Source organism: Panthera leo, chromosome B2 (genome assembly GCF_018350215.1).
Source record: "Panthera leo isolate Ple1 chromosome B2, P.leo_Ple1_pat1.1, whole genome shotgun sequence".
NCBI lineage: Eukaryota > Metazoa > Chordata > Mammalia > Carnivora > Felidae > Panthera > Panthera leo.
The window spans coordinates 47,048,850-47,118,185 of record NC_056683.1 but is presented as its reverse complement, the minus strand read 5'-3'; the positions used below and the strand labels follow the sequence as shown (position 1 = coordinate 47,118,185).

At 36.9% G+C, this 69,336-nt stretch overlaps 1 protein-coding gene and 1 long non-coding RNA gene across 3 annotated transcripts; one reads left to right on the top strand and one right to left on the bottom strand.

Moving 5' to 3' along the window:
• Positions 1-33,834: 33,834 nt before the first annotated feature.
• Positions 33,835-46,072, bottom strand: LOC122220011. Its single transcript, XR_006202638.1, has 2 exons — positions 45,846-46,072; positions 33,835-34,710 (listed from the first exon to the last, which is right to left on the bottom strand). It is a non-coding gene; the product is annotated as an uncharacterized LOC122220011 (long non-coding RNA).
• On the top strand, positions 36,668-62,948 carry LOC122220009 (cysteine-rich secretory protein 2-like). 2 transcript variants are annotated; one of them, XM_042939025.1, is made up of 8 exons: positions 36,668-36,704; positions 46,111-46,181; positions 51,091-51,207; positions 51,992-52,079; positions 57,126-57,271; positions 57,679-57,776; positions 59,695-59,783; positions 61,968-62,948. In XM_042939025.1, exons 1-8 carry the CDS (start codon positions 36,677-36,679, stop codon positions 62,093-62,095), a joined length of 765 nt encoding a protein of 254 aa, XP_042794959.1. In that variant the 5' UTR covers positions 36,668-36,676; the 3' UTR covers positions 62,096-62,948. The 2 variants fall into 2 exon arrangements, with proteins under 2 accessions (XP_042794959.1, XP_042794958.1); XM_042939024.1 differs by lacking the exon at positions 36,668-36,704 and having other exon boundaries at positions 45,992-46,181.
• The last annotated feature ends 6,388 nt before the right edge of the window (positions 62,949-69,336 follow it).

The window sequence follows — 69,336 nt, the reverse complement described above, 5'->3', positions numbered from 1 at the left end:
AAGAAAGGAATTATGTCTGTATGTGTGGATGCACTATACTACATATATATGTCTGTGTACTATCATATGGGATCTACAAATTCAATCCACATTTTAAATAATTGCTTAATATGTAAAGCAGAATTGTTTTAATAAATATGTAATATATGTAATTGCTAAATCTTAAAACTAGATTTTTGAGATAAATATATTTATAGTCATGAGAAAAATAAGGATATAAAAAGTTTTCCCTGTTAGAAAATAGAATAAGAAAATACTCAGAAATGTAGAATAAATTAAAATACTTATTGGAAAATATTTTGCCTAACTCTATATACAAAGAGCTGTCACAAGGCAATACTGTTAAGTTTAGAGTAAAAATGCAGAGTAACTTATCCCAGTTGTAATAGCCTACGGCCCATAGCACCAGGTCAATTCTATAAATTAACTTAATTAAAATAAACTAAAATTAATTAAATAATTAAACTTTTAATGTTAATATGCCCAAAACTTCAGCATATTCCTGAGGACGATATTCATAATGCCATGATAATCCCAGAGAAAATATAGGAGTTAAGATATAGATTTAAAAACAAGTAAAACAAAAACCCAAAATTATAGCAGTTGAAATAAGGTTATACCATATTATTTTCTTTCATAAAAGTCCATGGCAAAAAGGTGGACTCTTCTCCATGAGGTCATCTAGGGAACCAACCTCGTGAAACAAATCTCTTACTCTCAATAAGTGAGTTACATTTCTGTGTGTGAGGTGTCAGTCTGCATTTTTACTGCTTGATACCCAGTCCAAAGGAGAAGTTAGTGAAAGGCAATGTGTTTCTTTTACACACATGTCCCCCAAAATTCAGGAATTTTTCTTTTATTGGCCATTTTGTGTTCTGCTGGTTATTAGTCGCATGATGGGGTCTATTTTGCAAGAGAGGCCTGGGAATGTATTCTCTGTAGCTGGACACCTTGTACTCAACTAAAGATCAACAGATTCTATTACTAAAAGGAAGTGGAGAGGCAATAAATATCAAGGGAAAAGTAAAGGCTCCTGATAGACTTTCACTCTGGCCACCCCAGTATCCATGTATGAGTATCCATGTATCCTTCTTCCTACATAAAGAAAATATCCTTTCTCCAAGAAATATAATAAAATGTCCAGTTACTGCATCCCACTCAAAACTGAGTTATCTCTGGGTGATACACAATCTTTTCGATATCCTGTGGGGAGCCCAACGGTCTGATGAACAGAAAAGTGCAGTCATTTATTTTTCTCTCACCTCCAGCACTCATACACACTCAATATACAATGGTGGCGAAGAAATAAAGTACAATTAAAAACCCTCACCTAAAAAACTCATTGGTTCATTACGATTGGGAAATAAATAGTGCTGGCTCAGAATTTCAAAAGCTCCCACGGCCTGGCAGTAAAAGAACTTCGTGGTCAGACTGGTTTTCTTCTCTGGGAGGAAGTTTCTTATCCATTGTCCCTTTTTTGGCCCCAAGTTTGATCACCTGGGAAATTTTCCTTGTTTCCTAATCTTCCATGCCATCTTCTAAAGCTGATGTTGGAGAGTTGGGCCACATTAGGCCACCACATGGTTCTCATAGCTTCCTCTTTGATGCTGTGGTTTTAAGAAATCAAGGATTTCTTCATATCACACAGTTGAAAACCTTTCAAGGCCAGGTTAGTGACTTTTCAACTTAAGAATCAAGATCTCTGTGTGAAAGAAGCTCACCCAAAAATATCTTCTAGTTATGTTTCTTATTCTCCTGACTCTTGCTTTTAATTAATTGGTTGCTTTGCTGGGCTAACTTCCTTTTTCTTCATTTTAAGATTAGTTAACTTGTGGCCCTCCAAAAAAGTAGGCAGTGGGAAGGCAACACCTATCACCTGATATTTGCCTGTGGCCTCCTCATTATTTTTGGCTGAAGACTCCAAATGGGAGACCTTTGAGTAAAACTGACAGTCTTTCTTGTGTTGTTTGTGAGAGTGAGACTGTTAGCTTTTCCAACTCTGAGAGAACTTACTTTCCTGGTGTATTAGCCAATTTGGGTTGCAGGCAACAAAGAAATTGTCCAATATTTCCTGGATATGCTCATTTTGGGGGTTGCAGTATTTTGCTTAAGACAGCATGTAATAACCAAATGTACTGATATTCTGCCTCTTTCTAAACACTTTCTCTGTAGCTTTAAGCTACAAGCTTTAAGCTTTAAGCTCTACAGGAACATGTTGTGCCTACTACAGTTTTACCAAATGCCACAGCAGAAACATGATCAGCACCTCCCAGCCTTCCATGCCATTTTACTCTCTTCCTTCCACCTGACCTCTACGTGAATATTATGTTGTATGAGGTTTTTTTTTTTTAAGGCAGCACCCCACCTACAGGTAACAATTTCTACATTAGTCTCTGCACTAGTGATTCTCACCCAGAGACAATTTTTCCTTGTAGAGGATATTAGCCAAAGAATGGAAACATTTTTGTTAGTCACAACTGGGATGAGAAGAGGAACTATAGGCATCTTGTTGCTGTGGCCAAGGATGCTACTAAACAACCTACAATACAAACACAGCCTTCACAAAAAAGAACAATCTAGCCCAAAATGTCAACACAGAGATTTCTTTCTTTCTCATGTGACATTCCCCAGGGTGATAATGGGTAAGTAGGCACTTCTTGAGCCGATCCAAAGATTCAGGCTAGGAAAATGGCTCTGTTAACACCTGCACCTGGCTTTCATCTCTAGGAGCAGAAAGATCAATTCAATTGTTGACATTTTCCAGCCAACAGGATAGAGAAAGAGGAATCCAGAGTAAGCACCATGTCTTTGAGAAAGAGAACAAGAAGTTCTTTTGGCCTGAACTTAGCAATGTGATCATATCTAGCTCACTGGGAATAAGGGCAGTGCATTCTTTGACTGAGTGATCATGGGCTCAGTCGAAACTATTACTAAAAAAAAGAATTAAAGGTGAATTTAAAACAACATCAAATGGAAAGACTTATTAAAACTTTAGAAGACACTGAAAGATCTTAAAGATCATGTTTCTGTACATTTAGAGAATAAGCATACTTCATGGAAAAAAATTATGAAGGAAGTAAAATGAGTTAAGAAGGCACTATGAGACTGAAAATAAGCTGGCAAAAGGTAAAGGAGGTGACAAATTTAAGTATTGCTAATACAAAATATTAAATGGTGTTAGAACCATTACATAAAAGAATTAAAACTGCAAGGGAAAGAATCAGTGCCTTGAATTAGAAGATTGGGGGGAAAAAACAGAATTCAAGCAGACCTAGAAAGTAAGAAATATTTGTGTGTATGTGTGAATATATATACACATACTTACATACCACATACATACATGTATGATGTGTATATTTATGAATAATATATAGTATATAGTTGTAATTGAAATTTTATTTCATTTTATTTTTATCTTTTTTTTTTATGTTTTTAAGCTTTTATTCAAATTCCAGATAGTTAACATACAGCGTAATATTAGTTTCAGGTGTACAATATAGTGATTCAACATTTCTGTACATCACTGTTGCTCATCACAAAAAGTGCACTCCTTAATCCCCATCACTTCTTTAACCCAATTTTATACTTACATTTAATAATTATATACATTAAAAATAGTTTTTTACTTTTTAAAACCAATTTTTTAAAATTATTTTTAATGTTTATTTATTTTTTAGAGACAGAGTGTGAGTCAGGAGAGTCAGAGAGAGAGAGAGGGAGACACAGAATCTGAAACAGGCTCCAGGCTCTGAGCTGTCAGCACAGATCCCAATGCAGGGCTCAAACTCAGGAACCAGGAGATCATGACCTGAGCTGAAGCCAGATGCTCAACCGACTGAGCCACCCAGGTGCCCAAAACCAATTTTAAAAAGAAACTGAAAATTATGGTGTTAACCACAGGATGGTGGGACTTCTCTGGGTTTTGGGTTCAAACCAAAAGTGTGGGACTTACTTGTTTCCTCCAAGGTTGCAATTTGAATTATTTAACACATGCACTTGGAGGTTACCATTTACTTATTTTCTGTGCATTTTTTTTGAGAGAAAAAAGTGCAAGCAGAAAAGAGAAAGGGGGAGAGAGAGAGAGACAGAGAGAGGCAGAGAGAGAGAGAGAAAAAAAAATCTTAAGCAGGCTCCGCACTCAGTCAGGAGCCCAATGCAGGGCTTGATCCCACGACTGTGACATCATGACCTGAGCCAAAATCAAGAGTCAGACACTCAACTGACTGAGCCACCCACGTGCCCCATTTTCTGTGCATTTTTTATTTAAAAATACTGTATTTAAATAGCTTATTTCAAGCAATGTTAGTTAATAAAGCTGTGAAGAAACTTTGTTTTAAAAATTAGGTGGCTATATTTCATGGATTTATGCTTCCATTAACTTTGCTTTTAAGTATTTCATATTTTAATTAGTTATTAGACATCTCCCAGTGATCATAGCAAAGCTTGGGTTTCCTAATTCAATCCATGTTAATAATAAACCAAGAAAGGTGGGGATGTCTGATAAAAATTAAGAGTGAAATATTTGGAAAATGACAAATTAGAAAAGCATTTGAGTTTATATATAAAAGAGAATATTTTAGTTGGTTTATCCTTCCCTTAGAGACCCCAAGATTCCTTTCCTTACTTAGTGGCCTGACAGTAAACAGTGCAACTGTGGGCTTACCTTCTTTGTTTCTTCTCCCTTGAGTGTTGTTTCATAGATTTTGCCTGTTTTTCACTCGTTCAGATGAGATGGTGTATCTACTCCCTGCTATTCCACCTTAATCAGAAGTGAAAGCTGAATCATTTATTTTCAGAGTTTTACACTAATAATCTTTTAAAGATCCAGCTTTTAAATTTGTCATCCTTTCTTTTCTAATTTTGGTAAGATTTTTTTTTCTTGGTCAGAGTCACTTGCTTTCTTGGGAGGGCATATTTTTTAGAGCAGTTTTAGGTTCATAGCAAATTGGAACAGGAAGTACAGAGTGTCCATGTTCCCCTGTCTCCATACACATATACAACCCCCATTATCAATGTTTAGCAACTGCCTGGTACATTTGTTGCAATCAATGAACCTATATTGGCACATTATCATTTCCAAACTTTATATTTTACATTGGGGTTCATTGTTGGTGTTGTACATTCCAAGGTTTTTGAAAAATGTGTTATGATATGTATCCATCATTATAGTATATCATACTGAATAGTTTCACTGCCCTAAAAATTCTCTGTGCTCTGGCTATTCATCCCTCTGTGACCTTGACTTCTGGAACAGTTGACCTTTTTACTATCTCCGTAGGGTTTTTTTTTTATTTTTAATTTTTTTTTTTATTTGAGAGAGAGCATGGGCACGAGCAGGGGAGAGGGGTAGAGGGAGAGAGAGAGAATCCCAAGAAGTCTCCACACTCAGTGTGGAGCCCAACACAGGGTTCAATCCCATGACCTGGGGATCATGACCTGAAATGAAATCAAGAGTCCAATACTCAACCTAATGAGCCACCCAGATGCCCCCTCTATCTCCATAGTTTTGCCTTTTCCAGAAGGTCATACAGGTAGAATCATGATGTGTTGGCTTCTTTCACTTATGGTATGCATTTAAGTTTCCTCCATATCTTTTCATGGCTTGATAGCTCCTTTCTCTTTAGGATGTATCACAGTTTATTTCTCCATTACCTGCTGAAGCACATCCTAATTGCATCTCAGTTTTGGTAATTATGAACAAAACTGTTATAAGCATCTATGTGCAGATTTTTGTGTGGAAAGACAGGATGTACTAAGTAAAAGGAACTGTGGTAAATAGACCTTCAGTAATACACTGGTAAGGTGTGGGCATAGAGGAATTATTTTATAGTCCTATGATTCAGCGTCAGTCTTTTAGCAACTGTTGTTTTGTTTTCACCCCCTTTGGTGGTACAGGGAAGCTAGAGGGGGCTGGAGTTGGTATGCAACTTACCCTATGTGGAAGGCTAGAACAAGATAAGTTGGGTATTTTCCTTTCCCCAAGTCCACCAGGCTCTGAAAAATCCCCAGCAAATTACACTCTGGTAAAACAGTTTCTCTTGAAGGCAGGTTTTGTTAAGCAGATCAGAATGCTCTGTCTTATTTTGAAATGGCTAGTTTCTTCCCACCTCAGAAGCCTGAGGGGATTTTTCTCTGATCTTTACTGCGAGGACTTGACAGACTTTCTGCAGTTAAAACACAAAAGTAAGTGTGGGGGACCAAGTAGCTAGGGGCTGAGATGAAGTATTCATCTCTCAGGCTTATCTACACTGAGCCTCTGTCAACTCCTCAGTTACAGTCCTAATTTTCCTATCATGGTGCTGGTTTCTGTGGAGTTCTTTGCTAGTGGATTTCCTCTCTGGTAGATTGTGATTATCTATATCTATGTGTCTGTCTTCTCTGCAGTTTTGGAGGCAGCAGTTGGTCCTGTGGCTTAACAGCTCTGACAGATCTAAGAAGAGCTTATTTTTCAGTTCATTCAACCTTACTTATATTAGTACACAATGATGACTTTGTAAGGTTCTTCCATGTTGGACAGCAAACTGAAGATTTGGTTTTGTTTTTATTTTTGTTTCAGACTCAAACATGTTCTTGATTTCTTAACATATTTTATAGATATTATGTTATGGAATCCATTATAATTAGGGCAATGAAATAATAGGTTTTAAGTTGGCTGAAATTATCCATTCTTCAAGCAAAACTCATCCACTAAAAATTTCTTGTATGGGATTGTTTTAGTCAGCAGATAGCTATCCCTCAGTCCAACATATAACTCAGCTTTGGAACCTTTTATATTTCTACAATGCAAGGTTGGCTTTGCATGTTAAATTTGATATATCACAGGTATTTTCCTTAATGGCAAGGGCTATATGAGTTTTCTCATGTGGAAATAAATCACTATATGTCCAAATGTTCATACTGAATCTTTAATTAAAACCATAGGCCATTTTTTTTTTTAGTAGGAATCTAAACCACTCAGTTTGTTTTCATTTTCGTTTTGCTTCTTGGTTGCTGTTGTCCTTGGTTTGTTTGTTTTGTTTGTTTTTAGTTTTGATAAATTAATTCATTATTTTGTCTTAGAATAACAAAAATATGCTTAAAATGAAACTGAAAAAGAGAACAAAAGGAAAGTATGTAAAAGGTATGGGTACACCAGGGTTAACAGAGTATTGGCAAACAACTGTGATAGACTTTCACCAATTTTTCTCAAGCAGTTTGAATTTATGACAATAGTTTTCAAGTGTTCTTCTGGGTTTTTACAAAAGCAGATTGGGGCACAGCGTGAGAAACAGTGGATTTGGCCACTGCTTACAAAATAAATTACATAAAAGCCTAGCATCACAGTTATGTTTGCAAAGCTAAATAGAACATCAATCTAAACCCTTTCTTTGGCCTCTTATATTATAGGCAATAAGATTTCCCAAAGGCTATAGTGTAATTTTAAATCACTACATGGAGGGGTACCTGAGTGGCTCAGTCAGTTAAATGTCCAACTTTGGCTCAGGTCATGATCTCATGCTTCATGAGATCGAAGCCCACCCCCCCACACACACTCCCCTCCCTGCCCCTCCTCCCCCCCAGGTCTGGCTCAGTGCCGACAGCTCAGAGCCTGCAGCCTGCTTCAGATCCTGTGTCTCCCTCTTTCTCTGCCCCTCCCCCACTCATGCTCTGTCCCTGTCTCTCAAATGTAAATAAACATTTAAAAAATTTAAATCACTACATGGACACACTTTTTTTTTATGTTTATTTTTGAGAGACAGAGAGAGCCTGAGTGGAGAAGGAGCAGAGAGAGAGGCAGACACAGAATCCAAAGCAGTCTCCAGGCACAGAGACTGACGTGGGGTTTGAACCCAGGAACCCTGAGATCATGACTTGAGCTAAAGTCCGACATTCTACTGACTGAGCCACCCAGGCACCCCTACATGGATACACTTGGAAAAAAATTTTTTTTAATTTTAATTTCCACTGTTTCCTTCAAGGGTCATACATGAAGTTCTGATGAGTTGTGTGGGGCCATGGGCAGCTTCAGGAGTGCTTAGATAATCGCACATGTGACTCAGATGGAATGAGAGGCTGAGCCACATTATGGAAGCCGTCTGTCATGCAAGAGGAAATCAAGCCTGAATTCAAGGGACAAAAACAAACACATTGTCTATTAGGAGTAGACGTCACTGGTCTCATTATTTATATGAATACATTACATGTGGAATAACAAATTAAAAGAAAGACAGTTTTTCTCCTAAAGATTGAAACTGTGCACATCAAATGTGTCTTATAAATAATAATCTTGTTCTGAAGGTAGGTTAATTTACTCACACATTCAAGTATTCAGTACTAGTTCTTAATTTTATAATAAGATAGTCAATTCCTCTAATATTTCACAGACCTATGGGTGAAAGAAAAAAATAAGCAAATGCTTTTACTTCATTATGATAAGTACTACGTAACATAGATGACGTGTATTATTTGAGTTGACAAATAATGTGCTGATGACTTGTGACCCCATTCTTTATGGGATAATGTGGGCAATAGGTTTCCAAAAGACCTTATTCAATTTTAATAGAATCACACTTTGCTACTTCATTGTTCTCCATGTGAATTTTCTAATAAAGAAAAACTTCTATCACTGAGGTACTTCTCATACCTTTCATACTATATACACCATACACATCATTTAACATATTTGGTTTGCCAAAAGTTATAGGTGCGTGCTCCACACAAACCCTTTACTCTTGCAGTTTCTGCTCTGAATCTCCAGATTTTTTTTTTCAATGCAGATAAACTGAGCTTTCAACCCAGAAGGAAACCTGAAGCCGGGCTCAATGTCACAGATGTGTGACCTGTGCAGTCAGCCACACAGGGTTCCAGTCTCAGAAGAATTCCATTTTTGCTTTAATGTTCTACCATTTTGTAATTTTTTTAAACCTTATTTACTTATTTTGAGAGAGAGAGACAGAGAGACAGAGAGAGACAGAGAGAATCCCATCAGGCTCTGCACTGGCAGCACAGAGAATGACTTCGGGCTCAAAGTCACAAACCTGAGCCAAAATCAAGCACTGGACACTTAACCTACTGAGCCACCCAGGGGCCCTGACCATCTGTAATTCCTAATACTTTTGGACATGGAGCCTGACATTTTCATTTTGTGCTGAACCCACTGTCCCTCAAAACTCAGGTAGCCAAGCATGCTGAAGACGACTCTGAGCCCAGAGTTAAGGAGACTAAGAAGCTGAGTCTTCAATGTCTCTCTGTGGATGCTTGCAGGTTTCTCTAATTCTTCAGAATCATACAGAGGCCTTCCTGAAGATGGATTGTAGATTCAAACCTCACAGAATGCTTCAGAAGACACAATCTCCCACCCCGCCAAAACAAAGCTTATTTCAAAACAAATCTCTACCCAAATATGACCTCTGAATATGTGTGTGTTTAAATGCTGAAGAAAAAAAAAGATCAGTTTTGGCTTCCATATTGGCTCCACCCCTGCTCTAAAATGTGCTCATGTTTTCTTAGTTATCTTTACCTATAAAAGAAGAAAAAAGCAATTAAAAAGAACATGATGCCCTTCAATGTTCCCAAGATGGGTTACTATAAAATCTCATGACAATTCTTTATTTTTCATGTATTTTACAGATCTGTCCAGAGGTCAGCAGAACAGGTGGTTGATTTAGAATATTTCTGTCAGGGGAGGAGCCAAGGTGGAGGAACAGCATGGAAGTTTTTTGTGTGTCTCGTGTCCATGAAATACAGCCAGACCAACACTGAACCATCTTGCCTAGAAAACTGATCTGAGGATTAACACAACAATCTGCACAACATGAACCACAGAACTCAGCAGGTACACAGCATGGAGAGGTGAACTGGGGGGAGAGAGAAACAGTGGGGGGGGCAGGAAGCCACTTTTGCATGCGGAGAGAGGACAGAGATGGGGTGGAGGGGAGAGTATGGGAAAAACACCCCCCAAAAAGCATCTGGAGAGAAAGTGGAAAAGTGGAAACAGCCTCAGGGACTGAACTAAAAAGGGAGAAAGGAGAAAGGAGAGGGTTTAGATTCCATTAAGACTGTAAACGGGGAGTGCAGAGTCTGAAACTCCGCAGCACAATTCCTGGCGGTGTTCTGGTGAGAAGGGTGAATCCCAGCAGCAGAGTGCAGTCTGGGGGTCTTCAGGCCAAATGGGGAGAGGCGGTTCCCCTGCTGGGAGGACACCTGGTAGAGGCTGTGTGGGTCCCCTAAAGGCAAGGCCCCAGTGGACCCAAGAGAACAACCACATTCACTGGTGCTGGAACAAGGTCATTAAGGGTGAAACCTGGTGCCAGACGTCTAGTGATTTTCCATAATCTCTGAAATGCTGCTGCTACACTATCTCGCGAACTTTTTCTGGAGCAGGCTGGCACCCGGCTGCAGTCTCTGGGCACCGGTAGCACCACGGTCCTGCAAACATTCCTGAGTGCGGCCGGCACCTGGCCATTGTTCCGTGAGACCCTCCTGCAGAGGGACAGAATGGGTCAAAGCCACGGTCCCTCAGAAGTAAGGGGTCAGGAAAAAACAGCCGCATCTGAGACAAAACTCAGGAGGGAGGTGCTGCCTGGGGCTTGGTCACAGACTGTGTAAAAGCGGGAAGTGGACGGAAGCTGAAGACACAGGACAGGTGCGCGATTGCTGATCAGGGAGAACAGAGTTCTGATACTAGAGACTGGGTAGCTGGGTAATGCCATTATCACCATTCCCGCGCATGCACATACACACCTACAAGTGCCACAACAATCCACTCCAGAAAGCAAAGCCACGCCATCTAGTGGAGAACGGAGCCATTACACTAAGCCCCACCCAACTGGGCCAACCTTGCTCTTCAGGAACAGAAGTCTCTGCCTGCTTAGTTTATGAACTATGAAACGCTTCATAGTTTGACCTATAGGGGAAAATGAGTAATTTCAGTCATATTTCAGTTTGTTTGCCAGTACATCTATTCAATTTTCTTTCTTTCTTCTTTTTTCTTTTTTCTCTTTTTCATTTTTGTTCTTTTCTTGCATACAAAAAGAGAAAAAATTCATTTTTATTTTCAATTTTTATTAAAAATATTTTTATTTAATTTTTTCTACTATATTTTTTTACTTTTGTGTAAAGTTTTTCAAAATCTATTTTACTTCCATCATTTCATTTTAGTCAACTTCAGTGTATTTATTTTTTCAAATTTTCAAGTGATTTCCTTTTTTTTTTCTTGCCCCTTTTTTATCTAATGTATCAAGCCCCTTTCAACACCCAGACCAAAACACACGTAGGATCTAGCATCATTTATTCGATTTTGTGTGTGTGTATGTGTTTGTTTTTAATTTTTTAATTTTAATATATTTTTAAGTTTAATTTTTTACCTCATTAATTCCTTTTCTCCCTTAAAAATGATGAAACGAAGTAATTCACCCCAAAAGAAAGAGCAAGAAGAAATGACAGCCAGGGACTTAAAAAACAGAGATACAAACAAGATGTCTGAACCAGAATTTAGAATCACTATAATAAGAATATTAGCTGGAGTCAAAAATAGATTAAAATCCCTTTCTGCAAAGATAAAAGAAATAAAACCTAGCCAGGATGAAATAAAAAGTGCTGTAACTGAGCTGCAACTTTGAATGGCTGCCATAGCAGCAAGGATGAATGAGGCAGAATAGAGAATCAACGATATATAGGACAAACTTCTGGAGAATAATGAAGCAGAAAAAAAGAGGGAGATTAAGGCAAAAGAGCACAATTTACGAATTAGAGAAATCAGTGACTCATTAAAAAGGAACATCAGAATCTTAGGGGTCTCAGAAGAGGAAGAGAGAGAAATAGGGGTAGAAGGGTTATGTGAGCAAATCACAGGGGAAAGCTTTCCTAACCTGGGGAAAGACACAAACATAAAAATCCAGGAAGCACAGAGGACTCCCATTAGATTCAACAAAAACCAACCATCAACAAAGCATATCATAGTCAAATTCACAAAATACTCAGACAGGGAGAGAATCATGAAAGCAGCAAGGGAAAAACAGTCCCTAACCTACCAGGGAAGACAGATCAGGTTTGCAGCAGACCTATCCACAGAAACTTGGCAGGTCAGAAAGGAGTGGCAGGATATATTCAGTGTGCTGAATCAGAAAAATATGCAGCCAAGAATTCTTTATCCAGCAAGGCTGTCATAGAAGGAGAGATAAACAGTTTCCCAGACAAAGAAATTTTGCAAGAAATTTTAAGGGGGACTCTCTGAGGGGAGAAAAGATGAAAACGCACACGCGCATGCACACACACACACACACACACACACACACACAAATAAAAAAAGACCAAAAGCAACAAAGACTAGAAAGGACAAGAGAACACCACCAGAAACTCCAACTCTACAAGCAACATAATGGCAATAAATTCATATCTTTCAGTACTCACTCTAAACATCAATGGACTCAATGCTCCAATCAAAAGACATAGGGTAATGGAATGGATAAGAAAACAAGATCCATCTATATGCTGTTTACAAGAGACCCACTTTAGACCTAAAGACACCTTCAGATTGAAAGTAAGGGGATGGAGAACCAGCTATCATGCTAATGGTCAACAAAAGAAAGCCAGAGTAGCCATACTTATATCAGACAATCTAGACTTTAAAATAAAGACTGTATCAAGAGATGAAGAAGGGCTTTATATCATAGTTAAGGGGTCTATCCACCAAGATGACCTAACAATTGTAAACATTTACATGCCAAATGTGAGATCACCCAAATATGTAAATCAATTAATCACAAATATAAAGAAACTCATTGATAGTAATACCATAATAGTAAGGGGACTTCAACACCCCACTCACAACAATGGACAGATCATCTAATCAAAAAATCAACAAGGAAACAATGGCTTTGAATGGCACACTGGACCAGATGGACTTAACAGATACATTCAGAACATTTCATCCTAAAGCAGTGGAATATACATTCTTCTCCAGTGCACATGGAACATTCTCCAGAATAGACCACATACTGGGACACAAATCAGGCCTCAACAAGTACAAAATGATCGAGATCATACCGTGTATATTTTCAGACCACAATGCTATGAAACTCAAAATCAACCACAGGAAAAAATTTGGAAAGGTAACAGAACATTTCTGCCAAAAATCCTGGTTAAATTTTGTCTAAACGTTAGGTGTGTTTTTTTTCTCTCTAAAAACATACATAATTCCTTTAATAGAAAGCAATTGGTATAAGTTTAATGTGTTATTTATAGCTGTTGATTATGAAATTGCATTTTTAGAAAAGCAAGTATTACCTAATGATGCTAAACCATTTTTTTAAAAATGGAAGTTATATTTGCTCAAGGTATTTAACTTTTTCTTACTATATTCCTAAAACTCTGAAATTATTTAGACACTGATTTCTTTAGAAGGATTATTTTTGTCAGTTTGTACCTGAAGCAAGAGAAAAGCAAAAGTGTAACCACCGCAGGTTTGATGGAATACTTTTGGTATGGCCGCCTGAACTAAGGTAGTAAAAGAGAGTGGGGAAAGGAAGCTGGAGGCAGCAAGACCTAGCAGTGGTTGAGGAACTGTGACAAAATAATTCGCAGACACTATCAACCAGTTAGATAGTTATGGGGAAGTAAGCATGAGATGATGGAGAATAATTTTGATCAATAAAGAAAATGAGGGTAGTGTGATAAAAAAAATATTCTATATTTTAAGAAGCATGCAGACATTAACTGGTCTATAATTAGATAATCAATTAATTGATCAGAAAATCTTCAGTTCTTAGACTGAGCCATTATCAAATAAAGACTTTAGGTACACTGTAGAAAGATATGTCTCATTGGGAGAAAAAAGGCAATATAGATTTGTAGTGAGAAATACCTAGTAGTAAGTTCTCAGAAGTTTAGGATTAACATTACTTACATGAAACTGACTAGAGGCCTCAAGATGCATGCTGTTAGAACGAGGTTCTCAATGTGTGCTTCGCAGCCCAGCAGCAGCACCACCCAGAAACTTGTTAGAAATGCAGATTACTGGGCATCCACAAGACCTACTGAATCACAAATGCTGGGGTTGGAATCCAGCAGTATGTGTTTTAATAAGTTCTTCAATGTTTCTATTTCATTTAAAATTTGAAAGCCACTGGTATAGAACAAAGATCACTTTTTAAGGAAACAGGAATTGTTCTATGTTCTAATGATAATCATCTCACTATGTGGCTTTAAGTGAGGCAAAGCATTTCACTTTTGTAGGCTTTTTAATTTGAAAATTGATATGTAAACTATATATAATCTGAAGTTATTTCCACTGCCCAAATTCTATGTCCCTGAAACACTCTGAAACAAGTATACTTGAGAATATTGGCTACCATTTTAATCTAAATCTCTTGCCAAATAGGGGGAAATGGCCCAGGAGCTAATAGACAAATGACATAGAGGTCTAAATTGAGAGGAATAAAAATAAAAAAAAAGAAAAAAGAAAAATAAAAAAAACAAGAACACCAGAACTTTGGCCATCTCACTATAGATTCCTTTTGCAATTTGACTCTTTCTCCCTATATATGAAAGCAAATTTCCCCCAAACTACAGTGTCTGAGAACTTTTAATTGGTGCATTGATAACTTTTTCAATTAAGAAAATTTATCTACAGGGGCTTCTGGGTGGCTCAGTCGGTTGGGAGGCCGACTTTGGCTCAGGACATGATCTTGCAGTCTGTGAGTTTGAGCCCCATGTCGGGCGTTGTGCTGATAGCTCAGAGCCTAGAGCCTCCTTCTGATTCTGTGTCCCCCCCCATCCCCGCCCCTGCTGCTTCCCCACTCATGCTCTGCCTTGCTCTGTCTCTCAAAAATAAATATTAAAAAAATAGAAAATTTATCTACAACTGAGAAGAAAGTGGACTTAACTGGATAGACCTAGATATTACCCCTGCAAGACGTCTTACCCCAACCACCCCAATCCACATAATCTGATGAATGACTCACCTTTGGGGTGTTTTCTTCTTTGTGCAAACCTCTTGTTTGAAATTGAAAATTTTCGATAGAAAATTCAATAGAAAATTCAATTTCTATACAACTAGTGAGAAGTTATTATTGAAAGTCACCAGAAGTTGATAATAAATGTTCTGCAAACTTTAACAGAGGGAAGACACATGCATCCTTAATTACTTGTCTATAAAATGGAAATGATATTAGGATATATCAGGTGTGTGTGTGTGTGTGTGTGTGTGTGTGAAGACTACATGAGACAGTCTTTCTAAAGTGCTTGCCAGTGTTTGACAGAAGTTCTAATTATGTAAACACTTATATTATTAACAGTAGGAGGATGCTTTACCTTCACTACCACTTCTAAGATTAAGAACATTTTCATAAGATCAACTTCCATTGGAAAGAAGTATTTCAAGGAAACTGTATATATTAAATAAATTCAGTCCAGTCCCATAAAATGTGCCAAGCCCTTTGCTCACCTGTAGTCTTGGAATATCCTTGTCAAAGTTTGGGTTGGCTGTGTTCTGATATACACTGAAGTACACTCTCCTTGGTATCTGAAGTATTTAACACCTGCTCGGACTGTAAAGGGTTTAACACATCCTGTTCCCTAGTGATGAAATGGGCCAATATATCACACTGAAGTTTTGACATGCAGTCTTTTGTTTTGTTTTTGTCTTTTATATGATACCTGAAAGTATAGTACACCTTCCATTATTTTATAGCGAAGGGAAGAGCAAGGACTACTCTTGTCTAGTGGAGAGCTGCTTATGTTGTATCTTGCAGTACATTCTCTATTCTTACCTGGGTTTGCATGTATTCCATATAAATTTTTGAAGAAGGGACTACACCTTATTCGTTTGGGCATCTACAACACATAAAACCTTATCTGACACGCTGTAGAAGCTCAGCAAGTTCTTATTAAGTGAATAAGCTAATTAAATAACATTGTAACTGCTCTTCCTTTTCACCTGGGTTAGTAATAGATTTAACTTATTGAGAGCTTACTTTAACCCTGGACTAAGCACTTTGCCAATGGTAAGTCATTTAATCCTTAGAACTGTACTACAAGGTAAAGTTATCCCATTTTATGAATAAAAAAAAAAAAAACTTTAAGCAGAGAAAGAATGAACATCTTGTTCAGGGTTGAGTATTGGAGACTCTTTATTCTCTAAGCTCTAACCATTAGGGATCACCATCCCATGGGATCTTTTTTTTTTTTAATTCAGGCAGGCTAAAACAATGATTCAGGAAGCATTTCAGAGACATTGAGAGAAAAAAATTAAGAAGCTATATTCTTGAAACTAATGTAACATTGTATGTCGACTATACTTAAGTAAAAAATACAACTTAAAAAAGAAGCCATATTCATATATATATCTTGGTTTTTCCAATATGTTGCTATTAGTTTTGATAATAATTGATCTTTTTTTTTGTATGGTTCCATTGAAAGAACAGTTTTGTTTTTTTGTCCCAGGAAAAAAAGTTACTTTTTGAGATTGCTGTTACATTTACAATTTTTTGAGAATGGAGGCTTCCACTGTCTGTGAAAAATGTGTTTTTGTTAAAAAATTTCACAGACCAGGCTCCTTTAGGTTAACAATATTTTTAACATGGCCTAACATAAGTGTGAGCAAGGAACCTGTGTGCAGGGTTTTTAATATAGAATTACCTGAAACTAATGTAACATTGAGTATCAATTATACTTCAGAAAATTGTATATATATATTTTTTACAATTTGATAGTATTAACACTTGAGTGTAAATATTCAAGAAACTATAAAACTTTATCTCCACATTGTTCTTTTAATCAAAGATATCAAATATAGAACTTTCCACTTTCTCTGTGTTGAAATCATGTCAAACATTCAATCGAGGGCACCAATGAATGAGAGCCCACAAAGCTCTTCCACCGAAAAGTGGTAAAAATGGACAAGGGACAAATTCATTGCAAATCAATAATTCACAGCAGGCTTTTTAAAATAAGTGTTCTGTATTGAATTCTAAGATTACTATGTAGATGAGTAGATAAAAGTAGGAGGCTTGCTGTATTGTTTTCACCTAGACTTCAATATTTTTTACCAAAATGTTCATCGTTCTTAGAGGACTCACCTGAAACAGCATTGGCAATAGCAAAGAGGATAGAAGAAGGATAGAAGTCACCAAAGTTGGTTTCAAAATTGCTGTCTTTCCCACTGCCTCCATTCCACAATATCTCAGAATTCAGGACACTGCAACTCAGCCTAAATATCTGCTTCTAACCCCATGGCTCACTGTTAACTGAATATGCATATTGCAAGGACAGATGTAAACAGTAACCCAGGGTTTTGGTGCCTTAATTAAAGAAGGATTTCCCTGATACCTAGAATTCAGATTGCCCTTTTACTGAGTCCTTAGAGGTTCTACATCTTGAGGCAACTCACCATTCAAGATGTGCAAGGGATGCTTTGCTTTTGTAAGGGGAAGCACACAGTGGTAAATAGAAAATCAGCACAAAGGTTCAGTCAGCACAAAATTAGCAAGAGACTATAGATACATTTCTCAGTAAGATTGTTTTTATGAAAGAGTCCACACATGGCTTTGAAGGATTCCCATAAAACTACCTGGGCCTACATTTCTCTCTAAACTGTTCTTGTAGCCCTGTTACATTTACTGCAGTTGGGAAAACACCATTGTAAATGGTCCAAACTGATCTATTTCCCACAAGTGATTATATCCACATAGGTATCAATGAATGTTAACAAACCACTTGCTGAGCTTTAAGGATTTAGATGCACAAATGATTATGGAACAGCAGAGAAAAAACTATTTAGCAAACAGAGTAGTCTTAGACTTAGTGTTTAGTGGGGAGACTGACAATCCGTAGAACAGTTCCAAGTGGAACTAACTAAAGAGAACATTGTGCTCCTCAAATTATGCTTATAATAAAGCAAAGGATGGGAGAAAGTACTGTGAGTAGAACTACTGTGAGTAGAACTAGCCTAAAGGCCTAAATCAGAGAAAAAGCATAAGCCTTCTTAGAGGAAAAGGCAAAGGTCTCCTGACAAATTAGAATTATTCCCTAAAAACTGACATAAACTGTTGCTTCTTAATTTTTTTGGAGTGCTAAAATACCCAAAGTAAATAACTAGCTGTTCCCTAGGAATGTGTCCTGTGGTTTTGAGAACTTTATGATGATTGAGATTTCCTAGAAATCTCATTAGGACTCACTAGAACACTAGAACTAATACAGGCTTGATTACAGGGTTAAGAGGACCAAGAATTTCAAAGCTGAAGGTGAGACTTAGCAGAAAATCTTGCCAACAAGACAGAAAAAAAAAAATGAAAGGATGTGATCTAGAGGTTTTATTTTGCAGAAGGTATTACGAACAAAAATCCATGCTTACACATTATCCCACTCAGGGAGAGAGGTCAAACTGAGAAGGTGAATCAAACTTCATTAAATATAATGAGATACTACAGACAGAACAAAGATGTCAGTGGGAACAACATAACAAATACCTGGGAAACCTGAATGATATGACTAACAAGGAAAATAGAGCATTTACTTCTATTGTGTCAATATTTGAGTTGTGAACATCCTGGAGGCACCAGGTGGTGTTCCGAAGCTATTGTTACAGTAGCTTATAATAATATAAGCAATTGCTTCTTAGTTTATATTCCAAACTCTTGATACATGCATATTCATTATACTACATTGACAGTATATATAAAGTAAGTATTCATTATGCTATAATGACGGTATGTATAATGGCATATGTTTAAAGTCATTAATGTTGGTTTTATTTCATTTCATCTCTTAGGTATAGAGATAGCCTGTTTTTCAGCAGCATGATCTTAGTGGATCTTCAGTTAGTGGAACTAACTGAAGAAAACGCTGTGTTCCTTTCTGCATCAACCACACTGTGTAAGTACTGGTAAAATGAATGATTCTTTGATAGGACCACAGTATTGCATCTGAAAACAAGGTTTATGTGAAACTGAAAATACCGTTTATACCTCCTTTCCTTCTTTCTGTATTATTTGCATTATATAACCAACGCTGCAATGCACTAGATAGTTTAATGTTAATTCCATAGTTTGAACCAATATTTCTGTCTGTAGAAATGTAGCTTACTTAAAGTTATAGGTGTTTGTACCTTTCTTGTTTCTATCGAGACAGAAACAAGATAATCTAGAAAAGAAATGCCAGTAGTTATTTACAGGACATATCAAACTTGGAAAGTCCCAAAATACCTGAAAAATTCATCCAGAGTCACTAAACACATGAGAAATGCCAGAAGAAGATATAAAAGTGTATTTTTGGCAAGAATATGACAAACTATCATATGTTGTCAATAATTAATGATTATGATTCAAAGACTCACAATGCTTCCAGGCTGAAGGACATTCTCAACAAGAAAAATGAGACTAGGAAATATTTTCCTTATATAGAGAATCAAATCAGGCAATTATTTGTCTAGATCTTTATAAAGAGACTTTTATTACATTTATTTCCTCACAGAATTTTCAATAATTAGAAACTACACTTACCTAAAAGCAGAATAATTAATATCATGAAGAAAATCACATCCTGAAGGCAAAAATATCTTACTTTTTCTTTTGTGTTCTACCACTGGTTCTTAAGATATTTTCATTTGGATAAAAGTAAATCATGCAAATAACACCTTTTTTCTGATTTCAAAAATAATGTATATTTTTTTAAATGTGCAATGAGTACTGTATACTAATGACATGCTACTAATTAAACAGTTTTTTTTAACTTTTTTTAATGTTTATTTATTTTTGAGAAAGAGAGAGACTGAGGGTGGGGAGGGGCAGAGAGAGGGAGACTTAGAATCCAAAGCAGGCTCTAGGCTCTGAGCTGTCAGCTCAAAGCTCGACACAAGGCTCGAACTCATGAGCCATGAGATCATGACCTGAGCTGAAGTCGGACATTTAACCGACTGAGCCACCCAGGTGCCCCACTAATTAAACAGTTTTAAGGAAAGCTCAGGGTTTACAAGCAAAATATGAAATGATTTAGTAGACTAACTGTGAATTAGGCATTCCTCGACTAAATGTCTGATTCTACTATCAACACAGGGCCAAACCGAACAAGAAAACTGGGAGATATTTCTATCTTTGCCCCAACTACTTCTATTTTAAAATGATTAGCTCCTGTCAACTTTTCAATACAACACAGGCAGTCTTGCTAGAGTCAGAGGTCATACTCCATCTTATTTGGATACCATCTCGAGCAATGTGTCGCGCAAATTCTCTGTAGCCTCCTGAATTACTATTTTTTTAAAGTGTCCTGTAGTCCCCAACATCTCTTCAAGAATACGGTGTCCAAGATTATTTTTTAAAGTTTATTTATTTTATTTATTTATTTTGAGAGAAAGAGAGAGCGCATGAGCAGAGGAAGAAGAGAGAGAGGGAGAGAGTGTATCCCAAGTAGGCTCCACGCTTAGTGCAGAGCTCAGGCAGGGCTCAATCTCAGGACCCTGAGATCACCACCTGAGCCAATATCAAGAGTTGGATACTTAACCAAATGAGCCTCCTCTCATAAACACTAGAGACAGAGTGTGCCTGGGTATGTGCTGGAATTTCAAGATAAGAGAAAAAATTATTGTGATTCTTTATCAATTCCATTGGACTTGGGTTGCACTGCACCCCAAAGCAGAGAATGGGTACTGGGGCCCACACAGGTACTAGTCTGTCTTGAGTACTCTTCCTAAATGACACTGCAGACTCTATTCCATTCTAGACCCTGGAAGGAGCCTTAGAACTTTTGCTTCAAAGCCCAGTGGCCCCCTGACATTCATATCATAGCACAGAGTTATTTTAACAGCATATTAATAAATAATGCTGAATTCACTTATAAAAGAAATTCTTACTTTTTTAATTTCTTCAGATTCCCAGCTTTTAATTTGTCTTGCCATGTAATTCCAAATTCATCAAGGTTATTTACCTCTTTCTTTGATCAGTACAGATATATCTGGTTCCTAATTATCCTAACCCTATTTTTTCTGGTTTCCATCTATACATCTGTTCTTTCATTTCCTGTGCTTCTTGTACAGAATGGCTTATGACGTTCTTATTCTTTTAACTACAAATGTATTCATTAAAAGAGGCTGAGATCATCTGACAATTTCATGAACTCTTCTGGCATAGTCTGGCACCAAAATTTTTGTATTGAAATATATGTAATTTATTATGAATGACTTTAATTTTATTTTCTTATTACATTATGCATGGGCATTATTAATAACAACCTTTCAAAAAATTGTGTGTAGACATAATTTATGTTTGATCCTATTCTTAGACATGGGCTCGCAGGGTTCCTGCCCCATGGATATGTCAAATTGGGCCTCAAAGGTGCTCATGTGCTTTGGAGTAACATCCTTGAAGATATCTAATATCCCAGAAGTATGGGCCCCAGTCCCTGTTACTCCATGTACACTGCTCCCCAACCCTAATCCCCATACATGGGATCTAGATGCCCCCAAAAGCAACACAATTGAACCTATAGGGTGCCTCAGGCTCCCTGGCAAGTCCTTAGTTCCAGGTGGGCTGTCTGGTAAGTAGATTGCTCTCTTTGGTTAGTGGAGTATTTTTTTTTACAGGATCAAATGGTATTGGGCCAATAGAATGGTATTTACATGCTAACTTTAGGTATGATAAATGGTTAATGAAGAAAAGGGTCCCACAAAAAGAATTTTCTCAGGGCTTCACATACACTAGAGGAAGCTCTGGGTATATTATTCCCTAAGTTTTTTTAGAACAGTAAAATAGATGTTAAAAAACATTGTGATAAAAGGGAAGCTCTGGGAACACAGGGTGTACATTTCTAGTTATAAATAAGTAATGGAGATGTAATGCACAACAAAGAAACAAACAAAAAGGGAGCATTGAGTCCAATAGGGCTAAGAACCAATGTATCATACTATACGTCACTGAAATTTCTATAGGAAGGCTTTCCTTCTTATTTCTGCAACAGGGAAGGCCAGAGCATGAAGAAGAGGTTTCTGAGTGTAAAGTCTCTAAGGAGAATATAATCACTGCTTTTTGCTTCATACTGGGAATTCTAGCAATTACCTTGCAAATAGAGCCAAGTCATAGAAATGGGCCAAGAGTTCTCTCTACTGGGTACAGCACTGATGTCTTCCAGTACACTCTATTCTCCTGGTTGGGAACCTTTTTATTCCAAATGTAATTGCAAATTAGTGAAATCCATGAGCGAGATATACTTTGAAGCAATGTGAAGAGAGAAAATCAAACATAATTGTAGTAAAACAAATTAGGAAGAGTTACAAAACCCATACTGCATCAAATAGTTCCAAGTGCAGAAAACTTCTTGACTGTGTTCACTGTAAAAGGACAGGAAGAACTGTGTGTTTACTCATGCTAAGGGGACTGGGTTACAACTCACATGATGGTTAATGTCCTTTCACTGAAATAGTATGGTTTTACTTAAGTTCTGATATATTTCAGTAAGAACCTTATTCTTTTGTAACTTATAGTTGCAAAACAAACCCAGAATCAGTTAGATAAATCCATTCCAGTAATTCCTGTTTAGGACTGACTGGAAACTCAGAAGAAAGGTGCCAAGGATAGAGGCACCTGAGGGGCTTGATCACTTAAGCGTCTGACTCTTGATTTTGGCTCAGGTCATGATCTCGCCGTTCGTGAGTTCGAGCCCCATGTTGGGCTCTGCACTGAAGATGTGGAGTCTGTCTGGGATTCTCTCTCTCCCCCTCTCACTGCCCCAGCTCAGTCTCTCTCTCTCTCAAAATAAAGAAATAAACTTAAAAAAAAAGTTCCAAAGATCAAGTCACATTCACCCAAAGGTCTAAAGATGAAAAATAATTGAATATTAAAATAATTATGGGGTGCCTGGGTGGCTCAGTTGATTGAGCGTCCGGCTTCGGCTCAGGTCATGATCTCACAGTCTGTGGGTTCGAGCACCGCGTGGGGCTCTGTGCTGACAGCTCAGAGCCTGGAGCCTGCTTCGGATTCTATGTCCCCCCTCTCTCTCTGCCCCTCCCCCACTCATGGTGTCTCTGTCTCAGAAATAAATATATATATATACCATATATATATATATATATATATATATATATAGTATATACATAATTAAAGAAGAAGCCTCCTTTCGTGCAATCAATGATGGAAGTCCTGAAAAATTAACTACAGATAAAATAGTCACATATTTTGTGCTTTTAGTGTTTTCTCCAGAGGAAAAAAAAGTGTTTACTAAACATGTAAAGTTATGCTAATAACAAAGATGACAGTAACCACATCTGCAGCTTTCATGCCTTAAGCAATGTTCTGAAAAAGCTTTACATATATAAACTAATTGAATTCTCACAACCATTCATGAAATGTATACATAATTAACCCCGGTTTTACAAAGAAAACTAAAGCATAGAATTAGCACTTGGTGATTCAACCAAGTAGAGGCAATACCAGAGCTGCACAAAGGGCTGAACACAGGGTTTTCTGCTGTAGGAAAGGTATTGGAATATCTGTGGAAGTGTTCAACTTGTGTTAATTGCCATTCACCTAATGTTGCTGATATTTCACCTACAAATCTCACAGTTTAAGTCAGGGGACTCCAACATGTCATGGAAGACAGATCATTAAATTTGGAGATGAGAATATAGTTTCATTTCCAGCTTTTCCTATTGATTACTCTAGGATCTTGAGATTTTATTTAACTTTGCCAAGTATCCATTCTTTCGAAATGGAGAGAACAACACTTCTCCATCACAGCTGTTCAGAAATTCAAATGATGTATGTAAGGTGCTTTGTGAGCTGCAAAGTGCTACACAAATGTGGAAAATCAATATCTATTTCTGGCCTTCTCATCTCATTCATACATTTCTGGTACTTTCAGCATCTTTTCATTTTCTCAGATATGTCATTTATAATATCAGATTTGTCCAGTCACTTATCTAACTAATTTGTATTGAGCCTGTATGTACAGAACACTCTAGGGGAATCAGGAAAGGCCTTTTTAAAAAACTAATATTTGGGCTAACATCTGAAAGATGAGAAAGCTAGTCATGAATCTATGAGGGTATAGGTTCAGGCTAGAGCCACCCAGGCAAAGATCCCAGAAGGCATAAGGTTTCTAGAGTGGAAATGAGCTTTCATCCAGAAGTGTTGGCAGGGCCATGTGGCTGGAGCATCATCAGGGAGAGGGAATGTGATTTCCATGGGAAGCACAATGTATTAGTAGAAGAGAACCCTTCTGAGTTTGGGGTTAATGGAGGAAAAGTCTAAAAGCAAAACAAAGCAAAACAGATTAGGCAATGAAATGAAAAGGAGCACTGGGTGAATTAAAAGTTGGCTCAGAACTAATCTTGAGAACCATGCATATGAAAGTAGTATCCTACTCAAGTGTTTTCCTAGGCTGAGGGTGGAGATGGAGGCAGTTATCCCTGAAGCAGTAAAATCACATGGATTAAGAATCACGAAGTGATGGAAACCCAACTCAAGACAAAGGGAAATTTAGAAAACTGGAGAACAGCATGTGGTAATTATATCTAAAATCTTGTCCAGCAGGCAGAAGAGAATTTCCCCTACCCCTTGTAAAATGGGAATTTGCCTAGGACAGTATCACTTGAGTAAATAGTGTAATCTGATACCACACAAAGGGAGTAGCACTAATTATTCATATGAATAAACCTGTAATTACAAATTGTTTCCTATTCCAAGACAGGGATCCCAAGGTCATAAAAACTTTTGTTTGTGCTTAGGATTAAAATGAAATGAACCTAGGTCATTACAATCTTGTGTAACTTGATAGAAATAATAAAATTTTAGCTAGAATTTAGCCTAATCAAGGCTGGATTGCTTTCACTCTGTGAGTATTCGGGAGATAACCAACAACCTGAAAAAGGTAGAAATAATAATACAGGCAGCTGTAATTAATCTATAAGCCTCATATTAAAGGCAGATGAGGCAGGGGCACCTGGGTGGCTCAGTCGGTAAAGTTCTGACTCTGGTCATGATCTTACAGTTATGAGATGGAGCTCCTCCTCCCACCCCAGATAGGGCTCCACACTAGGGGTGGAGCCTGCTTGAGATTCTCTCTCTTCCTCTTCCTCTGTTCTTTCCCCCTTGTACTCTCTCTCAAAAAATAAAATAAAATAAAATTTTAAAAAGTTAAAAAAAAAAAGCAGATAAGGTGTTTTCCTGAATGAGAGGCAAGAAATACAGTTTCACATACAGTCATAAGAATTGGAGTCTATGGAGTCATAGATGATCTTTGAACACCATCGCATTATTGAAAGTAAAATAAAAAGGTCACATGCCAAAGAGCAAGGAACTGGTGCCAGGTGTAGCAAACCCACATAAATCACTAAATGGATTTCTTTATTCCTTGGACCTTAATTTAGGGGGTGATTAACATTGGACAAAGAGCCACTTGCTTAGGGAACAATGAACCAGCAGGCCCAAGCAGCCACTAGTTGACCTTTGAGCTCAGGGAAAGTACATGCATAGAAAGATTAGTTAATGCCTAACACGGATTTGCATCCTTCTGGAATACAGATGATGACATTGTATGCAGTTGGAAACAAGCCCCAGAGAAGAACAAACTTCCAATTGTTACAAACGCAAGTCTATTGTGAGGAGAGAAAGCTTTAGATTTACTGGTTCCAGTAGTGTGGCTCTTAACTCCTCAAACTGTCTTTCAATGTGTTGGGAGAATTCTCTTCCTTCTCTATTATTCATTTATTAACCAAGTGTTACCATTCTCCACTCACCTATGCCCTCATTTCTCTTCCTGTGCCTTTGCTTTTTTTTTTTTTTTTTTGCCTCATTGGGAATGTGAATCACCCTCATCTATCTCCAAGCCACCATGTCCCTTACTCCTTCAAAGTTGAGCTGCAAATGTATCGCGTTCATGAACACCTGACTGACTAATCTTAACTTTAAAAAAATGTATGTATCCCTTCAAATGAGCACTTTATCCTTATTCTTTGTTACATGTCAATATATGTTGACATATACTCCATGCAGGAAAAGTGCTAAGAACTGGGGATAAATATATACAAAAATCCAAGGGTCAAGAATATTACTGTTTAGAAGGGATATGAACACGTACATAAAAGGCCACATTTAAAAATTACTGAGTTATTGTGCAAGAGATATGTACAAAATAGAATATGAGCATAAGAAACATATTCAAATATACCTTCAGGACCTAAGGAAGACCATCATGAAAAAAATATGATAAATCATGGGAATCTACCCCCAAAACCAAGAGCACACTGTTTACACTGTATGTTAGCTAACTTGACAATAAATTATATTTAAATATATATGTGTATATATGTTAATCTTATTTTATTTTATTTATTATTTTTTTAGAAGGAGCACATGAGTGAGTGAGGGTCAGAGAGAAAGGGAGAGAGAGAATCCCATGAGGGACAAAGAGAGAGAGAGAGAGAGAGAGAGAGAGAATCCCAAACAGGGATCCATGAGCTCACCCAATGTGGGGCTCAAACTCATGAACCATGAGACCATGACCTGAGCCAAAGTCAGATGCATAACAGTCTGAGCCACCCAGGCACCCTAATAATATATATTAATTAAGTTGAAATACAAACAATAAGTGAGATTTCAGGACGAAGGAAAGTAAGGAAAGCAGGTGCACAAGTGTGAAGACATGGGAGGAGATGTGGTTTTTCAGATCAGTAAAGCAGAAGGAGAGACCATGGAGCACATGGTATGGAGGAGACAAATCATGAAGAACTGCACACCATGGAAAGGAAATTATTCTAAGTGGAACACAGAAATGCTTACCTATTAGAGCTCTTTCAAGACATAGCAGGGGAGCTGGGTCCTGGAGGACACTGCCATGCTAGCCCTAGCCTTGTTTGTCAGCAGATTGCGGGAATGTCCCTGTGGGCTGTGAAGGCAGAGGCTGAGGTGGTTCTGCAGCAAGGCAAGAAGCACTCGAGAGGGTAAGAGCAGTGGCAGTTTGCTACCTGGTGTTTTTTTAAATTTTTTAAATGTTTATTTATTTTTGAGAGAGAAAGAACATGAGTGAGAAAGGAGCAGAGAGAGCGAGGGAGACACAGAATCCGAAGCAGGCTCCAGGCTCTGAGCTCTCAGCACAGAGCCCAAAGTGGGACTTGAACTGGGGATAGGCGAGATTACCATCTGAGCCAAAGTTGGATGCTCAACTGACTGAGTCACCCAGGTGCTGCTGCTACCTGGTATTTTTAGGCACTGGTTTACTCTGGCTAAATAACTTTTCTTTTTACCACTGTGTATTTCCTTGTTCAAATCAATATTATTATGGTATGTATTTTATTGCTTATTCTGTTTATTATTATAGTTTAAATCATATAGAAACATTAACAAACTTCAAGCATGATAATACAATGATAATTTATGCATCATTACTCTGGTATCAGCTGGGGAGAAATAATGGAATAACAAAAACATGGATAACAAGAGCAGTTATAATCTAGACGATAAATGATGAGGGCTCCATCTAGAACAGTGGTGCTGCAAATGTAACAGATGAGCTGGTAGAAGCAATAACTTGAACTGATACTCTGCTGTTCTAATTGGATGTGAGTAGGGATAATATGGAGACAACAGTCTAGGATACATTTCAAGACTTTTAGTCTGTCCTGGATTTTATATTCAAAACATGTGCCTTAGTATTCAGCTCTTCCTAGAACAATAATACTTCTTGGTCTAGGAAGTCCCTGATATACATAGACTAGCCTTAACAATAATTTTAAATAGTGTCCTCTTTCAACTTCAGAAGATCATAAATTAGGTGGTCATTTTAGCCAGCCTTAGAAAACTTTTCAAGTGACCCCACACATGTATGGCTATGAGAAGAGTTTCCCAAATGTAAGAATCACCTAGGAAGCCTATCAAAATGCTGAAATCTGAGCTCCACTTTCAGTAATTCTGATTCTGTATGTTTAGGATGAAATAAAGCAAGACAAAACATAAAACAATGCAGAAATCTATAAGCTTTTTTTTTAATCAAGTACCTTTGTTAATTTTGATTATATCATTAGGAATACTATATGAATATGTCCAAATGAATTGTCTACTATCTCTTCTCTTTCTCTCCACAGAAGACAGAATAAATTATACATACAATAGGTGCTCACTAAATCATATATTGCTTCTTTCTTAAAGTTTATTTATTTACTTTGAAAGAGAGAAGAGAGAGCATGCACACGTGGGGTAGGTAGAAAGAGAGAGTGAGAGAGAGAGAATCCCAAGCAGGTTCCAGGCTGTCAGCCCGGAACCAACATGGGGCTTGACCCCATGAACCAGAGCTCCACCTCACAAACTGTGAGATCATGACCTTGGCCCAAATCAAGAGTCGGACACTTTCCCAACTAAGCCACCCAGATGTCCCTCATATATTGCTTTTATTGCTCAAGTATATGTGTGTATATTGAGCAAAATAACCTAGAATTTAATAAATAGCCCTGAGTGTCCCTAGTGAAAACTACTATGACCTTACCAACCATATAATGCCACATAGAAAACCTCAAGAACATTGTAATCATTCTCTTCTTATAGCTTGAGAAGATAAATAAGGACAATAGAAAGAATGACAAGATGGGGTGGGGGAAGCTCTAAGAGATGAAGAGATTTAATGGAGACCTTGGGAACTGTAGGCAATTCTACATGCATTTTTTTTTTTTTTGACGTGCAGAAATTGGCTAGAAAACAAAATTCTCCTTGGGGAAATATTTGAAGTTATTTTCATGTAATTGTTATAGAAATCCACATGGCTATGATTGTTCATTATTCTGCATGAATAAGCACTACCTGTGCTGACTAAATGGACTGGGGCCAGTGGAAATAACACAAGGTGTCTGGTCACCTGAGAACATTCTGAATATGACCACTCTTCCCCAGGAGATGTAATGAAGTGATATGCATCAGAGTCAAAGGAGCCAGACAGGGAAAAAGCAGAACATAGACTGTCAGCGACTGAAATCACAGAAGAGCCTCTATTGGCACTGAGGCAGTCTCAGAGTTTTAAATAAAGTTCGAGAGGCTCCTGAGAGCTATTAGTTATTGCAGTCTAAAGCTCTCTATTCTAACTTAGCATTCCACTTAGAATGACTTGGATTTAACTGCATCTGATAAGGCTAAGTAGAGGATAAATGTGGAGCCTTTCAGGCAGAAGTAGCTGAAAGGGCAAACACTGTCATGTTAGGATTCCACCCATTTTAATATAAATAAAAAGACTCACCTGCAGACAAAAGATCACTCTCCCCAAAGGGTTTGCCATTCTACTTTTAGAGAAAAAATTAATTATCTGTAATTTTTATTCCTATGGAATCGTTTCTTACTAGGTAACACTACTCAGTGGCACCTATCCTTTCTGATTTGAAATCATAATTTTACCAAATACCTACTTTCACACATCTTTTTTCTTAGTGTGATAACCTGTGAAATGAGGAATACTATTCATGGGTAAGTGACTTAACCAGTCAAAATCAAAAAATAAGCATGGATTTAAATCCAAAAATTTGATTCAGTCATCCCTCAATACATCTTTGACATCCATGCTCCACTAGTCTGTCCCCAATAGGATGACGGACAGTTGTGCTCTTTCTTAAGGGAATTTCAAACAAAAGGAATGTCAAGCATCAATAAGTTAATATATTAGATACACAGAGGCCCATTTAGTTTTTCTGAGCACTTCTGAAATCTCACTATCCAAAAAATTTACTATGAAATTAGGACAATCACAAAAGTCTTTATAAATTATTTGATTACTATGACCTATGAATATTTATTAAAAGAAGTATGCCTCAGCAATGGGAAGCCCATATATGCTAGTGAAGAGGGTAGAAGATGAACAAGCTGTTTTCCTTTCCTTCCTCACTCTCTTACTCATCCTGTACACCAGTAAGACCTTTTTTTGGTATTCAGTTTGTTTATTTGTCTTCCTCAACATCTTCTAAGACAAAGGAAAGAGTCACTATAGACGATTAGCTGCTATTTGCAACGTGTCTTTATTTATGAGATAATGCTAATTTTAAAATGCACCTAAGTCTATGGCCCTCAATTTCTTGGCAAGGACACAGAGATGGTCATTCATTTTCCTAAGGTCACCCTGATATTCTTTAATAGAATTGGGCCTTTAACACTTGAACTTCTGTTTAAATTATACTGATCCTTTCCCATGACATCTAAAACAAGAAACTTATCTTATGAAAAACACTGCATTCAACCAAACAAAAATGCACTTATGGAAATATTTTATGTGTTCAACAAATAGCAGGCTTGGGAAAAGACAATAAAAAAGTTTATAGTATTTTGGGGATGCAAGCTGGTGCAGCCACTCTGGAAAACAGTATGGAGGTTACTCAAAAGACTAAAAATAGAATTACCCTACAACCCACAAATTGCACTATTAGGTATTTATCCAAGGGATACAGGTGTGCTGTTTTGAAGGGACACATGCACCCCCATGTTTATAGCAGCACTATCAACAATAGCCAAAGTATGGAAAGAACCCAAATGTCCATCGATGGATGAATGGATAAAGAAGATGTAGTATACATATACAATGGAGTATTACTCGGCAATCAAAAAGAATGAAATCTTGCCATTTGCAACTACGTGGATGGAACTGGAGGGTAAGATGCTAAGTGAAATTAGTCAGTCAGAAAGACAAAAATCATATGACTTCACTCATATGAAGAATTTAATAGATAAAACAGATGAACATAAGGGAAGGGAAACAAAAATAATATGAAAACAGGGAGGGGGACAAAACAGAAGAGACTCATAAATATGGAGAACAAACTGAGGGTTATGGGAGGGGTTGTGGGAGGGGGGGATGGACTAAATGGGTAAGGGGCATTAAGGAATATACTCTTGAAATCATTGTTTCACTATATGCCAACTAATTTGGATGTAAATTTTAAAAAATAAAAAATAAAATTTAAAAAAACTTTATTGTATTTGTTATCACATATCAGGTATCATCTTAAAAGTTTTATGTTTACTATACAATTTTTAGTCATCAAAGCAAACCTATTAGATGAAGATATACATTTTACAGAAGAGAAAAGCTGAGGCTTGGAGAGGATTTCCTAAACCTGACAGTTTGCAAAGATTATGCTTTCAGCCAGTAAGCTATAGGCAGTTGGTAACTGGGAAGTGAAAGTCATAGAAAGCTGGGCCATGAGAGATCAGCTTCAAGGCAGAGATCCTATTCATCTCTGCAGTAACTAGTTAGTTTTGAGTGATCAGCACAGAAATGACAACAGGCAGCAAGCATACAGTTGTTACTATGTCTAAGATAAGAGGAGAGCTGGTCAGGGAAGGAGGGACTTATTTGACATTTCTGTTTTATTTTATGTTATAGCCAATCTGGTTAGAGTATACTAGGTAAACCCAAGAAGAGAACACTAATTTTAAGAATAAATGTGGGGTACCCGGTTACTCAGTGGGTTGAGCATCTGACTCCTGATTTTGGCTCAGGTGATAATCTCATGGTCTGTGAGATCAAGGCCCATGTCTGGTTCTGTACTGACTATGTGGAGCCTGCTTGGGATTCTCGCTCTCTCTCTCTCTGCCCCTCCCTTGCTTGGGCTCTCTTTCTCAAAATAAATACATAAATCTTAAAAAATTTTAATAAAAAAGAGAAGTAAGAAATGCAACATTCTCTAAACAAGATGCAGTGTTTAATAGCAATGGTCACTGAGATACTCAATTACAAGTTCCACTAAAAGTGTTGGAATGCACAAACCAAAAATATGGTGGTCCCAACCCCTGACCCTCTCCTTTTCTTGCCACATGAGTTATTTTATTTAAATACTCAAAGAAAAAAAAACAGTTGGAATGGAGTTAAAATATAGACATAGGAGCAAATGACTTGCCCTTTTAACATAAAGTTTGGATATGCAAATGAGAAAAAGATGAAAGATACTCACTGATAAAGTTGGGAGGGATGCATCCTAAAGGGCCAACAATGACAATGGTGGATGTAAATACAGAAAAAGACAAACTAATCACAGCAGGTGAGGGAACAAGTGTGGTTGCAAACAACCATTTTAGAAGATTATGGTCAATTTGTCAATCCAATATGTTTATGGTATTTTGTGACCCAAAGTCACAATATGTTTTTACATTTGTTTAACTTAATAATAGGGATGCTAATATTTGACAAGAAAAAACCTTATATGTCATGGGGCATTTATGATTATGTAGTCATAACAATGAATATAAAGTTGGAGGACATCTATTAAGTGTTAATTATGAGTCAAAAATATATTTTTCCTTTTTATGCCATTTTCTATACAATTACTATGGTAATTTCTCACATAACTACCTATACCTTGGTAAATCAAACCACCTTTCAAAAAATTCAAAAGCAATCCCACAGCTTAAAGTATTAGGGACAGGTTTCTCCAGACACAGAGGGAAAAAAATCACATAAAATGGGAGGAAACTAACACTTTAGAAATTCTTACACATGTAATCTCATTTTATCACAACCAAATAAAATAATAATACTATTCCTATTTTGCAATGGGAAAACTTACTGATAGTGAAAACTTACAGGCAGAAAAACAATGTCTCAATATACATTGGCATAGAAATGTAACCTCTGTCCATCAGATCATAAATCTCAAGCTCTTAACAATATTCTATACCATTAAGTAGAGAAGAGAATGGGCTCTGGGTGCTTCTGGATATGGTCTTCCCCGTGAAACACATTCTCCCATAGAAAATGGTTGCACAGAGGACGATTCCAAGGTGACTTTGTCCAAGTGGCTGATTCAGCTTATTGAGAACTCTCACCTCAAATACACATAAAATAAAATACATTTAAGCGATTAACTGGACACATGGCAGCTGAGTGTTTAACAGGGTTTTGTTTTAAATTTTACAGTACAATCTACCTTGATTTCTAAGCTCTTTTTTATAAAAAAAAAAGTTTAGAGTAATATCTAATTATTTGACTTATTAATTAATTGCAATTAAATATTGTATCTGTTAAGCAGGCACTATTCAGTTCTAGTATATGTTTACCACATAACTCATAAAGCCAGTACAGACATGAAAGTGAACAGAAAATACTGAATTACCACATTGCGCAATCTACATGCTAACATGAGCACCTAGAAATTCCTGCCAGTGCTATGTATGTGATTTATTCGTTTATACTCCCTCATTTATAAAAATTCAGTATTTGGAATCATTACATTTTGGAGGTAGAGGGAATCTGAAATTATTAGTCTAACTCTCTTAATTTTTGAGATATGGAAATAAGCCTGGGACAATTAAGTAAAGCCTTCCACAGATGAACAGAATCAAATGATGATAATTTAGTATGTAATGTAGATCACTGTTATACTGAATTTTATACAACCAGAAAATAAAAGTTAATACCATAAGAACTTGGAACTTAAAAATACTAATGAGTTATGGGGTCTTTTGTCATTATGTTATATGCTATGTACTTCCATTTAAAAATATCACTATTGAATATTTTAACTCTCTATAGTTCACAAAACTAAGCTTAGCTTTACTATTACCTAAGTAATCTTGAAAAGCCTCAAGTTGCAAACAGAATAATTTGGTTAAGATTTATCCAAGTATTGGGCACCTGGGTGGCTCAGTCAGTTAAGCGTCTGACTCTTGTTTTGGCTCAGGTCATGATCTCTTGTTTCATGGGATGGATCGAGCCCCGTGTCAGACTCTGTGCTGACAGCGAGGATCCTGCCTGGGATTCTCTCTCTCCCTCTCTTGCTGCCCACTCTCTCTCTCTCTCTCAAAAATAAATAACCATTTAAAAAAATGACTTGTGAAAGTATTGACTGTCAAACATGTGGATAAATTATAACAGCAAAATAGCTCCAAAGAATAAATATACAAGCGCTAAATCTGAAATAGCAATTTTATTTTGATATCCACATGCACAATTTGAACAATCTTGAGAAGACATCTTGTACACAGGAAGTGTGTCTTTTCTGCCACCAGGAGGATTCCACGGGCAGGAGGCTACTCTGGGTTTAACAGTGGGAACAGATGTGCCGGCTGGGATGATTGACTCCCCATTTTTTGTGTGCCTTTCCCTTTCCCCCTCCAGGCTGGTCAGTCAGGTGTGAACCTGGGCCCTCTTACCTGGCCCAACTATGGCCAGGAGCAATATGAGCAAAGAATTTTTCAATCCATCATCCAGGGAAATGAGAGAATGCCACCCTCTACAGGGCCCTCCTGTCAGCAGTCTGGATCCCAGTGGAGTCCATTAGTCACAGGGAGTTGCCCATTGAAACCACTGTGGGAAGGGGACCTAACAGAGAAGTGTAGACAGAACTCAGAGACAGGTGGCTGTTACAAAAGAAAGCCCCCTGGGCCCACATGCCCTGCCATGTGACCTTGGATAAGTCCCATAACTCTGTGTGCCTTGTTTCTCATCTGCAAAATGGGGTAACAGGAGCGCTCACCTTATGTGGTTGTGAAGAGGGCTTAATGAGTCATTCCACACACAAATTTATGACTATCGCCAAAATTGTAGCTACATTTTAAACATGAAGAGGACAGTTTCAAAGTTTGGATTTTAAACGTTTCTAGAGAAGAAAAAGGCAATCCTGTGAATTATACAAAAGCATAACCCTCCCCAAGCTAACAGAGCCAAGTGGACAGATTCTCTACTTGAATCTTCCATTAAGAAAGGATCCACTTTTGGAGAAAGGGAGATTGTGAAAAGATTTCTATGATAGATTCCCAAGGCACAGGTCACAATGTACCAAGCCTGGAAGAGAAGGAAACATGGTCAATGACATGCTTTTACCATGTGTCACCCTGAACCAATCTCTTGTTTTAACATTCCAGTAACTCTTGAATTTTCCCTTGTTTTCCCTGAATTTAAAGGCCTACAACTTACTCTAGTATTGAGGTTATAACAAGCAACAAAGTATAGCAAACATCACAGCTGACAGTTTATCTCAAACTACTTTGTCAGTCTTGACGGTGAACAAGACTGGACCCAGATAGCAAACGTCTCCATTTGTCCAGTTAGCTGTACATAATACCTGAGACCACCACCTCCCCATCAGGAATGTAGCAGAAAAGGAGGATTTTCTCAAAACCATACGCCTGGATGGGGCTGCACCACTGGACAGGTATGGCCTGGACACTGAGGAACACTGGTATACACCCCTGGTCCCGAAGCCCTGCCTTAGCTTTGGCCATCTGAGCCAGAGTACAGGATCTGAGCCATTGCTTGAGATACACTGGCTGGGGTGCCTGGGTGGCTCAGTCAGCTAAGCATCTGACTCTTGGTTTTCAGCTCAGGTCATGATCTCACGATTTGTAAGTTTGAGCCCCACATCGGGCTCAGTGCTGACAGCCTGGAGCCTGCTTGGGATTCTCTGTATCCCTCTCCCCGGCTCGCTCAAAATAAATAAGCTTAAAAAATTAAAATAAAAAAGATACACTGGCTGATATTCCTTCTGGGTGGGCCCCTCACATCACCATGTACTTTGTCAGGACTTCTAATATTATTTGCTAAGAAGAAATCCAGAACTGGAAAATCAGGAAATCAAGAACGAGGTTTAAAAAATGTTTTGGAGCCAAACCCTCCTGAGGACATGCAGAGAAATGGGGACACCCGCACAACATCTACATACAACACACAGTTACAACTAAACTCATTTTTTAAAAGCAGCAAGTTTATCCAATTAGAATTAGAATGCATTTCATTATCCATTTTAAAGGACTAAAACTTTTCAGACAAAGGAGATAAAATCTTTCTGCCTTAAAATTTTTCAAGTCAGAAAACGACAAACTACATGTGACAAATTGGTTTAATGTTGACCTAGCTTCATGTTCCAGGGCCAGGCCTGACGGGCATAAATTCGCTTTATAAGACAGTAAAATGAAGCTGTGTGAGGCACCCCCTCCATCCCTTCCTTCACTCCCTAAATCAAGTTTTCTAGGTCATTCTTTCCATTAGAGAATAGACCAAGTTCTGATATATATCCAATAAACAAATTAAACCCTCTAAAAATAATTACAGTAAATCCAGTATTAACTTTAGATATCCTGTACAAATCAAGTCCTGCCAATAAACTAAAGAATGACCTCCTAGCCCTCCCACTGAACAATGTTAGGTTTACTTGCAGAAATGCATGCATAAGAACATGTATCTACATTCAGTTTATGTAAGCATTTCCCACAGTACTGGACACATCACAGCTCCCAGTAAGCAAATGTGTCAGCTTATGGACTCATCCAGCATCCTGGGAAATATCTGGAAGAAAGGCATTTGCTTTTGCAAATGTTTTTGCATTTCCCAGCTCCATAGAAGAAAAAGCTGTGCATAAGCTCTTCAACCTGCCTACCTCTGGACATATGGAAACATTAAATAACCTCCACCCAAGGTCTACAGAGAATTCACTTCTAGGAACTAAACAGGCACTGAGAATAAATGCACACCAAAGGAGACATCTAAGGACATCACCTGAGCTGAAGAAAAGCCATTCAAAAAAAAAAAAAAAAAAAAAGCCATGTGGAGAATGACAAGATATTGCCAAAACTTCAGTTAAACAATCAGCAGTGAAATTTGAAACTATTGGTATGACAAATCCTGTTTCAGACCTGTTGACTTAGATTCACTTGCGCAACCGTAATTGGCCCAAAACAGGAAATAAGTGTAATGTATATATACTGCTCTAACCTCTTTTTCTCCACCTTCCTTCTTCCTACAGATAAAGCAGATGTTTCAGCCAGCTCTGAGAATCAGCAGTAAGTAATGTATTTATTTTAAGGTGAACATTTTATGATGCAAATACATTGATGCTTTTTCAGTGGTAAATCATATATTGTAAAAGAATCTATGATTTTTCAAAACTTAATCACTTTTATTGAGAGTAATGGGCTTAATTTTTATACTCTTTCTTAAGCTGAGAAAATACTATGTAGCTCTATTATTCCAAAAGCACTTTTAGCGAATTTAATATTTAAATTAAATTTTACTTTTCATTCTAAAATAGGTAATATAATTTCCATGTTTATGACTTTTGGAAACAATTATACCAGAACTTCCTTTCAAGGAAAAATGAATAACTAAAGAGATATGTGTCACATACTTCCATATTAATAATTTCACTCATATTCACATATATGGCTATGTCATTGGTACAGACTATATTAAAGTAAGGATCAGAAGCTATTGCTAATAATTTTAAATCTATCAAAACAAAATTATAGCACTGACATAGAGATAAAAAAATATCCTGAATGATTATCAGCATAATATACAATTTCCCTCATGAAATTCCCTCAAATCAAAAAGAAAACAAAAGACTTATAAGTTTTCTGATCAAAAGTTAATGACAAATCCTGTTTCAGACCTGTTGACTTATATTTGCTTACATAAGCAAATATAGTATCTGCTGTGTATATTTTATATAAGAAAGCAGTTTCAACAAAGAATTTTTCTGGCAAATAAGAAATGGTACCTAATCACAACATTCAAGGAGTAATTTACCCTGCAGAGCTAAGATTTTATTTGCAAAAATATTTTATTAATGTTCTCCTCTATGGCTAAACTGCCATCCAGGGAGTTTAGGAAGGATTTATACTGTTGCCAGAGAAGATCCGGTGTTGCGTCTTTTGTCAATTAAAACCAAAATCTACACCTGCTTCTGTGTGACTCACCTTCTGGAGGAGCATCAAAGGAAATTAAACCGATGACAAGTTGCAAATGCAGGAACTACTCTATAATGATGCGTCGTGAGGTCATTTGGAACCCCTGAATAGAGCTCAGACTTGTAAGAGGAAGAGGCAAATTAGGAGGAAGGGTGTCAGACCTCTAAAGTAATGTCTAAATCAGATAGTGCTAATAATTCCAGTGATGCTGTTTAGTAAGTTCAAGTAAGGGAAAGGAAAAAATGTGGAAAAGAAAAAAAAAACTTGCTTTTGGGAACTGTCAAGGCGGCTACTATTATTTAGGTATCTTTGCAGATTTCCTAGATGATGATGTCTAGAAGTTTGGCAAACTTTGTACGGTGTCATAGGCTGCTTTCTGTAGTGCAGACAAGTGGCTGAGATAAAGAAAGTGACCAGAATGAAGATTAAATGTGACATCTAAAGTTCAAAAAGATTGCATCAAATACTTTCCTGTGCTGTGACTGGTATGCAGATGTGTCTGTACCCACAAAGCACACATTATACATATGTGTGTTGATGCTTTTAATGACTTTTTCTGGTCTAAATGTTTGAAATGTTTTCATCCCCTCCTTTCAGGAGCTAGGGCTTTGAGGCCAAACTGTCTGCACTTACCCTCCGGTTCTTTTGCATGCAAGCATATGGCATTTCATTATTAAATCTCTGATCCGGGGACTGAAGATCTGTAAACTAGGGTATTGAGTCATGTAATCTACTATCTAGACTGTTAGGAGTTTTAACGGGCCCATAAAGAGTGACACAGTGCTTCACACAAAACACAGGTCACCATATAATGGCATGATCATATAGTTCACTTAAGGCAAAGGGATATGGTCTTGAAAACATGCATGTAAAACATTTCATCTATTTATAAATTTAACCCCTCTGTATTTACTTTCATACGTAATGATTAATAAGGATCTGGTTTTTTTGCTTCTTTAAAATTTTCCCCATATAGCAAGGTAATTTCCCCAAAGTCACATGCTAGATAATCTGTTCTTCCTCTAATGCTTTTCTATGCTACCTTGTTTTGTCTGTCTCTTAAATTTTCTATTCACTTTCATTGGCCCATTTTTCTCTTCCTAATACAACATCCAAATTTTGTCAAGACAAGTTTGGAGCCTATTTTAATAACTAGTATGAAAAGATTACCAAATTAATTCTTCTTATTAAAAAGTATATTCAGTTATTCATAGGCCAATTAGAATTTTTACTAGGATTACAAACAATTTTCATATTAATTTAATTAGGATTGATAACTTTATTATATTAACACATACCATAATAGAATGAAAATCTCTTAACTTATGCATATCTTCTTTTGTGTCCTTTACTAGAGTTTAAAAGTAGTCTCCAAACATTTTTTTTTCTAATTCTTGGTTATATCATAAATAAGCTTTATATTTTTTGTACTTTTTTTTTTAAGTTTATTTATTTATTTTGAGGTGAGAGAGAACACGAGCAGGGGAGGGGCAGGTAGAGAGTAAGAGAGAGAATTCCAAGCTAGCTCCACACTGTCAGTGAAGAGCCCCATGTGGGACTCGATCTCATGAACTGTGAGACCATGACCTAAATCAAAGCTGGACACTTAACAGACTGAGCCACCCAGGAGCCCCTATTTTTCATGCTATGAGTTGTATGTTTCTTTTTAATCTTATTTTCTAGTTGAGTGTTGCCAGTTTATGGCAATGGTATTTTTTATAGGTTGACTATTACATCTTACAAACTTTTCATTATGGTGCATTCTCCAGATAATTGGCCATATCATTTAAAAATAATACTAATATTACCTCTTCCTTTCAAGACTTACAAATACGTACTTTTTTTCTTATGACTTTGATAAGGACCTCTCTAATATGATGTTGAACAATACCAATGACATTAATCATTCTTTTTTGTTGTTGTTGTTCTCAATATTAAATGAATGCACCTAGAGTTTCTCCAATAACTACAATATTTGCTAGAGATATTTAGCAATATTTCCATTACCAAATTAATAATCTCTCTTCTTTGTTCTTATTTTTAACTATAACTAGGGGTTGAATTTAATAACATATTTTGCCACATGATTTTTCTTTAGTCCATTAATGTGATGAATTTGACCAATATATTTTCTAATTTTGAATTATTCTTTTTATAATTTTTAATTATTCTTACAGTCCTGATATAAAACTTACTTGATCATGGATTTTTTTGAAATTTGTTTTTATTTGAGTATAGTTGATACACAATGTTATATTAGTCTCAGATGTACAACTTAATGATTTGACAAGATTGTATATTATATTATGTTTACCTCAAGTATAAGCTACCATGTGTCCCATTACATCACTCTTACAGTATCACTGACTATATTCCTTATGCTTTGCTTTTTATTCCCATGACTTACTCATTCTGTAACAAGAGACCTGTATTTCCCTCTCACCTTCACCCATTTTGCCCCCTCTGCATCCCTTCCCTTTGGCAACCATCAGTTTGTTCTCTATGTTTATAGTTCTGATTTTGCTGTTTGTTTCTTCTTCTTCGTCTTCTTCTTTTAAATTCCATTTATGAGTAGACTGTCTCCCTCAGTCTGACTTATTTCACTTAGTATAGTACTGTCTAGATGCATCCATGTTGTCTCAAATGGCACCAGATTTTCTCACTATATCGTTTCTTCCATCATTCCTCCAGAGTTCATGTCAGGGTGATAATACGAAGCCTGCCTATTTTTACAGCCTAACTAGAATAGAAGCCTAAATGCTTACTTTATTTATTTATTCATTCATTCATTCATTCATACATACATAATTTTATTTTATTTTAAAAAAATTTTTTAATTGTCTTGAGAGAGAGAGAGAGTGCATGTGTGAATGGGGGAGGGACAGAGAAAGAAGGAGACAGAATCCCAAGCAGGCTCCGCACTGTCAGCTCAGAGCCCAATGCAGGGCTCCAACTCACAAACCGTGAGACTGTGACCTGAGTTGAAGTCAGACACTTAATCTACTGAGCCACCCAATTGACCCTATACATAATTTTAGGGAGAAATAGAATGCCAGTGGGGGAGAGGTGCATAGAAAGAGAGAGCTAGAGAGAGAGAGAGAGAGAGAGAGAGAATCCTAAGCAGGCTCCAGGCTCCATGCTCAGCAAGAAGTCTGATACAGGGCTCAATCCCACATGACCTGAGCCAAAATCAAGAGTCAGATGCTCAATCTACTGAGCCACGCAAGCACCCTGAAAAGTTTGCTTGTTAAATCAACCCTTTTATGAATTCTTCTCTTAGGAACTAAACAAATTCTCCCTAGTGTCTAATTTGAAAATCCTTATTTCCATAAAATGGGCTTTTAAGGCAAGGTATGGCTATATAATTTTTGTAAGTTTATGTTTTTCATTAATTAGTAAGCAGTGATATCATGTCATTAGAGAAAACAACTTATTTTTTTCAAGTGAGTATTTCAAACTTAGGGGTGCTCCTAACACCAATATAAAGAAGAAGCTATATGCTATAATTTAATTGTGTATATAAATTTATGCTTTAGAAAGACACAATTTGCTCTGCTGTATATAGTTAGCAGTAAATCATCAACACTTGGATTTGTAAATCTTTGAATCCCTTTGACTTTTCCCTAGTCACACTCTTGAGAAATTACTGATCTCTTGAAAAGGAAAATTATGAATGGAAGAGCAGAAAACTGTATAAGAAGAGAGACTTGGTGACTTGCATGTAGCAAAATAACTCTTCTGAGGGCAACGATTTAGAAAGAATCTAAAGTTTGTTCCCAAGGAAATAGTCGAGGAGATATATCATGACGCACATTTAAAAATTGTCTATATGCAAGTGAATAACAAGAAGACTCTATTACTTTCCTAATTTTTTAAAAAATCTTTGCTTACTTTTGAGAGAAAGAGAGAGACAGAGTGTGAGCAGGGGAGGGGCAGGGAGAGAGGGAGACACAGATTCTTGAAGCAGGTTCCAGGCTTTAAACTGATAGCATAGAGCCCAAAGCATGGCTGAAACTCACAGATAGTGAAATCATGACCTGAGCCAAAGTCAGAGGCTTAACTGACTGAGCCACCTAGGCACCCCTCCTAATTCTTTCTAATGTTTTCTGTATGACTCTACCAAATGGAAATGCAAATAAAACGTATCCTATCTGCACCTGCTATTTAGGGAGGCCCCTGGGGGCAAGAGGTGAGGTGGAGCTAAATGCATTGGTCTTACAATATATCTGAATATCTGAATACAAAACATCTGAAATATTTATTTCCAGAGCCTTGCTCTATGCTAGATTCTTCCCTTTCCTTCTCCAAAAGTCCCAAAATGGGTCTAGGCAAAAGACAATAAAACTTTACCTTTCACTTTTGCACACATGGGAAAGTCCAACCAGCTCACACTGAGGGCATTAGAATTATGGGCTCCCCTAACAACATGCTAAGACAGGGCTGGCAAGAATCCTGTCCTTTTTCCTTGACCATGCTCAACAATATCTAGCATGCTATCATGGATAGAATGTGGAATAACTGATTGCCATTGACTTGAAAAAAAAAAGGGAGGGTCTATTTTCCTCTTTTGCTTTCAAATTTTCTAGGAGGCCCACCTGAGGCCATGACAAAGGGATGTGCATGGCCCAAGGACACTAGTGTAAGAGTGAGTCCCCTGGAGACTTTGTAAGCTTCTGCAGCTCCCTCTCTGACCAAATACAGAGTGAACCATCTTTTGCCATAGCTACTCACAATGTAGATATGGGGGGAAAGTCAAATGTAAAGAAATTGAGAGAAAATAGAATATTAATATAAATCAGAAAAACTGAATAAAATACAAATTGACTGGGTGGGCTTTAAATATTCCCATCCAGAGACAAGATCGGTGTTTTTGGAGTTAGCCTGTGAGTTTCTTTGGAAAGAAGAACTTAGAAATGTTCCCATTCTTGAAGGATATGGTTAAAATTCAGGTTAAGAATTAACATGACCAAAGACATAAAGGGCATATGATCAAAGGATAATGAGGTATAAACAAGGAACCCCTCATAAGGAGAGTTATGAGAAAAAGATTATCTAATGAATAATGTACCTACCAGGTTGGGTTGCCCAGGTAATGGTAACAAAATCTGAGACAAGGAGATCAAAAAATACATTTGGGATCAATTCCCTATGAAGGGAGGGAAGGGAAGCAAGATTGCTCCAAGATAGAGGTCAAACTGTGGTGTAGTCTAATCGGAGGCTTCAGCCAATTAATTGAAGTGCCAACAAGCTGAGAGATTTCTGCTGGGTACACCTCCCCCTGAGGGCACAGGCATCCTTTGCTCTAACATTACTTATCTCCCTATTAACAAGAACCATATGAAGTGATCCTATGTCACCATAGTCCAACTTGAAAAAGATTTTCAATTTCATATAACTAGTTACAACAGGATTAATGACAATAAACCCCAGACTTCTTAACATCTATAGTGCACCCTTTCCATTATCACAATACCAGGTGCCAACTTTAGTATTCAGGTTTGTTCAATAGGGACCAGGTATCTCTGAGAAATGAACGATGTTTTCTTGGACACTAAGTTTATGTATTTGCTTTATACAGAATTTAAGTTAATTTTTCCTTCCATAATCTTTCTTTTCTGTCTTCAAATTTTCATTTTATTCTCCTACCTCTTCCTCTGTTCCACCTAATAATTACAGTATAAACAAAATCAACTTTTTCTTACTTCTGTAAGTGATATTTTAATGGGATATAAGAGTTTACATTTCCAAAAATCTGTAGGAACACCTGCATAATTTGTATCCCTCATAGAACTCTCTTGCAGGAATATGCTGCTAATTTTGTGATTTTCATTCTAATTCTCTCCCTTCCTGTTCTAATTATTTAAAAAATATTATTAAATAAATACTTCATTAAATAAAAAAATACTTCATTAAAATGCCAACAAACTTCTCCATTATTTTAACAAAGTTACATATCTAAAGGTTATCATAATGAGGCATATTTTCAACACGAGATGCATATCCTAAGAAAATTGATAGATGCATATCCTAAGAAAATTACTTGAGCTCTTTAAGTTTTAGGAGTTTTATCTCATATTTGAGGGACAATAGTAGAGGATTAACTTGTTAATATTGTGTATTTTTTTTCTAATCTTTTCAAATGTGTTTAGTAATCTACCAGCTATTTAACAGCCGGGAAAAGCTTTATAGTAATGCATGAATATTTTTTGTCAAGGAAGAAGATTCATTAAATGCTTTCATTCTTACCAGGAACCCCAGGCCTCCAAAAAGTATAATACAGTTTAGTGGGAAATAGATATTGAGGCTAAAAGAAATCTTGGGTTCTGTCCCAGCTACACTCTAACTGGCAATAGTGCTGTTGGGAGGTCACTTATGCTTCTGTGCCTCTGTTCTCTTACATGATTGTCATAATGCCTAAACTGTTAGCTACACCAGGTTGCAAAAGAAAAACAACTAATAGGCTTGACAAAGTCAGACACACTTTCCAAAGAGTTAATAATCTTCTTCTTTTTCTAATTACAGTAATTACAGTAACACAGACTTATTATAGAAAATGCAAAAAAGAATGTCTCACCACGTGAAGATAAACTAATTCTCTTGTATTTCTGTTTAATCTCATTTGTTCTTTGTCTGATAATTATTTTGTGGGAGAAGGGGATGAGATCCTATTTCTGTTACTTCAGGAGAGTAATAATGTAAGCATTCCCAAATCTCCCTACATATCAAGATTGTCAATATGACCATGCAATAAAATTTCTTCTCTTACCTTAAAACTACTCCAAAATACCTGTGACATGCTTTTTGTCATAGATCCATGAGCAAAGCAAGGCTCATTGAGATATGGATGCTGGATGGGAGTCAGAGGTAACCAGATCTCTCAGTGTCTTCCTCACACATGGGCACCTGAATGCAAATCTGTAGCTCCAGAAGATTTCAAATTACCATATTTTATGGACCTTCAAACTCACTCAGAAATAACCTAACCCTCAAATACCAAATATGGGAATGTGTGTGAGACTTCTTGGGCTGCCATAACAAAATACCACAGACTGGGTGGCTTCAGAAATTTGTTTTCTCACAGTTATGGAGGTTCAAAGTCTGAGACCAAGGTGACAGTATAGTCAATTTCTGATGAGACTTCTCTTCTTGACTTGCAGACAGCCACCTTCTCACTATGTTCTCACATAGAATCTTCTTGTATGTGTGAATATGAGAAACAGGAAGTGGGGGTGGGGAGAGGGCTCTGGTATCTCTCCCTATATGTACGCTAACCTCATTGGATCAGGGTTCATTCTTATTACCTCATTTAATCTTAACTACTTTCTTAGAAACCCAAATACAAATATAGCCACAATGGCTTCCACATATGAATTTTGGGAGGGCACAAACATTCATCCATAACAGAAGCTAAGAATTTCCCATATACCATTTTTTAACTTTGAAGCATAAGCATTGTTTTTGTTATAACACCATCAGAGACATAACTGTTATGTCTAATATACTCCAACAAGAGAATGTATTCTAATTTATTTGGGCATTTTATCTCCCTGCTATTGAGCATGTAGTAAATTGTAAGGTTTTTATCCTTATAAATATTAATGTAATAAAAATGTATGCCTAAAGTTTTTCCAGTATACATTATTATTTCTTCAGGATTCCAAGAAGTTAAATTAGTGAGGCAAAGGATGTGAACCTATTAAGGGCATCAGTACAGATTGTAATTTAATCTTAAAAGTGAGAAATCTACCTTCTGTTTTTAGATACAGAAGGAGAATGTTGCCTTTTTTAGAATTTGAGGCATTGTAATAGTGAAAGGTTTGAATGGGAATGAATCAGGACACTGGCTACATTGGTGTAGTTGAAAGTATTAAAGAAAAGCACTTCCTTCTCAGTGGATTTACCTAGGGTTCTAGTAATGTCAAATACATGAGCCAGATTCATGACAGGAAAGAAATGGCACATGATAACTAGTAATTTGAAGAGATCTTAATGAGGGTATATTTATGAAGGATTAAGAAGGATTTAAGGAAACCAGCAAGGACTATTCCAGTGGTATCCCAGTATTGCTAACAGTTGGGAGCTAATACTTCTCCTCAGTAGGCAATGTGAAGAAGCCATTCCTAGAATCCGAAGGGAAGAGCTACATAGACAAGACTGTGGAACTAGGGTAAAATAGGGTAGTATGTAGATGCACTTCACATTTATAGGTGTACTTCAAAGGCTTCAACCGAGTACCTCCTTTTGTTCTTTACATCCTATGAGGGGCTGCTTCTGGGTGCATCCATTATCATTCTATTGGCATCTTGTAACAAATCTTCTCTTGTTATATTATTAATGAACTTGGAATAACTGAGATCATTACATTGTTTTGTTTTGTTTTGTTTTGTTTTGTTTTGTTTTGTTTTCCTATATTCCTCAAAAGTTCATGCACTAAACATTCTAATGCAGGTCTTTGTTCCCTTTGTGTTTTTTTTTTTTTTTTCTTTTTTTCCTCCCCCAGCCATGGCCTTATTCCTGGAGTTGCTGTTCCTGGCTCTTGTGTTGCTTCCATTCTTTCCTGCAAATGGACAGGTACGGTCAAGGTTAAAAATATTTTCAGAACGATTGAAGCAACTCTGAGGAATAGCAAGCTATTAGATCAGTTTGCAAAACTGAAAAGTATTACAGTGTCTGGTACATCACAAAGTACTCATCCGTTGCTCGAGTACTTAACACAGTTAATTTTAAGGCTGTGATGACGAGCTGTAGCCTCTAGCCACGTGAGGGTATTGAACACTAGAAATACAGACGATTGGGACTGAGATCTGCATAAACACATGGAGAATTCAATACTTAGTAAAAAAAAAAAAGTCAAAATATTTCATTAATAATTTTAAAATTGATTTCATGATGAAAGCATAATATTTTGAATCTATTAAATAAATATGTTATTTGATCTGTTTATTTTTTTCCTTTTCAAAGTGGCCACCCAGAAATTAAAATTATGTTTGATACAGGGCACCTGGGTGGGTCAGTCAGTTAAGTGGTTGACTGCGTTTCAGCTCAGGTCATGATCTCATAGCCATGAAATCAAGCCCTGCATCGGGCTCCATCATGGGCGTGAAGCCACTTAAGACTTTCTCTCCTTCTCTCTCCCTCTGGCCCTCTCCCTCTCTCTTTCTCTCTCTCTCTTAAAAAAAATTTTTGGGTGTGCCTGGGTGGCTCAACCAGTTAAGCATCCAACTCTTGGTTTCAGCTCAGGTCATGATCTCACCACAGTTCATGAGTTCAAGCTCTGCGTTGGTCTCTGAGCTGACAGAGCAGAGCCTGCTTGGGATTTTTTGTCTCCCTCTCTCTCTGCCCCTCCTCTGCTCGCTCTCTCTCTCAACATAAACAAACAAAAACAATTTTTTGTATAAGTTTGATACTGTAATTATATTTCTATTGAAAGCAATGATCCACAGGTTTAAAAGCTGTCCAAATATCTTTTTTGATTTCCTTTTATTTAATTCATTACAATGTGATTTTCACAGAAAATTAACAATATATTTATATATTATATAATCTCAGATTAGCAAAACTTCTTCACATACTTCACCACATTTATTTTCATAGTTACTGTATGATAATAATTATACCTATTTTTAAATTTAAAAAAAGAAAGTTTACTAGTGATATTAAGTATTTGGATTTTTTTTTCATGGTCTTAAATTAGTACGTAAAGAATAAGATGCTCTAATTATTCCTTTAAAAAATTTTTTCATCTTCCTTTTTTTAATATAATTTATTGTCAAATGTTTATTTATTTAAGAGAGAGAAAGAGTATGAGCAGCCGAGAGGCAGAGAGAGGGAGACACAGAATCTGAAGAAGGCTCCAGGCTCTGAGCTGTCAGCACAGAGCCCAATGCAGGGCTCGAGCCTACAAACCGCAAGATCATGACCTGAGCCAAAGTCAGATGCTCAACTGACTGAGCCACCCAGGCACCCCTAAGCTGCTCTAATTATTTCTAATACACTGATGCCCTTTAATAATCCTAAGAACAGGATGAATCATTCTTTTAAGTACTTAGCGTGTAGGTGCTTATACAATGTGTCTATCTTCTGATCAGAAAAAGTCTGTCACTGCTGTCTGTTTGTGTATTCTTTGTTAACTCTGAGCATACGAGAACAGCTAGGGATCCTCAGATCAAAGAGTTCAGACACTAGGTCAAAACTCACATGGCATTCAGAAATACAGTCATTATATTACCACAATTAATTTTCAGTCTGAAGATAATTTGCTCATCACCTCGGTCTTCAGTCAAAAAGTTTGCTTTCTCCCCAGTCTCTTTCTTAAAGATTTTTTCATGGTCCTTACTGCCCCTCTGTTATCTTTCTGGTCCATCTCCTGGTCTTCATTTTTGAAATTATTTAAAGGAGAGATATTTTGCTCTTTTGCACCACTTACCGTTAGCTAATCAGATTCTCTACATACTTTCTGCCCCTTCTCAAGAATGCTAGAAAACACTAATCATCCTTTATAACCCCAATCCAGACCATCTTTTACAAAGTTTTCCTAGCCTCAATCAAGAATTCACCCTTTGTTTTTTTGTATATCTAGCAGAATCCACCTATCATTTTAGTTACAATGTAACTGAAATATATGTAATTATTTTATTATTTATGTCATATAGTCTATCAAAATAAACTTTTTAAGGATCAATAGATAGATACCATGTTAGATCTATTTTATGTTCAACACTCTTCATATTTCCTGTTACCTAATAAAAGCTCTCTTGAAACTCATTTAAAAACAACAATGACAAAGACACGTCTTCAGTAGGATTTATATCTATACAAAGCAATATAGGATATGGAGGAGGAAATAATGACTTCTTTCGCAGGGGCCAAATTTTTATTTATTTTGAAATGAAATTCTCTTAAGCAGGTTTTTGAGGGTCAATAGGAAATATCCAAGGTATTTTGAAATGAAATTCTCTTAAGCAGGTTTTTGAGGGTCAATAGGAAATATCCAAGGATGTTATTTTATGCTTTTGTGTAAAGCAGAGGTTGGTCACTGTTAATATTTCACATGCGCATCCTTTCTAGCTTAGGAGTTAGTAGCTGCGAATGTGCCACATCTGTGGGTACAATGGCATTCACTATTGGTTCCTGCCTTAGGAACATACAAACAAGCAGGGGAAATGGATGCATAAATAAATAGTGGCGATAAACATGGCTAAACCTAAACTTACATTATTTGGAGGGCTTTGAGGGAACTCATTATTGGGGTAGGAGAGAATAACTTACCCCAGTGTGTCAGGTAAAATCAACAAAGGGCCCTGTCTGTTTAGACTTTGACTTCAAACTCTTACTCATATTCATACAACAAAACACTCATGTATTAATTTAAGTCATCAATTATCTTAACCTGTGGGAACAACTCACCTACCCTAGGCTAGACACAACCCCACACACACATACACACGTACAATGATAAAATATACCAAAAATTTCAGCAGCTGATATAATACTTTATTCTGTTACTAAAAAGGAACAGAATCAGCAATGGCCCATTAATTAGATGACTTTGCTCCCTCTAAATGGCCTTGGAAATTTTTTGATGTTGCAAAATTATCTTTTGAGTGACCCCATGAAATCAGATCATAATAAAGTAGATCATAATACATATCATAACAGGAAGAATGATTTTACTAGAGTATTTTAAGTACTTTAAAATTTTTTTAACTTAAAAAATTTTTAAGTTTATTTATTTTGAGAGAGAGAGAGAGAGACCAGGTGCAAGAGCTTAAGCAGGGGAGGGGTGGAGAGAAAGAGAATCTTAAGAAGGCTCTGCATTGTCATTGCTGAGCCCAAAGATGTAGGGCTTGAAACCACAAACCATGAGATCATGAGCTGAGCTGAAATCAACAGTTGGTGGCTTAACCAACTGAGCCACCCAGTCGCCCCTTACTAGAATATTGAATAAACTTTGAATCTGAACATTCTTTCTCCAAATACATTCTAAATACATTATTTCTCTAAATACAGGACATGTCAGGTCAAAATTTCCTTAAAGTCTAGGATGAATCTTGAGCTCCACTCTCATCCCACCTGCTGCAGCCTGATCAAATGTGAATCAAGGTGTCTTAATGTTTCCATTGTGTACCTTTATGGTTATAAAATATTATCACTCATATGGATAGAAGCAGCACATTAAGAGTTCCCTTGAAACTAGAAATTGACATCTGTGGCCTCAGAGAATATTCTAATTTGTCATGCTCCGAACTCCATTACTATTCTCAAAGCTTTAAACTGCTTTTTTTTATTTGTCACAGTTTTGGCTCAGGTTCATTGGCAATGCTTAGTAACTACTATTGGCTTGAACTGAATGCTTCTAAAGTGATCATTGCTCCCTGGAATTAATATTTACTCTTCAATGCAATTTTTTAAAAGTAAAATACAACAAAATGTTTAACAAGCAAATTCATCTGAGGAAATATGAAATCGCCACATAGAGGAAAGGGAGGAGGCCACTGGGCTGGGGAGCCGGTCAGGGAGACTAAGGACAGAATCAACTACATAAGAAACGGAGGAGGGTAGGCACCGGGGAGAGAACCAGAGGCCAAGAGAATGGGGGCTGTGGACCCAGTTAGGGAGAAGGCAGGGCACTGGGGGTTGGACAAAAAAAATCAAAATAGTTTGGCTATGTGGGGTGCCTAGAGTGTCCAACTTTGGTTCAAGTCATGATCTCACAGTTGGTGGGTTCAAGCCCAGCGTAGGGTTCTGTGCTGACAGCTTGGAGCCTGGATCCTGCTTCAGATTCTGTCTCCCTCTCTCTCTGCCTCTTCCCTGCTCATGCTCTCTCTCTCTCTCAAAAATAAATAAACATTAAAAAAAAAGTTTATCAAAATAGTTTGGCCACAAATCATAAACACACTATGTTTCTACAGTGGGGAAAGGGAGAAAGAGAGTAAAAGGGAGGAGAGGCTGTTATGAGGAGGGACTATGGGGGTCCTACCGCCCTGCTGTGAACCCCCTCCCCATCCTAACTCCTTCCCTCTATGTCTGTGAATGCATGTGTCTGTGCGGGCCTGTGTGCAGACTTCCTTATTCCCCTCCCCACCCACACCTCACCCCCACCCTAATTGCTGCCACTTAAGTTGCTGCTAGCTGTCATTCAGCTTCACTGCTCTGCCCAACTTCTTCAGAGGGGGAAAGGGGAGGAGTGGGGGGGGGGAGCAGCCCCCAGACAGCCCTGCCCCCACCCTCCCCCTCCACTTCTACCAGAAGTCCTGGGGAGGGGGGGAGGTGGTAGGAGTCGGGACCACAGTATTTTGTGACAACCACTCTGTTGGCAAACTTGCGACCCTTCAGGCCCTGCATGGCTTTCTGGCAGTCAAACAGGGAGGTGAACTCCAGGAAAAGCCTTCCGCAGCTGGGCACCTCAAAGCTGTCCAAGGGCTGAGGGACCAATTTTAACAAATCTTAAAATGGTAACCATAATTTTATTTCTCTTTAGGATCCATCCTTTGCTGCTTTGTCAACTACTCGAATACAAGTCCAAAAAGAGATTGTAGATAAACACAATGAACTAAGGAGATCAGTCTCTCCACCTGCCAGCAACATGCTAAAGATGGTAAGAGGCAGTGATAAAGGCTAGTGATGTGAAAAGTCACGATAAGAGCAGGGAGCTGGTAACTGACATCTCTTAAGTACCTTGTGCTTACATAATTTTGCTTCTATTTTGCTATTTCATTTGAGCTGTGTTATGGACAGGACAGAAATTAATTTTCCTTTATACGGTTAAATAATTTGTCAAGGGCTATTAGGTTGGGAAGGCAAAATTAGAAGCCAAATCTTCAGACATCAAATGTGAAGCCATTACACTTTTTGTTCACTGTCTTCCCTAGTCTAAAATAAAGGAGTCCCCTTTCCTTCAAAATCAGTGCCATTAAGAGTAAATAACAGTCCACTTTCCAAGGCATAATCCATAAAAGCTAGATCTCTCCCATTTGAATGCAATGGGCTGTAAGTGGAATTGGGAATAATCTAGGCCAGTTTATTACTATTGAAGTATAATTTAAATGCTTCAATATATTTGATGAGTATTTAGAGTGGCACTATTACTAAAAATCCTAGGTGTGTTTCCTCTCCTATCATAAATTGTCAGTGTTATTGTATTAGGTATTTCTCTCACTAGACACATCATTTATGAACTTCTTTTCACGTGGAAATTGGCACTGGGGCCCATAAACACACACACACAACTAACAAAAAGATCCTTCATACCAAAGACAATTACATAATATATCTATAGAAGCTTTTAAAATAGTGCAAATCAGTCTACCAATCAGACTATAAAGCATATGCTCTATTGGAGTTGAATCTTTAAGTGCATTTTTTTTTCTTGTGACATTTAGGAATGGAGCAGAGAAGCAGCAGCAAATGCCCAAAAATGGGCAAACAAGTGCACTTTAGAACACAGCAATGCAAAGGACCGAAAAACCAGTATGTAAATGAGCAAATATCTGTGGAATAAATGAATAATAAAATAATATTAGAAAAATCAAATAGAATGGGACATTCAGGGATGCTGAAAGAAGACTTAGTGAATAAATGTTGCTCTTTTTAAAATCAAAGTATCTGTATAGGGAGGGATCATTATAGATACCATTTTGGGCTTGTTGATTGCATTATGCCAAGAATTTCTGAAGCAATACTTCATGTATCACTCTGAACCAGCTCATGAATAAACAGGTCATGAATCATCATTTCTCCAATTTTAGAAATTATAAGATAAGGACAGGGGAGGAATGACTTCCCCAAGACACAATCTGAAGTGTCCTTACTGGAGAGTTTCATGCTTTGGGCAGGCTTATTGATCTCGGATCCACTGCCCTTTTTTGTGATATTGTGTAGCTGTTTGGTGTTTTGATATGTCCTCATTTTGCATTCATAAAATATACTGGATTATGTTGAACTTTTCCTGAATTTTGCTGTAAACATACCTAAACTTTTTAAATCATGATTAATATTTTGTGTATGTTGATTCAGTTTTTAGTTTTTGATAGTCAAGTACTTTATATAGACTGTGTACCTGTAATGCATAGAATAATGTTATATGCAAATATATACATAATTTCAAGAATTAGAAAAACTATTGGAGAAAACTTCTGTGCATAAATTATTCATAAAATATTTATTTACATTATTAAGCATGACAGGCAAACCCAATTGGAAAGTAGTGAATAATTACTTGTAACTTCAGTAGAACTACTGTTATTTATATTGCTGATGCCAAAATTATAATGAAATTAGGTAACTACATTCAGTAGAAGCTTAAAACAAATGGTCTTAACATCAAGTTCTGTTAGATTCTTAGTTTCTTTCCTTCCATATTAAAGAAAATTCCCAAGAATATTTTACACTCTCTTTAAGCAGCATGTAAACATTATATTTTAATCCACCAAAATGTAAATATTAAGTGAGGCCTGAAATGATAGGAAAATGTTTCTGGGCTTCAAGGCATTTCATTCTTTTTCTAAATTAATTTTATTACAGCAACAGTGCTTTTTTAAAAATTCTATTGTAGTAAGAACACTTAACATGAGACCTACATTCTTGACAAATTTTTAAGTGTACTGTACAATGCTGTTGACTTCAGGTACAATGTTGTACAGCAGATAGCTAGAATTTATTCACCTTGCTTACCTGAAATTTATTGATTAGTAACTTCCCATTTCTCTTTTCCCTCATCCCCAGCCACTACCATTGCACTCTTTGATTCTATGAATTTGACTCTTTTAGATACTTCATATAAATGTATTCATGCTTGTAGTTGTCTATCTGTGACTGCATATTTCACTTAGCATAATGTCCTCAAGGTTCACCCATGTTATCACATGTTGCAAAACGTCTTCCTTTTTTAAAGATGAATGATATTCCATTGTATGTATATATCTCATCTTGTCATCCATTCCTTTGTCCATGGACATTTAGATTGTTTCCAAATATTGGCTATTGTAAATAGTGTTGCAATGAACATGAGTGTGCTAATATCTCTTCAAGATCCTGATTTCAATTCTTTAATACTCAAGAAGTGGTGTTGCTGGATCATTTTGTAGTTCTACATTCAATTTTTTGAGGAACCTTCATATTGTTTTCCACAGCAACCACACTATTTTTCATTCTCACCAGCAGTGTTTATGATTCCACTTTCTCTACATCCCTACCATTACTTGCTGTCTTTTGTTTTTTTGATAATAGACACTCTGACAGATGTAAGGTGATATCTCATGATTTTGATTTACATTTTTGTGATGATTAGTAATGTTGAACACCTTTTCACATACATGTTAGTCATCTGTATGCCTTCTTTGGAGAAAAGTCTGTTCATGTCTTCTGCTCAAAAAATGGGCAGAAAACATGAAGAGACACTTTTCCAAAGAAGACATACAGATGGCCAACAGACACATGAAAAGATGCTCAACATCACTCATCATCAGAGAAATGCAAGACATCACCTCACACCCATCAGAATAGCTAAAATAAAAAACACAAGAAACAACAAGTGTTGGAGAGGATGTGGGAAAAAGTAAACCCTGTGCACTGTTGGGAATGCAAAGTAGTGCAGCCACTGTGGAAAACAGTATGAAAGTTCCTTGAAAGTTAAAAATAAAACTACTTTGTAATCCGGTAACTGCACTACTGGCTGTTTACCTAAAAACTACAAAAACGCTAATTCAAAGGGATACATACATTCCTATGTTTATAGCAGCATTATTTACAATAGTCAAATTATGGAAGCAGCCCAAGTGTCCATTGATAGATGAATGTGCAAAGAAAAGAAAAAAAAAATATATATATATATAATTCAGCCATAAAAAAGTTTTGCCATTTGCAACAACATGGATGGGGCTAAAGAGTATAATGCTAAGCAAAATCAGTCCCAAAGAGACAAATACTATATGATTTCACTCATATGTGGAATTTAAGAAACAAAACAAACAAGTAAAAAGAGAAAAGGAAAAAAGAGAGAGAGACGAACTAAGAAAAACGATTCTTAACTATAGAGAAAAAACTAATGGTTACCGTGGGGTGGAGATGTGGAATGGGTGAAACAAGGGATAAGGATTAAGGAGGGCACTTGTCTTGATGAGCACAGGGTTATGTATGGACTTGTTGAATCAGTATATTGTACACTTGAAACTAATATAACACTATATGTTAACTATATTGGAAAAATAAATTAATTAATTAATTAAAATAAAATAAAATAAATAAAATGCTAAATGAAAAATGATAAAAAATATACAGAAAACAAAACAAAACAAAAACAAATCTTCTGTCCATTTTTAAATTGGGTTAATTTTTGCTATTGGGTTATATGAGTTCTTTATATACTTTGAAAGTTAACTCCTTATCAGTTATATGCTATGCAAATGTTTTCACTGTTTCCACAGGTTGCTTTTTCACTTTGTTGACTGTTTCTTTTATTTTGCAGAGCTTTTTCGTTTTGTGCAGTTCTACTTATTTATTTTAGCTTTTGTTGCTTATATTTTTAGTGTCACATTCAGGAATTCATTGCTAAGATCAATGTCAAAGAGCTTTTTCCCTATATTTTCTTCTAGGAGTTTTACTATTTCAGGTCATATGTTTAAGTCTTTAATCTATTTTGAGGTAATTTTTGTGTGTGGTGTAATTTAGGTGTCCAAAGTTACTCTTCTCCATGTGGCTGTCCAATTTTCTCATCATCACTTCTTGAAGAGAGTGGGTTTTTTTGCCCATTGAGAATTATTAATATTGTTAAAATATCTATGTTACCCAAAGTCATTTATATACCTGTTGGCTGGTTGTACATCTTCCTTGGAGAAATGTCTGCTCAAGTTGACTGTGTTCAGAAAAGATCTTTAGTCAGTTCCTCAGGCAGCCCCCATAAAAGATGGAGATTTAGTCATCCCATCCAATTCTTGCTTTCTCATGGAAAGGCTAGGAGCTAGGGTTTTTTATCTGCTCACTCTGTGCTGAACCAAGAGAGTCTATGGCTACTGCCAGCCCAAACCTCTATCTATTCTCATTTGCCCCAGGGAACTAGATTATGCTAGGTCTAGTTCGCATTCTCAGAGACACAAGTCAGAAGCCAGGCTTTGGGGCAGCCTCTGGAAAGTTTGTGGCATTGGATACCCAGACCAACTCTTCCCCCACCCCTACCCCCCAGGGAGAACCAGGTAGCTGTGGTGTTTGTTCACTTGCTCTTTTCTGAGCTGAAGAGGAGCCATGGCATCTACCAATACAAAACACCATCTGTGTTCTCCCTCCAGAGGGGCAACACTGTGCCAAAGCCATCAGAGCTCCAAGACTGGCAAGAGAGATGTCAGCTTTTTGGGAAGCCCTGGGGAAATAGCATTGGACACACCAATCAACTCTTTGCTTCCTCAGGAAAAAGAAGCTGAGAGCTAAGATTTTTCATTTGCTTGCTCTGTGCTAAGCCATGGGGAGGAGATGTGATATCTACCAGTCCCAACCACCATCTCCATTTTCCTCCAGATGGCTAGCCTGTATCTGACAATCAGAGCTACAAGACTAGCAAGACAGAAGCCAACCATCTGGGAGTTTTCCTTAAGGAAAGGTTGGGGGGCTGGACAAATGAACCAACTCTTTCCTTCCCCTGGGGGAAGCTGGGAGATATGGGATCTCTTCCTGATCATATGGCAGAAACTGTGCTGAGGGTAGGCATTCTAGCAAGAAGGTGTCCTAATTTCCCTACAGGCTTCAGTTTGTCTGGGTTCATATTCTCCCAGGGTATAGAAGCCTTGCAATTAGTTTTGGATTTCTCACAAGAGCAATTTGTTTGGGAATTGTTGCTGAATCAGTGTGTTTGTCGGGGGAAGGAGAATCCAGGGCTTCCTACTGCACCATCTTGCTGATGTGACCCTCTGCAAGGCTCTTCTTACCTACTTCTCTGAGGAAGATTTGGTCTGATGACATTCTGATTTATTAAGGGAGGATCCAAAAACTTTGAAAACTGCCATCTCCCCTGATGTCAGTTGCCTCTTAATTGGGACTCTTAAAGACTGCCTGTAGAACATTTTTTCCAAGTTCACACAAAAATCATACCATAAACATTTACGCAGGGTCCAATATATGAAAAATATCTGGTGAGAGTGGGCATGAAGAACTAAAAATAGAATAAAAGTTGGTCACTACCCTTTGCATGCTTACAATACAAAGCTGAGACTACAGGAAACATTACACATGTGAAGAATTTTGCATGGAAAAGAATGCATCTCTGACACCCCAAAAGGAGAAGGGTTTTTAAAGCATAAGATCTTCTCAACCTATTCAAAATTTTGCATGTTCGGGCCAGCCTCAATATGGTAGACAGATTTGTCTTCTATTCAGCTTAATAGTTGGTAAGGACAGAAGCTGTTTTATTACGTGTTAAGAGTTGGCAAGCATAGGCACTGTTTGAAAGGCAACATCTTTGTGTTCATTTAGTTGATTTCTTTTGCCATGGCATGCTTTATTGCTTCATTGTGATCTGGTTCTCCTTAGGTACAAACTGTGGTGAGAATCTCTATATGTCATCTCACCCTACGTCATGGTCAGCCCCAATCCAAAGCTGGTATGATGAGAAGGACAATTTTATCTATGGTAAGGGAGCAAAGACTGCTGGTGCAGTTGTTGGACATTATACCCAGGTAAGGAAAACAAATTAAAATACTTCTGCCACAAATGTTCTAATGTAGAAAGCTTCTCCAAATTATGACCAACCCGTGTTCAATTTGCGTGAGAATGTGAGTAGACCTAGTAGCCTTGGTGTTGGCCAGTACTTCATCTAAAGCTGTCATTTATTCCTTGGCTGGCAGAACTCTTCATAGGGAAGCACACTGTATTTTCCCAACATTGTAGATGCATAAAGTGAGGAATGTATATGAAAATTCAGCATTTTAAAATGTGTGATTTGCTTCAATAATTGAACTAAATATTTCCACAAGGCAATACCATAATGGTAACATTTTTTTTTCACTTTTACAATTGCTACTATTTGTTTTTCAATATTTTCCCTCTTTCATGTACTCTCCTATGTTCCCTTCCGGATTTGTAGGTTGTCTGGTACTCCTCTTACCACGTTGGATGTGGAGTTGCCTATTGCCCCAATCAAGATATTCTGAAATACTACTATGTTTGCCAATATTGTCCTGCGTAAGTATATGCTTTAGAGCTGAATGCCAATAATCCCATCTGCAATTTAATATTTTGAAATTTTCGTATATTGAACAAACTACAATACAAAGAATATTTCAATAAAAAGAAGGAATTGTGTCTTTGGAAATGCCTTTTAAGTTGAGATACATTCAATTTATCAGAGAAGACACCAGGTTTTCAGTTCCAAGTGTAAAATCTGAAACTCTATTTCCCCCAATTACAGAGTGACATCTTTTCTCTCAGTCGCCTTTCTCTTGGGCTCACAGCTATTCAGTGAGCATGGGTAGTGTGCATTTCTGTAGATTTGATGTCATTAGTTCTCACTAACTTCATACTCTAGAAGGGTGGCAGCTTGATGGTTAAGCAAGGGATGGTAGTGGACTGGGAAACTGGGAATGGCTGATTGTGATTTCAGCTCTTTCTGCTAAAATGTTCCCACCCCTGCTTATCTAAAACGCTGCCTATGTTATTACCATCACAGATGATTCATTCATTGGCTCTCAAAGTTTTGAAGAGGTCTTTAATGTATTTCAGAGTCCAGGAGAGAAGAACATCCTTAATCCTTGTTTTTCAGAAGTTTGCACAAAATCTCCATAATGAACCATCCTTTAAGGTCTTGACTTGCAGCAGGAAATGTGTTCTTTCATCAAAGATTATGTTTGAACTTACCCAGAATAAATTCTGTGGATATACTGAAGATCTAATCTCAACATATCTGTTAACCTTAATTTCTTTAAATGTTTGAAATTTCTTGCCATCGGGGACAGGGGGACCCCTAAAACCAAGCTATCTTCAGGCTTTATTTTGAGACTGTCGATAACCCAAGTATATGGATCTCCCGCTTGAGAAGTATGACTCCCAATGTCATTTTCCTGCAAGCACCTATGAGGGTTTAGTAGAAAGAATTGAAAAGTTCCTAGGAGAATGCATCTAAAGTCACTGTCTGGCCATAAGTAAGGAGGATCTGACGCCAGGTATCTGAAGTGAGAGCTGGAGTGAATAATGAGGGAAAGCAGGGGTGAGAGAACTTCCAGAACATATTTGTGTCTATTTCATATTTTTCCAGGGGCTCACACACGTTCGGGTATATTCTGAGCAGGGGCTGAGATTTAGATGCATGGCCTTGTGTTGTCCGCCTACTTGGAGCGATCGAGATTTTGACTGTCTTGTATTTTCAGATAATAACGGCCAATCGAATAATATTCACCAACGAGGGGTAGACTAGTTACTGTAAGACCAATATACCTTAGCGATTAGTGTTAATAAAACCATTTTTCTAACATTCCCTCTTTTTTAAGTATTAAAATCTTACACACAAAACCTCTAGACATTCAAAAATCTTCCTGTCACCCCTACTCCCAAATACAACACACCAAAAGTCACTTGAAAATCATCACCCCCATCTAGAGGCCAAAAGTATCCTGGGCTTTACCTTCTCTAGTTCATATTTAAAAATTATCATATTTTCTTTTTTAAATGTAAAATTACATGTAACTTTAAGCATTTTCCCTATGGCAACCCTTTCTTTCCCAGGAACTTGCTGTCTCTCTAAGAAATATGTTTTATCACCAGCCAGCACCTTGGGATACATTGCTTTAGCAATTGACCACATCTTCTGGGTGAGAAAGAATGTTGCCATGTTGAAATATACTCCAAAAATTTTAGACCCCATTTATCCCATTTCAGTGTCTCAGGCTGGGAGATTATGGTCAAGGAAGTAAGTGAATGTGTGAGTTATTTTCTTACTTTACATTGGTATCTGAGTACATTTTGGGAATTTTAGTTTTTCAGTTATTTGACATGATTAAAAACACTGAATAAATACTCAGGTATTTGTGGTGATAGGTGCCACCCTAGTAGCATAAACTAAACTGAAAAATGAAAAATGTTTGACACTTTGTATTTCAAATTTCAGTGGTAATCATCTTAACAAGATAAATACACCCTACCTAGAAGGAAAGCCTTGTGCCAGCTGCCCTTATGACTGTGACAATGGACTATGCAGTAAGTTTGAAGTCATTAACTTGCTAGTACATCTAATAAAATGGACTGACCTTTTTTTTTTAATAATTAGGAAATTTCAGGCACCTGAATGGCTCTGTCAGTTAAGCATCTGACTCTTGATTTTGGCTCAGGTGATGATCTCAGGTCAAGCCCCATGCCAGGCTGACAGCGTGGATCCTGCTCAGGTTTCTCTCTCTCTCTCTCTCTCTCTTTCTCTGTCTCTCGCTGTCTCTCCCTCAAAATAAATAAACATGAAAAAAAGAATTAGAAAATCTTCTGATTGTAAACCAACTTAAGCAATTCCTTCATGCAAAAGACAAAAAATATTCAACAGAGGGTGTTTAATCAAAAAATGTACACAACCCAGTATCTATATTTATTTGTAACTAAAACCCTGTAACCATATATAACCTAAAGAAATATCTACCATCAATGTATATTTGTGCTTATGTTGGACTCATTACCTATTGGCATATATAAAAATGTTTCTGTGAAAATATTCATTGTAATTGAATATTTTTCCTGTCAAAATTAATGTAATTGTAGCAAAATTTCATTATTGCATTTTAAAAAGAGAAAATATGTACAAACATAAAGGTATGAGATCACAGATATGGTTCAGTCCAGACACCAAACATTTCTTATACACCAATGAGTTCATTATACTAAATTCATTTTTCCCATAGTATAGTTAGAATAATCAAGTTTAATTTAATAACCATTTGCACTTGTGTTAGTAATTTTTATATATTTTTAAAATGTCGATCAAATCCTTGTATAGCAATATTAACTCACAGAAGTCCAAAAAATATTTTGGCAAAAAGGACTACATTTAGTGTCATATATCTCATTTTCAGTGTTGTTATGAATATAAATACTAAGAGTTGGTATTTTTGTTTGGTTGGGATATGTCATTAAATTATTATGAATAGTATAATTGACCCATTACCTGAGATTTTTACCTTTCAGATGCATTCACCAGACTAAACTGTAGCATTCTCAGTATACTAAACTGTATACATTCTCAATTGTATAGCTCCAATTCAGAATATTGATGATATCAAAGCTATACATCAATTAAATAAAATACTTACACATCTGATGAATACTATTTGTTAATGGGTTTGGAATTTATCCTGTTAGTAATGAACAACCAACTGAAAGATTTTTAAACAGAAGAGTGATGAAGTCAGAATTGTGTTTTATCAAGATCTGGCAGTAGTATGGAGAAACAAGTGGATTCAAGCCAGCTTGGAGACTGTTGAAAACATGGGTTCAAAAGCCAAATGGATGTTTTTACTGCATTAGGACAAAATGAATGAAGAGAAATGGACAGTAATGAATGACAGGAAAGAAGTAGGATGGCTACTGTTTGTTACTTGCATTTGTTGAGTGCTGATAAAAAGTAGAGAGCCATGAGTTCATATTGATTCCCAGTATCTGGTTTGAATTATTTAGTAGTTAAGTTTCATTTCTCTGATACTGGGGGAGTTGAGTTGGGAGTTGGGGAGGGACTCCAAAGGAATGCCAAGTTTGCAGGTAAAGTGATGAATTTAGTTTGAGAATTAATTGAGTTTGTGGCCACTGAGGGATTTCAAAGTGGAAATGTCACATAACTGTAGTAAAATTCCCTCCCATTTTTATATCCACATCTTCTCATAATGGTTTATTATTCTTGAAAGAAAAACTAGTGGCTCTAGCATCTAGATGGAGCAACAGTGTCTAATATAACTTTTTGCAATGATGGAAATGTTCAATCTTTGCACTGTCCTGTAAAGTAGCCACTAGTCAGATTGGTCATGGAGCACTGGGAATGTAACATGTGTCACTGATAACCTGAAAATGTATTTTCTTAATTTTATTTAATTTTAATTAATTTAAGTTTAAATTTAAACAACCTCATGGCTAAAGGCTACAATTTTGGACAGTGCAATTTTAGAGACTCATTTACATTTATTTTACTTTGTTTTCTGAGGAAGAAAAGTAGGTCAATTCATCTTAGAAACATTTCAAAAAGCTCAAATTTTAAAAGAAGTAGTGGATTAATGTGTCCCTTGACATCATAGTGTAATGATGCCAACTTGTTTTTTCAATTGTGTTCTCCCCACTTGCATTGAATGTATTGTTTGTGTTGCTGCTATATAGGAAAATTATAATGAACTAATTTCTTTGTTTTTATTTCAGCCAATGTTTGCAAGTATGAAGATAAATATCAAAACTGTAATGATTTGAAGAAAACACTAACCTGTGCCCATAGTTTTCCCAAGGACAATTGCAAGGCTTCCTGCTATTGTAAAGATAAAATTTATTAAATACCCAATACAGACTGAGGGGGGCTAAGTAGAGAAGGGCCACACTATCTACTTAGATGTGACATAAGCAAAGATATTGTCAGCATGTTGGCTACAAACTTGATTCCACGTAATAAGGAGTCTTTTTCTCTTGGATCTACTTTTTATTTTACAGAAATTTCTTTCATCAAAGGATTAAAAAATTACATAATCTATGATTATCTGTTGCTCATGTAAAAATTATGAGCGATAAGGAAATTCTGAGAAACCATTACAGACAAGAGGAGACTAAGAAAACATGAGAACTAAATGGAACGTGGTCTCTCAGATCAGATTCTGGAACACAAAAAGGTCATTAATGGAAAAAGTGGTGAAATCTGAATAGGGTCTGAATTGTTTTTGATAGTAATGTCTCTTTCTTATTCTTGACAAATGTACTAGGGTTATACAAGATGATAACATGAGGGGAAACTGAAACTGGGTGAAGAGTATATAGGAATTCTCTGCACTATCTTAGCAAAATGTCTATAAATCTAAAAATACTCCAAAATAAAAAGTGCATTAAAAAAACCACTTTTCTTGGCTCCATAATGCTTGGAAAATTCTCCTCTTGATTATCCGGTTATTCTTTCTCAGACACCCCTCCCCCAGTGTCTCTACTCCATTGCTAAATGTTTGATTTTATTTTTTTCATGGACGTTCCAGATAATACCAATGATTGGACTGTCAAATTAGACTCATATCCTTATCCAGTGTCAAGATTCACTATTTCAAGGACAGGAATAGTCATGGGGTAAACAGAAAATAGGGAGAAGTTCAAGATCATCAATGCAGTTCCTGAATGTTATTTAAATTTTTTTAACACTTACTTATTTTTGAGAGAGAAATAGAGAATGAGCAGGAAAGAGGTAGGGAGAGAGGAAGACACAGAATCCAAAGCAGGCTGCAGGCTCTGAGCTGTTAGCACAAAGCCCAACTCAGGGATCGAACTCAAGAACCATGAGATCATGACCTGAGCCAAAGTCTGATACTCAACTGACTGAGCCACTCAGGTGCCCCTTGAATGATATATTTGCAGTACATTCCTTAATATCTAAAGTGAAAGTCTTCTTAGTCTACTTTCAAAATCTTTCCATTGACTTCTTAAGTACTTAGGATAACACTCTTAAACTGCTCTGCAAGAAGTTGAATTTTTTTTTATACTTTCCCTTTTAACCTCACTTCATTCCTCTCTCCTTTATTTCTTATGCTCTAAGTACAATGATCTTATCAAATTCTTTCAAGCTCCACAGGATTTTCCATACCTAAGGGCATTTTTATTTGCTATAGCTCTGTCTGAAAGAGTCATCCTTCTAGTATTTGCTAGAATAACTCCTTCACATTAAATGCCACCTTACCCAAGAGATTCCTTTGAGTATTTAATCTGAAGAACTCCCCCCATTTTCTCTCATAGCTCCTTGTATTTCTTTTACAATAATCATTGCAATGTATAATAATTAATTCCTGTATTCAATAAATATTTATTGAAAAATGTCTCTGGTATTTACTTAGGTACTTTGAAATAGGGTGATTAACAAGAGAGACCAAGTTCCAAACTTCATGGAGTTCAGACTTTCATACAGGAAAGAGGAAGGAAATTATTTGCAAATAAATACTTAAGATATTGGAGGTGGTAAGTGCTATGAACTAAAATGGGCAACACAATAGAGAATAAAGAGGACAGACTAGGAAAATGTTAATAGGAGAGTCAGGTACATCCTTTCTGAGGATGGGTTAGAATCATAACAGAAGTGAGAGAACAATGGATAAGAATTTGATCGAAACAAAAACAGAATGGTGAGTATAAAGTTGTTAAGGTAGGAATAAAGTTAGCATATTTGAGGAAAGGCAAGAAGACTAGAATGACTGAAGTGGAATGAGCAAGATAAAGATCATTTTGAAAGCAGGTCAGAGAATTGGGCAGAAACTTAGTCCCATGGTATGCCCTAGGGCACATAAAGAATTAGGATATTGTTGTAAGCGAGATAGCAAGCCATGAGAGTATACTGAAGAAGAGAGTGAGATGATGAGGTACAGACTGTAAGAGAATAAGAGTGGGAGCAAAAACCCAGTTAAGATACTATTGACTAGAAGAGAGATTAAGTTAAACTGCACTAGATTATAGATATACCATGTATACAGTGCATATTGTGCAATTTCAGGATTATTTTTGTTTATGTCATGACAGAAAACAGGAGAACTATTTCCCAACTCAGGCTAGCATTACCTTATGCCAAAGGCAGACAAAGATATCACAAAAGAATAGAAAACTACATACTATTATTTCTCATGAACATAGATACAACATTTAAAAAGGATTATACACCATAAGAAAGTGAAGTTATTGAAGGAATAAAGTGTTATTTCAACATTTATAAATCAATTAATGTCGTATACCATTTTAAAATAAAGGTATCATATATTTAGATATGCAAAAATGCATAAAAAGATGCAAAAAATACACTTGACAAAATTCAACACCTTTAATGAAAACAATTTTCAGAAAACTGGGAATAGAAGGTATCTTCCTCATCTTAATAAGAAATATTTTACAAAATCCTCCAGCTAGCCTTATATGTAGTAGTGAACAACTGAATTCTTTCTTTATATTATAGGTGAAAACAATATTAAAGTATTTTTTAATCTGGAATCCCCTAACAGTAATAAAGCAAAGCTATCAGTTTGCACTACTTTGTTCACATTGCAAGTGAACTGCCAATGCAGTAAAATAAAGAAGAAGAAAATAAAAGCATACAGAGTGGAAAAGGGCACTGGGTAGGTGTCCAGAGACCAAGGTTCCAATCTTGCTCTCCCTGGACTACGTACATGTAACCTTGGGGGAAGATGGCAGAGTAGAAGGACCCTAAGCTCACCTTGTCCCACAGATACAACTAGATAACATTCACATCAGTGTAAATAACCCAGAAAATGATCCAGAGACTGCAGAACAAACCTCACAACTAAAAGTAGGGGGGATGCCACATCAAAAAAAGTTAAGAAGGGTGAAGACACGGTTTGGGAGTGAAATGGACCATGGCCATCCACAGTGGGGAGAGAACCAGTGGCATGAAAAAAGGCAAAAAACAGACTTTCATACTGGGGAGCCCACAAACAGTGAAGACAAATCCCTGTAACATTTGCCTTTGAAAGGGGGCTGAATTTTGTGAATTCTTACAGCCAGGATCAAGACTTAAAGCATACAGTTTTAAAAATCAGTGGGCTCTGTCTCTAGGAGAGCCCAGAGGGCAAGAGGAGGTGAATCCTTGCCCTGAAAGAGCACAACAAACAGCCCATTCAGATACAGCACAGAACCAGCAGTTTAAAAAACACTGGTGGCAGATGGGAGGGAGACTGATTTGTTCATCTCAGAGTGCCGCCTGGAGAGAGATAAATCATGGGAAGACCCCTTTAGGAACAAAGGACCTGGCAAGTGCCATTTCCTTCTCCTGCCCCCCCCAGCATAAACAATGGCCACCTGTGGGAAATAAGCACCAACACTCTTACCTAACTTGCTTGCACCAAGCTTGCCCACCCCCTGTATCAGTGGATCCACCCTTCCCAGTCATGCTTGTCTCATTCCTAGCATTGTGTGCCCCCTTCCCCTCCCAGAAGACCACCACAAACTCTGTCAACACCACATCTCCCAACCCTTGTGTTTTGTTGGACCTCAGTTCCTGCAGCAGTGAGGGCAAGTATCATTTCCATGGATGCAGAAAAGGCATTTGACAAAGTACAACATCCATTCATTATAAAAAGCCTCTCCTAAGTAGGTCTAGAGGGAATATACCTTAACATAATAAAGGCCTTCGGGAAAAACTCAGAGCTTTTCCCCTTAGGTCAGGAACAAGACAAGGATGTCCATTCTCAATCCTTTTATTCAACATAGTAATGCAAGTCCTAGCCAAAGAAATTAGACAACATAAAGAAATGAAAGGCATCCAAAGTGGTAAGGAAGAAGTAAAACTCTCACTATTTGCACATGACAGAATACAATATATTTTTTAAAAAAAGACTCCACCAGAAAACTACGAGAACTGATAGGTCAATTCAAGAAATTCGCTGGATACAAAACCAATATACAAAAATCTGTTGCATTCCTATACACTAATAATGAAGCACCAGAAAATGAAATTAAGAAAACAACCTCATTTACAGTTGCACCAAAAACAATAAAATATTTAGGAATAACCTAAACTAAAAACATGAAAGATCTGTACTCTGAAAACCATAAAACACTGATGAAAGAAATTCAAGAAGACACCAATAAATGGAAAGACATTCCATGCTCATGGGTTGAAAGAACAAATATTATTAAAATGTCTATATTACCCAAAGCAATCCACAGATTTCATGCAAGCCCTATCAAAATACCAACAGCATTTTTCACAGAGCTAGAACAAGGCCCCTCAAATTTGTATGGAACCACAAAAGACCTCAAATAATGAAGCAATCTTGAAAAAAGAAAAGCAAAACTGGAGGTATCACAATTTCAGACTTCAAGTTACATTACAAAGCTGTAGTAATTAAAACAGTATGGTACTAGCATAAAAATAGACACATTGATCAGCAGAATAGAACAGAAAACCCAGCAATAAACCCACAACTGATGGTCAATTAATCTTCAACAAAGGAGGAATGAATATACAATGGGAAAAAGACAGTCTCTTCAACAACAGTTATTGGGAAAACTGGACAGCCACATGAAAAGAATGAAACTGGACCACTTTCTTTCACCATACACAAAATTATAAAGTCAGAACGGATTAAAGACCCAAATGTGACACCTGAAACCGTAAAAATACTACAAGAGAGCACAGGAGCTCTGACATCAGCTATAGGGACACTTTTCTAGATCTGTCTCCTGAGGCAAAGAAAGTAAAAGCAAAAATAAACTATTGGGACTACATCAAAACAAAAAGCTTCTGAACAATGAAGGAAACAACAACTAAAAGGCAGCATACAGAATGGGAGAAGACATTTGCAAATGACACATCTGATAAAGGGCTAGTATCCAAAATGTATAAAGAATTGATTATAACTCAACACGCCAAAAACAAATAATCCAATTAAAAATGGACAGAAGACATGAACAGACATTTCTCCAAAGAAGACATACCAATGGTCAACAGACACGTGAAAAGATGTTCAACATCACTCATCATCAAGGAAATGCAAATCAAAACTACAGTGAGATATCACTTCACAACTGTCAGAATGGCTAAAATAGAAAATAAAAGAAATAACAAGTGTTGAAGAGGTTTTTTGGAAAAAAAAAAAAAAGGAACCCTTGTGCACTGTTTGTGGGAATGCAAACCCATGCAGCCATTGTGGAAGACAGTATGGAGGTTTCCAAAAAATTAAAATTAGAATTACCATATGACCCAGTAATTTCATTACTGGGTGTTTACCCATAGCATATGAAAACACTAATTAGAAAATATATACGCACCCCTATATTTTTGCACCATTATTTACAATAGCCAAACTATGGAAGCAGCCCAAGTTTCCACTAATAGATGAATGGATAAAGAAGTGATAAACACACACACACACACACACCCACACACACACACACACACACCAGAATATTATTCAGCCATAACTAGAATGAAATCTTGCCATTTGCAGCAACAGGGATAGAGCTAGAGAGCTTAATGCTAAGCAAAATAAGTCAGTCAGAGAGAGACAAATAACATACGGTTTCATTCATATGTGGAATTTAATGAAACAAATGAGCAAAGGGGAAAAAAAGAGAGACAAACCAAGAAATAGACTCTTAAGTATGGAGAACAAACTGATGGTTATCTGAGGAAAGGTGGGTGTGAAGAATGGGTGAAATAGGTGGTGGGGATTAAAGAGTTCACTGACCAAGATGAAAAAATAAATTAAGTGAATAATAATTTTTAAAAAACGAAGAGAAAGGAAAGGTAGAAACTGTCCTTATTTGCAAATTAAAATGATTTTTGTAGAAAACCAAAGGAATCTATAAAATAGCTGTAAGAACTAATAAGCAAGTTTAGCAAGGTCCCTTGTTTACAGGGTGGAGGGGGAGGAGAGTATATTACATGTAAAGGAATAAGGTAAGAATTACAGTGGATTTCTCTGCAAAGTTCATGCAAGATGCTACCCCCAGCTCTCAGGCACTTTCAACACTGCTCCTTTGAGCTCAGCACACTGTTAACTTTTGATTTTACTTGAATATTTAGAAGCACTTGTACTATTCCTTTCAATAGTGGAGTTGTACTTTCAAGTGCCTCAAAACCTACAAGGTTTCTTCTGTTCTGAATTTGCCCTCCATACCAAATTCATCATCAACACTGCTCTTTTAATCTCTTCACATGCCAACCATTTGTTCTATTTCTACTGCTCTAAAATTAATATGGGAAAATGTCATCATCTTCTTATTTTTTCTGTCACCAATTTCTCCACTCTGTGAATCACCCTGCACAACGTTATTAGGTACCTTTTTAAAAAAGTTTTTATTGAAATTCCTAATTTACTAAATTTACTAAATTCCTAAATTCCTAAATTTATTTAGTTAACACACAGTGTAATATTAGGTTCATGTGTATAATATAATGATTCAACACTCCCATACATTCATTATACAGTGCTCATCACAAGAAGTGCACTCCTTCATCCCCATCACCTCTTTAACCCAGCCCCCACCCACCTCCCCTCTGGTAACCATCAGTCTATTCCCTGTAGTTGAGAGTCCATTTCTTTGTTTGCCTCTCTTTTTTTTTTCCCCTGTGCTCATTTGTTTTTTTTTCTTAAATTCAACATGAGTGAAATCATATAGTATTTTTTCCTCTGATTTATTTTGCTTAGCATAATACTCTCTAGCTCCACTCATGTCATTGCAAATGGCAACATTTCTTTCCTTTTTTGTGGCTGAGTAATATTCCATTCTGAAACTTTTATAAAATAATATTTGATCATAAAATTTCCCAACACTCAATGAAAGTACATCCCATGTTATATAAAGAAGCAAATCTTGTTAGACTTCTACACAAAGTTATGCCAACATTTTCACCAGCCTATCATTCTGACTTATATACACCTTATGATACATTGATTTGTCTGTTTCTGCCCTTCCAAACAAGTGTTCTAAACTTTTTTTTTCTAATCCAGCCATGCACATTTTTCAAAGAAGTTCAAGTGTCACTCCACCATCTAATTTTTATCCAGATTGTATCAGCTCAAAATTCCTAATTATTGTA

What these genes read in the sequence shown, in the direction of transcription:
- LOC122220009 (XM_042939024.1), top strand. Translation starts at nt 46,053, where the DNA reads ATGCAGGTCTTTGTTCCCTTTGTGTTTTTTTTTTTTTTTTCTTTTTTT. An exon ending in TGCAAAGGACCGAAAAACCA is followed by an intron (nt 52,080 to 57,125) that starts GTATGTAAATGA and finishes GGTTCTCCTTAG; the next exon opens with GTACAAACTGTGGTGAGAAT. An exon ending in GTTTGCCAATATTGTCCTGC is followed by an intron (nt 57,777 to 59,694) that starts GTAAGTATATGC and finishes TTCAAATTTCAG; the next exon opens with TGGTAATCATCTTAACAAGA.